The sequence below is a fragment of the Homo sapiens genome, chromosome 18, assembly GCF_000001405.40.
Source record: "Homo sapiens chromosome 18, GRCh38.p14 Primary Assembly".
NCBI classification, from domain to species: Eukaryota; Metazoa; Chordata; class Mammalia; order Primates; family Hominidae; genus Homo; species Homo sapiens.
Genome location: NC_000018.10, coordinates 65,093,903 through 65,165,991, shown reverse-complemented (window position 1 = coordinate 65,165,991; position 72,089 = coordinate 65,093,903). Strand labels below are relative to the sequence as shown.

At 34.2% G+C, this 72,089-nt stretch overlaps 1 long non-coding RNA gene across 1 annotated transcript; it reads right to left on the bottom strand.

Moving 5' to 3' along the window:
* Window positions 1-21,784: 21,784 nt before the first annotated feature.
* Window positions 21,785-34,072, bottom strand: LOC105372168 (uncharacterized). Its single transcript, XR_935582.2, has 3 exons — window positions 33,900-34,072; window positions 23,012-23,121; window positions 21,785-21,952 (listed from the first exon to the last, which is right to left on the bottom strand). It is a non-coding gene; the product is annotated as an uncharacterized LOC105372168 (long non-coding RNA).
* Between the last annotated feature and the right edge of the window lie 38,017 nt (window positions 34,073-72,089).

Genomic DNA, 72,089 nt, shown 5'->3' with positions numbered 1-72,089 from the left:
TTTAGGGTTTTCTAGGTAAACAATCATATCATCAGTTAAGTTTGACAAGAGGGATACTAGATCTTCCTGAAGGTGAATATATTTGGTGTTAAAAGTAGGATTTTGTAAAAAAAATAAAAACAACAACAACCATATTTTATTATCAATAAGACTGTAATTCATCTATGTAAAAGACAATTTCATTAAGTAAAAAAAAAATTAATTGTATGAGATCCCATGTTTTGTGATGGACACAATTTCTACCAAGAATTCACTTGACTCCTTGTATCCAAGTAAGATACATTAGTTGGCTTAAATAAATTGCTTTTCTCTCTACAGAATGCCAGACCAGTGTGACTAATGGAGCAAGAAGCTGGGGTAAGTGATAATATTAATGTAAATGCAGTAATCAAATTCATTGATCCCTTCAACTTCCTACAAGTGTAAAATCACAAAATTTTACTCATTCATTACTGTGTCAGTTTCCTTCATTATGAAATTTATCATCAAGTTTATATTATGGAAAAGCTACAGTTCATCTTCAGCAATACATTAAACTACCCATCTCTGTTTGGTTAAAAGCTGTGTTTCCCTCCCATGTAACATAAAATAATCAAACACTGTCTCTGTTAAAGGCGTTATTTTTCTCTTCTTTATCACCTATAGAATTGAGAAATTTTTATATTAACATATTATGAAGAGAATCTTTATCATTTGGAATAAAAAGCACAAATCTCCAAAGAAGCTATGCTATTTAAACAGGATTCTACTATAACTTGTTAGACTTCCAATATTTGCACTGTCCCCACATTCTTGATGCAATGTACCACAGGAAGTGTATGCCTAGGAAATATTTACATGAGAAAATGTTTATCAAATTTGTTGCAGAGAAGACGGAATCTCATCTCTGTTTTCATCAGCAAAGAGCTGTATTGGGAATTAATAGCCTTTAACAGCATAAAATCTTGACAAATTTGTCCTTCAATTTAAAGTATATTTATATATTATGATATTATTTTTAAAACTCATATAAATTATTGGTGCAGTTAAATAGATTTTTCAAAATATTAAGATACTTAGGATTAAAAATATAAGTTGAAAGTTGTTTTAGGTCACCTTCTGCCACCAAGAAGGCTATGAATAACTAATTATTAGATGGAGGGCAAACTATAAACTACAGTTGAACCTTGAACAATGGGGTTGGAGGCACCTCCCTGCCACACAGTAGAAAATCCATATACAGCTTTTGACTCCCCCAAAACTTAAGTGCTAATTGCTTATTTGCATGGTGAAAAATTCATTTAACAAATATCAAATTATTGCACATTTTATTGCTTTTGTTGTTTTGCTCTTATACATAATATTTGATGAATATCTTTATAGATAGCTCTTTCAATATATCCATGCCCATTTCTAAGCTGTATTTCTTTTGATATCCACAGTTTGCCCTCCAGAAATCTTATCCTAATTTATTCTCAACAGCCTTTTTATCAAAGTACCCATTTTTCCAAATACCCTTGACAATATTCGATATTGAAATTTGTCTGTACATTTTTCCTCCTCTATCTTTTGCAATTTGGAATATCAGGTTAATACTAGAATATATAAATAAATTTGAAACATCTTTTTCTGTGCTTCAGATCAGACTAAAAAGGGAAAGAATTATCTGTTTCTTTACGATTTAAAAAGCATTCTGTCATTAAATTAGGAGAGATTGATACAGAAAATAGCATAATATACAAAACTATTGTTATATTCTGATTTTTATTTGTTAGGTGATCTTTGTTCATTTATATATTCCCAGAAATTTGTTCATTTTTCCAAATTTGAAATTTATTAGTAGAAACTTTGACATCAAAAAGACTTACAACTTTTAAATTTTTCAATATGAGTATATTACTGTTTTAATTTTTCATAGCATGAAATTCATTTATCTCTTTTTTTTGAATTACAATTAGCAGAGTTTGGTTTATTTTTATATCAATCTTAAAAAATAGTGCTTGTGTTTCTCTATTAGTCCTTCTGGATTTGCTATTGTTTTTGCAATTAAAATTATAAATTTCCACCGAGTATTACTTTGGTGGGTTTTCCATGTTTTAACACATAGTATTCTCATTAATTTTATCTTTCAAACATTACATAACTCTTTAGTTTCACAAATATATGAAGGGTGGGCACAGTGGCTCACACCTGTAATTCCAGCACTTTGGGAGGCCAAGATGGGCAGACCACTGGAGGTCAAGAGTTGGAAACAAGCCTGGCCAACATGGTGAAAACCCATCTCTACTTAAAAATACAAAAATTAGCTGGGTGTGGTAGCACACACCTGTAGTCCCAGCTACATGGGAGGCTGAAACATGAGAATCGCTTGAACCCAGGAGGTGGAGGTGGAGCTGGCAATGAGCTGAGATGTCATCACTGCCCTCCAGCCTGGGCAACAGAGTGAGACTCTGTCTCAAAAAGAAAAAAACATATATAAAAAAAATGCTGAAAAAGCAAATCACCAAGATTCCACAACTCACCAGTACCCTTTAGTAAATACTGTTGAATGAAAATTGAAAGTTTCATCTCAGTTTTGTTCAGAAGCATTTTTCTTAGGCACCGTGTTATTTTTTGGTTTGTTTTCACTTAGTCTCAAGCATAGTAAGACCTATACACATGCAGCGTTTGTTTAACAGTGTACCGTAGTAGTTCAGCTACTACAAATAGCTTTCAGTACATTTGAGGGGGCATTGACAAGCTGCAGTTGTCTTGGCAAAGCGGCCTCCTCTTTTTCCAACATCTTATTCTGATAAAATGCATCTTATTGATTCCTTGATAAATGTGAATTCTCGTGATGCTCTTACACTGGGGTCCTTTCTATCTCAGTTCCATATTATACCTTATACATGGTTTCTATTTTTCCGGAATGCCAATCTACTTACTCTTCTCTTGCATCTGTTTCCTAAGGTTTTCATTCTCTGCATAAATTTAGAAATATTGTTTGTCATGAGATGAGAGATAAAAAGAAGGAGTACACTACTGATGCCTTCACAAAGCAGCCCCTGTGTGGTACTGATACTTAGGTCCTAAACCAAAACATCCTAACTAGTTGTGTGACAGAAGAATTCTAAAGATCTAAGTCATCCATATAAGCAGTTACTCTCCTATGTATTCTATACTGTTACTAGCTCTATGCTCTTGTTGGTATAATTGAGAAAATAGTCACTCCTATAATTTATTGTATTCAGTGCTTCAAATGAGGAGCCTTATTTGAGAAAGGCTGGTTGTCAAGAGCATGGAGATATTCGTAACCCTGTGCTACCAAGGTGGGGAAACCATGGTTGTAGAGGGACAGCGACACAGAACACAGCTTTCTTGTTACAGAAATCTATCTAGGTATCTGGGTCATAAATCAGACTTTGAGAGAAATGGGAAGTGTCAGCTTATCTTTTTCACATAAATGTTTATGAAGTAAATTGGCTTATGTTACACAGTTGTGCCTATATAGGTTTTCCTCCATTAACTACTTTAAAAACATTTTTAGTGACTATACTATCTGGATTCTGGTTTTTAAATTGTTTTTTTAATTTATTTATTTTTTTGAGATGGAGTCTCGCTCTGTCACCCAGGCTTTATATATTCTAGTATTAGAATTTATATATTCTAGTATTAACCTGGCAGCAACGAGTGCAGTGGCGCGATCTTGGCTCACTGCAACCTCCACCTCCTGGGTTCACGCCATTCTCTTGCCTCAGCCTCCCGAGTAGCTGGAACCATAGGCGCCCGCCACCACGCCCGGCTAATCTTTTGTATTTTAAGTAGAGACGTGTTTTTGTCATTTTGTATTTTAAGTAGACCGTGTTAGCCAGGATGGTCTCCATCTCCTGACCTTGTGATCTGCCCACCTTGGTCTCCCAAAGTGCTAGGTTTACAGGCGTGAGCCTCCGCACCCGACCCTAATTGTGTGTTATTTTTTGCCAAGCTGTAATTTCCTTCTTTCTTTTTAACCTCTTCTTATATATTTTACAAGGAAGTTGGGAAAAACTTTATTCAAAATTACTCTCAATGTATCATTCATTATTGGAACATTTTGCAATTTCCTAAAAGGATGAGAATGCAATACTCTTTTAATTTCTACCATTAATCCATGTTACCCCAAATGAGAAGAGAGTTTATTACTTGAGATATTTGATTGATTATTTTTAATGTTCCCACGTAATTGACAAATAAGAGGAAATTATTGTCACCAGTCTGTTGGTAACTTAAGCCTTATCATATTCAGTAGCATATTCTCTTTGGAGAATTGTTAATAAATTATATAGTTTATTAACAGTTTTTAACAGAAGCAGCTTTGACCTTTTCATTTTTCCAGATATATTTCTACAAGCAATAGCTTTTCATATTATAAGTGAGTTTGTTTCCCCTCCATATCAAGTTTCATTCCATTTGTTTTTGACCATTTCATCTATATGAAGTCATTTTCAATCTATGTGCAGACAATGTGAGGACAGTCTTCTTACATTCTGATGTCAAGATACTAAATTTGGATTAAAGGTCCAGGTCATAACAAGTCAGAAAACATTATGCACTGTAATTTTCTGGTCTCCGAATCAAATATATTTGCCATAACCTCTCCATTGTTGCTACATATATGTTAAAATACTTTCCACTTTTCTTAATTTAACCTAATCAAGTCACTATTTTGGCACATGTTGTACTCCACCAAAATGTCATGGAATAGCCACTCAGGAATTTCTGAAGTTAAAAACAAAAGTGTGATACATGTTCAAAGATAATCCTTTCGCTATAACTATCTACTTACTAGAAATAGAGAATCTATAGTCCTCAAATCATACTGAATCTTCAAGAGCATTTTATTCAGCTGATGGGACAATTATTAAATAGCAATGTTATGATTTCTACTTTTGATTGGGAAGTTAATTTTCACTTTTAATATTTATCTAAGCAGTCATCTCAATGGCTACAAAATAAGTTTGTGGTCCCTGAAGTATCTTGTCCATACATTAGTTGTATTTCAGTGTGTTTTGTAATCTCTTTCAATCAAAAAGAACTTTACTAATTTAACACCTGCTATGTGATAATCATCTGGCCTGGTACTGGGTGCTGGGAACATAAGATAGAAAAACTGCTATATTTTTAGTCTCCGATGAGGTCAAGGAGTAATGTCTTAGGTATAATATATGAATGAGTACAACGGCTGTGGAATCAGCTTTAGTTGGTTCCTCACCCAAAGTGAGCATGAGGTTTCATGGGAACTTTAACCCTGCTCACTGATATTAGGAAAGTCTATATAGAATGGCGATATATATATATATATACACACACACATATATATGTATGGATATATATATGTGTACATATATATGTACATATATATACATGTATATATACACACATATATATGTATGTATATATGTACATACATATGTATATATATATATATACACGTACACACATACACACACATTCCATATATATAGAATGTCTTAACCATTACTAATGAAGTGGACTGGCATTGAGATTTTAAACAGGAAGTGTGGTGTTAATTAGCATAGCCCATTAAAGAATCACTGTCAAAAAATGAGATGAAGAGAAAAAGCCAAAAGACACTCAGAGTGGAGCCAGAAAGCAGAGAATAAAGGGCAGCAATCATCACAAGAAGTGTGAAGGAAGTGAAGCCATTCCACCTGGAGGCTGAGGTTGCACACAGGGCAGGTAGATGTAAGAATATTATAAACATAGATGGAAGAAGAGATTGCGAAGGACAAGACGTCAGTCCTGACACTGAATATGTCAAATCTGCACGAGTTTCCTATTGCTGCTCTAAGAAATAACCAGAAACATAGTGCCTTAACATGAATCTATTATCTTATAGTTCTGGAGGTCAGAAATCTGCAATGGGTATACAGGGATGCATTTCTTTGGGAGGCACTAGGGGATAATTTATTTGCTTGCCTTTTCCAGCTCCTTAAGGTTGCCAACTAGCTGCCACTGCCATCACCTTCAAAGGCAGCAACGTTGGGCTGACCCACCTCATACTGCCAAACCTCTGTTCAAACAAAATGCTGTCAAATCAAAATGGAATGCAGCCAAGATGTTTTTGATGGCAATAAAATGCAGTAACAGCTATATAAGGTGTATTTACAAGATATGGTGCAGTAAACAACCATTATTTGTTTTATTTTTAAATATTTTCATTTGTTCATTTATTCATTTGACTTCTTATATACCATACACCATTGCAGATGGCAAAATTAGTTTGCCTTTTATTTTATTTATTTTTTCTTTTTTTTTTTTTGAGACAGGACCTTGCTCTGGTTATCCAAGTTGGAGTGCAGTTGTGCAATCATGGACCACTGAAGCCTTGACTCCTGGACTCAAGCAGTCCTCCCACTTCACCCTCCCATGTAGCTGGGACTACAGGTGCATGCCATCCATTCCCAGGTGATTTCTACACTTTATTTGTAGAGACAGGGTTTCACTATGTTGACCAGACTGGTCTCGAATTCCTGACCTCTAGTGATTCCTCCCACCTAGGCCTCCTAAAATGCTGGGATTATAGGTATGAGCTGACGTGTCTTGCCTTTTATTATTTATTTACTTATGTATGTATGTATGTATTTTTCTTTCTTAAGTCTATGTTTTGTTTTTATTTTTTCAGTAAATGATTACTCTAAACCAGGCCATCTGATCGAGATTAGGATAGAGTAATAAATCCGTGTGTGCTGGGGTTTTTCTATCTTCAGAGTTTTCAACCCATAAAAGAGCAAGACACTGAGATGAACTCTCATAAAAGTGTGAAGAGATGATAAGAGTAGTTAAAATTCATGAAGCCCATAACAAAATGATAATCCAGATTAAGGTTAAGGAATAAGAAACGTCTTTTGGGAAAAGTAACATGTAAACTGAAACAATAAAAATGAGAAGGAGTTATCCAAGCAAATAAACGGAGGAAATAGTGTGATAGCACAGGAACCAGAATTCCCATCCAGCCAAGTGTCTCTTTCTCAAGTTAGTATATCATCTGTGCTCATGAAGTGAGGGGATCTGACTCTGTCTGATTTCTCATGAGTCATTATAATAAGCATCCGATAATATAACTTTAAATCAACAATATTTTAACAAGATGATGTTTTTATCCTTTAAAATAAAAAAAGAAAGAAAATTATGTATATGCTAATCAGCAAACATCATCTTTGCCAAAATGTTCAAAAGAACCATGAATGCTGTTATTTAACACACACACACACACACACACACACACTCACTATCAGTCTCCATAATGTGAGCATTACTGTTTCTGTAGTGACTATTAGTTTATTTCCATATGCTTCCCTCATGTGAATATCCAACTAATTAAATGGGAAAATTTCTGGTTTTTATATATCCTACTTTGAATAGTTTATTTTTTTAAGTATGCAACAAAATGTATTTCCACCAGTATATTTTCAAGTAGGATATTATAGACATACATCAGAGATATGGCAAGTTCTGTTGCAGGCCACCTCAAAAAAGAAATATTGCAATAAAGCAAGTAACATTTTTTTTTGTTTCTTAGTGCATATAAATGTTATATTTACACTATACTGTAGCTTATTATATATGCAAGAGCATATATAAGGTATACACAACATATATACCTTACATTACATTACCTATACACATAAGTTATATACAATGTATATACCTTATTTCCTGTTTGCCCCTACAAGAATACTAACCCATGGTGCTTGCGACTGCAGCATTTACCCAGAAATAAGTTTGCCATTAAATACCTTGCTTTTATTATTATTTTCGCAAAGCTCTAGTATATTGACTTTGGAAACAAAAACATTCTGTTTTTAATAGTGGCATTTCCATTTACAAAATGTAGTAATTCTTTATCATTAAAAATGCCAAATCCTAGAAAACTAAACATTTCTACATGTGATGTTAACAGCATTCTTGAACAATTGTTGACCGAAGATTAATTTGATGAATCCAATTTTTCTGAAGTAGACGATTCTGATTCAGATAATTCTGACGTTAGTTCCATGTAGAATTACCTCCAAGAACAGTTTTTATATTTTATTTTCACATTGAAAAAATCAGCCAGATTTGCTTCAGCCTCAAAGAACGTATTTATGTAAAATTAAATGAGCACTGGCAGTGAGCTGTGCTTTTTTCTTTTCTGAATGGAATAAGGGTTAATCAAAAATACTTTATTACTATAATCATGTGAGTCTTCAGCACGTTGTAATTTTTCAGCTAGTGGAGGGCCTTTCCTGATGATGACAGCTGCTGACTAATCAGAGTGGTGGTTGCTAAAGTTTGGAGTGGTTCTGGCAATATTTTAAAACAAGACAACAATGAAATTTGCTGCATTGATTGTCCCTTTCACGAAAGATTTCTGTGTAGCATGCGATGGTGTTTGATAGCATTTTACCCACAGTGGAACTTTCAAAATTGGAGACAATCCTCTCAAACCCTACTGATGCTTTATCAACTAAGTTTATGCTATTAATATATACTAAATCCTTTGTTGTCATTTCACTTCTTTCTACGTATGAAAGTTCTAGATGGCCTCCTCTTCCAACAGAAGACTGTTTTGTCCGCATTGAAAAACTATTGTTTAGTGTACCCATCTTCATCAATTATCTTAACTAGATCTTCTGGACAACTTGCCTCTTCACCTTGCACTTTTATATTATGAAGATGGCTTCTGTCCTCCAACTCATGAACAAACTTCCGCTAGCTTTAAACTTTGCTTCTGCTGCGTCCTAGCCTCTCTGAGTCTTCATAGAATTGAGAGGGCTATGCGCTGGATTAGGCTTTTGCTTAAGGGAATGTTGTGGCTGGTTTGATCTTCTATCCAGACTATTCAAACTTTCTCTGTATCAGAAATAAGTCTTTATCTCATTCTTACCTTTGGTGCTTCCACTGAAGTAGCAATTTTAATTTCCTTGAGACCTTTTCTTTGCCTTAACAACGTGGCTAACCAGTGCAAGAGCTCTGGCTTTCAGACTACCTCTGATTTAGACATGTCATTCATTTCTAGCTTTTGATTTAATGTGAAAAGCTTTGAACTCTTCCTTTAATTGGAACTCTCAGAGGCCACTGAAGGTCATTAATTGTCCCAATTTCAACATTATTGTGTCTCAGGGGATAGGAAGGCTCAAGGGGAGGGAGAAAGATAAGGGAACAGTCAAATATTGAAGTAATCAGAACACACAACATTAATCAATTAGGTTCACTGTTTTATATGGTCACAGTTTATGGGGTCCCAAAACAATGAAAATACTAACATGAAAAATCACTTATCACAAGTTAACATAATTAACATAATAGATGTAATAATAATTAAAAAGTTTGAAACACTATTAGAATTACCAAAATGTGACACAGATTCATGAAGTGAACACATACATGAAGTGGACACATACTGTTGGGAAATGGTACAGATAGACGCTCAATGCAGGGTTGCCGCAAATCTTCAATTTGTAAAAAACACTGTCTGTGAGAGGTGCAATAAAGCAAAACACAGTAAAACCAGGTCTGTCTGTACTGTAAAGGTTATTTCAAGTAAAAATATCCCTGTCCCTTTATTTATTTTGAAAACATTCAACATAGGAGCACATATATGACTTTCAGGTGACATGTTACACAGTATCATTTGGCTACAGAAATTAAAAATTTTACCAGGCAAAATTAGATGTACACTCTAAATTTGAAATCATATTTTTTACTAACGTGGGTATTTTAATGTGTAATTAAAACATTTTAAAAATTGAAGACATTTTAAATAGTGATTCTAAACAAATATTATGCTTTATAAATTATAGTTTTCAGAGTAAATTATAAATAATTAGTTTTACGAATAACGTGTAACATAATCATTTAAAATTAAAAATAAATTTTTGAAGAAATAATACTTTTATGTGAAGAGAAAGCAGCAGATGTTTGGTGTTATAAGAAAAATGATACCAATAAGCATTTTGATCTTTTAGTCTTATTCACTGCATGTGAATCAGGAAGAAATAAATTAAGTCTATAATACATAGTGCAATTATGGATCTGACATAAGGCAGATACATGGTCAGAGTAGCCATTACACCTTTCCAACATTCAGTTTCCCAAAAAGAAGTGAATCCAGTAAACTAAAATTTCCAGAATAGTTACCAAATCAGAGGGATCATGAATGAAAGTTTCTAATAATTTTGAGTTTGCCTTTTCTTCTAAAATACAGAATAATTGAAGAATTATAATATCTCTAAGACTGAAGGGCTATTGTTAGTTGTTTTGGAAATCAAAATCAAGATATTTGTTTGGAGGTTTCTAGTTTTTCAGCAGACACACTCTAGATTTTACAGATATATAATATAGTGTGTACAAGTGTTTGTAATTATGTAGAGAGAGGAGAGAGAGACAGACAGAAATAGATTGTTAGAAAAAAACAATAAAAAACAAAAGGTCAACTGATAGTAATCCAAACACTATAATTATTTTCAGCAATTGTGACTAATCTTAAATTATTTTGATTGCATTTGATTGCCCTGATATTTTCTCTAACAAAAATACCTAGCCATCAATTTTTGTAATATTTGTACATTCAAAGTCTTCTATGAGATTTAAGCCTGTGATTTAGTAGTGCCCTGTTTGATTTTTTTCTGAAATTGCATGAGGGTTTTAGTTCTTATCATAATTGATGAATGGAATTCAGGACAGTTGTATATAACACAATATTTTTCAGTGTCCTGTAGGAACTCCTAATGACCTCTCAACCATTCCTGTATATGATTAAAAAAATGCTTTATTTAGATGAAATAAACTAGATCTTAATTTTGTTCAACAAATAAATACCAAATACTTTTACAGACTTTATTACACACTGGATATTTCCAGAAATTCATTGTGGAGCTGTTCAGTGTTTGGGGAATCCAGGAGGTCAGTAGCAGTTCTGCTGTCTGTATTTGCATTCCTGTTAAAACACACTTGTGTCCACTCAATTGCAATTGTGTATACACCATGGTTCTACATTTAGAGCAAGCACTTGGAATTTTTTGTTTTTTCTTGTCTAGGAAAGTGTGAGAATTTAATTTTCCTATGGATTTTATTTCTGAATGGGACCACTGAAAAACTGTGTTATAAAAAACACATTTGATCTCTTAGGTCAAGGACCATGGCTATAATTACATAAATGAAGGGAGAGGAGGTATTACTTTGTAATTAAAAAAAAGTTTCTTAATATTTACTTTACAATGACTGAAATTATTCTACAAAATTAAAGAGAGTGCTGCTTACATTTTTTGAAAGTAAGTGTGTGATCATACAGCTGTTTAATGGCATTTTGTAAATAATTAGTCCTCTGTAATAAAAATAATCTTAACTTACTTTAAAAAAATAAGTGAACATATCCCTTTGAAATATGATTTAAAAAATACTTGCCCTTCATAATTCAATATTTTTGTGTTAAAAATTGAAACAAAATATTAAATAATTTTTTTATAGTTTTGTGGCAAAAAACTATGTATTTAAATTTCTTACTTAAGTGATTACTTGATATTCCTAAGCTATCGAAAATGGTTAACAAGAAAATAACTTTAAATGATGACTAGCTTTGTCTAATACCTCAGTTTTCAAGAGTAAATTAGATGAACTATTAGAAACAAAAAAATGGGTATATGTAAGTGAGATAAATGTTGTAGATAAACTTTTTGTGTAACTTCAGATCTTAAAATTATTTTTGATGCTCATTGAAGATCTGGGTCACTGCCAATAAATAAAGGATTATGATATGGGGAAATAGGATTTTAAAATTTGTGAAATGTTCTCATCTATAAAATGCAAATATCTGATAGTTTGGAATTTCTTGCTTCCTAGGTTTCCAATGAAATTTAAGATTACTAAGAATAAGAATTCTGGTTAATGTATAATTCTGTATATAAAATATGTCAAAAAAGATGTATTCTTACCAGGAAAATAAATAGTTTTGTCTAATTCAGAAGTTATTTAAAGATTAATTCTAATTATGGACCTGAAAACATTATTTATGAAACAAGACTGAAAGGAATCAGTAAGTATATAAGAGAGATCTGAAGAAAGTGATGGATATGAAGATGTATGGGTAAGGAAGATTTTAAAGAAAAAAGAACAATTTTGCATGAGAAAGGACTTGTATAGTGAATTTTTGTCTTAAAGTAAAATGATTGGTTATTTGAAGAAGAAGAAGGAGGAGGAGGAGGATGGGGGGAGAAGGAGGAAGAAGAAGAAGAAGAAAATAATTTAGGGCAAAACAAAGTCCAAGTATATCATAGGAGGTCTGTGTACATCCCATGCAGATCTGTTTCTCTGTCTATCTTCATGTACATACAGAGAAAATAAAAAGCAGAAAAAATTTAGATAGTAAAATATTCTTTAAAACCTGATAGAAAATTGGAGAAATTTGGCTAATTAACATTACTAAGAATAAGAATTCTAGTTAATATGTAATTTTGTATATAAAATATGCCAAAGAAGATATATTCTTATTAAGAAACAGTTTTGTTTAATTAAGGAGTTATTTAATGATTAATTCAAATTTTGGACTTGAAAATGTTATTTATGAAACAAGAGAGAAAGGAATCAGTTAGTAGGGGAGAGAGAGCTGGAGAAAGTCATGGATATGAGACTGTAATCTGGTAAGGAGAGTTATAAAGAAAAGGTAATATTTTTGTATGAGAGAAGATTTGTATGGTAAATTTTTGTCCTAAAGTAAAATGACTAGTTATTAAAAAAACAAAGAAAATTAAGGACAAAACAAAGTCCAGGCATGTCATAGGTGGTCCGTGTACATCACATGTAGTTTTCGTTTTTCTGTGTGCCTATCCTCATGCACATACAGAGAAAAAAAAAGTGGAAAAAACTTACATGTAAAATATTATTTAAAACTTGAGAGAAAATTGAAAAAATTTGGCTAATTAGCATTGCTCATAGTTAAAGCTCTTAGCCTTGGTGAAGTTAAATTAAGAAATATTGTAAAGAAATTTGTTAGCAGTTTGGCAATTCTTTTTTAATATAGTTCAGCATAAAGCCAGATTTAGCATGAAGGCAAATATCACATAAATATTTGCATTGCTTCACACAATATTTGCCATTCTGCATAGTTAGTACTAGCACTAACCTCCTTACTGCTCATGTACCTGAAGTTAATTGTTTAATTGCACAAAATGTATACTAGTATTGGTATTGGTAGATTTAAAAACATTAATTTGTATATCAGGAACAAAATATTTATCTTGTGTGTTTTTATTTATTTAATTTATTTAAGGCTCTGCGTAACACTGTAGCCTCCAAAGTTAACTGAGTAGGAGGAAATTTGGAGTTTGGCTTTTTGTTTATTTAATTTTGCTCTTAATTTTCATTCATTTACTCTTTGTTCTCCTTTGGGTTTGGCATATATATACACACATATGTGCATATATATATATGCACATATGTGTGTATATATATACGTACATATATGTGTGTGTTTATATATATATATATAAACACACACACACATATAAAACCATTGATGCTTTTACGTTACTAATGGAAAGCTTTTGTTTGTTTCTAGGAATAGTTATATTGTTTTCTATGCATTTCCAGCAATTTATGATTTCCTCTCTTTATCTAAAGTTCATAAGCTATCTTTGTGAAGCACCCAATAATTGATAGAGCACACCAGCCATTTATAATTGGATTGGTTTTGCTTATGTCTGATAATCCAGAGAGCTTTAAGAGATTTAAGATTCCTAGAAAAAATAAATAAAATACTTATTTTAATCAGTTATGAATATAAATAATATGTTTTTATCTTGTTATTTGGAAAAGTAGATGAGAATAGAAATGTTTAAATCATGCTTGTTTCAAAGGATATTCAATTCTATGAATACTTTGAAGTGGTTTTAGATCTTTTCCTTTAGGTAATGAAGAAAAACTGGTATGAACACAACATTTTAATGTTCAGAAAAGATTGGCTTTGTCCTTAAGAAATTATATTTGTTGGTAATTCTCTAAAATTACTTTAGTTGTATCCACTATTATTAAAATTAATTGACATTCACTTGGATTACATAGCAAGTTTTTTAAAAACTGAGACTGTCTGGTGATTTTTGATCCCAAGCCATTTATTACTGATGGGCCTTCATGCAAGTACTGGAAAACAAAATATGTAAAACTTTGAATAGTTTTGAGGATTTTAGTGCTGAAATTTACCTAATCCGTTGTTAATACTGTGTCTAGCAACCAATCTTGGAAATGTGTGATGATGCTCTTTTAAATAGCTGAAAAAAAATGTGTTTGTTCTTACTTTGCTCTTTGTTTATAGTATAAAATGATACTTTTTATTCTCATATTAGATTTCCAAAACTGATATTTACGTTTATCATTTTTGTAAATGATGGAGAGAAAAGTTAATTGTCTTACTTTGATAAGTTTGGCATGAGAGCTATTACATCTGTGATAATTTGGTCATATTTCTATCACTAGAATGCTAGCAACTAGAAATATGCAGTGAGTAACCTAATTCCTTCAATACAGTCGTGTGAAGTGCTGCAGGCAGTAACTTCTGGACACCAAATCACAATGTTTTAACTTGTGACATGTTAGAGAGAAATGATAGGACTTTCTGCAGTACAAATTTCCTATCAGCTAATCCTTATGCTATTAAGTTAGAGGGCTTTGACTCCTGGGGCTAAAAAAGGCACTAGCTTCTGCTAAATCTTGAGCATTGACACTTGTCAATGCCTCATCTTCAGACCAGGGAGAAGATGACAATCAAAATGAATTGTTTTTGAAAAACACAGGGCCGGAATTTAAATTATTCAATCCCTATAGGCCCAGGGACCTCCACAGAAGAGGCAGACATGTGAGATTTTAAGAGCCAATTTTAAGGGATAAAATTAGTAAAATAATAAAAAATTATTAAAGGATATAAAAGGTTTATGGAAATCTTAAAAAATTAGATTTGTTCATAAGGTTTTATTAAAATTAGCTTTAACTTTGAGATTCTTGAAATTGTGATATGTCTTAGTATATGTTATCAGTAATGATTATGATGTTAAATTATTTTATGTCACATAAACAACCACATTTTCTTGTCAACTATGTCTTTCCCTATGGCTGTCCTAAGATTTTTGTGATCCACAATTGTTTTGCTTTCATTCTTCTCAAAAAGTAGCCTATAATCAGCTACAGTCCAGGGCTTGCTTCTTCAGGGGAGTTCATGAAATGTACTCTCAAACGCAGATTTCTGAAAACCTTGAAGATTATGCCATAGGACTACACAGAAAACTTCCAGGACTCTAATGGAAAGGCTGACATGTTCATAAAGATTGCTAACCCAATATGAAGTAGAGCAGGAGTTGATTGCATGAACTATGCTAATGGAGGACAGAAATATATTCATGGCTTTTTTTTTGTTTGACACATTGCTGTTTTCTTATTTTTTTTTCAGAGTCTGGATAACTTTTTTTATTTTTTTTTGAGTTATATCTGGCCTTACCAATTGAGTAGTGAATATTCTTGTAGAAAGAATTTAAGAAATATTCTTCTCCCTCTGCCTAAATTTTCCAGAATTTGTAAATTATTTATGAATATTCTTAATTCATGGCAATGTGGTTGTTTGCATAAGTTCAAAAAGAATCTGTCTTCATTTATTAGGGGACACAGTTGGACAAAGTGGTCATTTTCCCAGGGCTGTGGCCTAAATGGCCTTGTGAGAGGTTCCAGCCAAGCTAATTTAGGACAGCCTAATGTGGACAACGATTCTTGCTGTACTTTGTGTGGGTAATCAGGTCAAGTATGGTGGGACTGAAGCTTATTTTACAGATAGGTTGGCCCTGTTGTGATTTATCTTTGGTGGAAGTGATGGACTAGAGTAAGACTGTGTTTCAGTACAAAACTATAGTATTAAATTAACTTTTGTTTCCTGGGTGGCCACATCATCACCCATGGTATGCAGCTACCCACAATGCCCCTCCTCAGCATGAAACAGCAAGAGAGATTCACGACCAAATTTCCCAAGATTAAAGAATTGATTAATAGAAAATGGGGGACAGAAACTGACCCAGTTGTCCCATAGATCTGATATTTATAGTTTCTTTTGAATAAACATTGAAATTGACCCACCCAGTCTTAACATTTAAGAAAGTTATATTTGTCTTATCTAAGTTCCTTTCTCAGGAAGCCTACTATCAGTCCTCCCAGATAAGATCAAAGAGCTGAAACTCACCAGATCCTCTCATCAGGACAATTAGATGCCAGATCTCTCACCCATGATAACGGCCTAAGCAACCACCTGCTTCCTGGTGACCAACTCCTCTTCTTTACCCTTCCCTAATTCCTGCTTTTCTGCATGTAGGGCCATTTCTTCCTTGCTATAAAAACCTCTAATTTTAGTTGGTCGGAGTGAGGGATATGAGATTGATCTCCCATTTCCTTGTCTGCAGCACCCAGTTAAAGCATTCCCTGGCAGTACTTGTCTCAGTGATTGGCTTTCTCTGCGGTGAGCAGCAGGACCTAGTCTGAACCCCCTGTGTTTGGGTAACAAAATCATCAATGATTTCTAAAATGTTTATAGGAAACACAAATAAAGCAGCAAGTTATCAATTGATAATTCATTTTAAGAAGGGATGAGGAAATGTTGAATATGAAGCCTGCAGCCACAGACCATCCACAATTTCTGAGGAAAAAATAATTTTGTTGGTGTTCTAGTTGAAGAAGATCAATAACAGCAGAAACAATACTCAACGCCATAGACATCTCAACTGTTTCAGATTACACAATTCTGACTAGAAGATTAAAAGCGAGTGAACTTTGCACTCATGGGTGCCAAAAAGTTTGCATGCACATTAGCTGCAAACAAGAGCAGAGCTTTCAATGGAAAATTAAAATAAATGGGATCAAGATTCTGAAGCATTTCTCTGAAGAATTGTAACTGGAGATGAAGCAGGGCTTTACCAGTTTGATCTTGAACACAAAGCGCAATCAAAGCAATGGCTACCAAGAGGCATTTTGCTGGTTAACCTTCTGGAGGACAAAAGAACAATATTGAGAGCATGTTGAGAAAGTTAGCCAAAGCTTTAGTGGAAAAATGCCTGAGAAAACTCTCAGAGCCTTTCTCCACCACACCAATGCTCCTGCTCATTCCTTTCATCAAACAAGGGTAATTGTGTGAGAGTTCAGATGGGATGTCATTAGTTATCCACCTTAAAGTCCTGATTTGGCACATTCTGACTTCTGTTTGTTTCCTAATCTTAAAAATAATGTAATAGGAACCAATTTTTCTTCTGGGAATAATATATAAAAGTCTGCATTGACGTGGTCACATTAGAAGGTGGACTAAGTAGTTTGTATCATTGCTTACAAAATTGTTTGGAGCATAATGGAGCTTAGTTTGATAAATAAATTTTATATACCTTTATTTTTATCTTTTAATCTCATTTTCTCCCACAAACGCTTGGAAGTCCATTTGAATTTGCATAGCACTTTGCAGAATGTCAAAAAATGTTGTGTTATGAAATATATAGAGTAGGGAAAGAGGCAAAGAAAGCATGAAGAAGAAGGGATGAAGTGTAGTGTGTAATAAAAATAAAATATGTATACAGAGATTTGAAGGAAATGAAGGTGTGAAGCAAGCAGATATGTGGGAGAAGGGTGTCCTAGGTTGATAAAAGTGTAAGTTAAAAGCCTTGAGTCTGGCATATGTCTGGTGTCTGGGCAACCAAGATGTGGCCAGTGCAGCTGGACGGAGGAAGTTGGAGAATAATGCATGGGGTTAAGGGAAATTAGATCCGATGATCCAGGATCTTATATGCCATAGTGGAGACTTAAGTTTTACTCTATGATAATTGCTTTAATACCCCATAACACAAATAATAAAATAATACCCCATAACACAAATAATAAAATTGAGTGTAGGCCCTGAGATATTTTTACCAATACTTGATTTTTATAAACTTTCTTTTTTTGAAAAAGCAGCAACTAATACATTCTAATGAAATTATTTTACCGTGCATTTTTCATAATTAAGTGGGTATCTCATAAAACATAAAACATTAAGTTCAGGTTTAGTTGCATAAACTATGTTTTCTAGTACGATCTTGATTCTGCCTAAAGAAAAGACGACCTCCTAAGAGACTGAGAAAACAAAAAAGCCTAAAGAATCCGTCATACTTGGAGGTTGGTTTGTCTTTAGTCTACAAATCCGTTTTTATATTTTTTTAGTACATAAACAAAAGTGTATATATAGATGAGTGTGTACATATATATGTAGAGAGAGACAATAAATATAAATATATTTATCTATCTATCTACCTAATTTCCACAACACTTTATAAAATATTTCTGTATTCTAGGTAGAGTAGGTGAAAATGAGCAAATAAGAGCACTTGGCCAGGAGAAAAATATAGTATTCTGTAACGTTCTGAAATAACATTTTTAAATGTATTCTTCTAATTTTTATATATATGGGATTTTGAAGTGGTTAGGAAACATTAAAAAAACTAACAGTAAAAGTATTCAAAACAAGTTAGAGCAATCATTTACTCACCAGAATGTGCTAATTAGAGATTTATTATCATGTACCCAGATTTCAAAAATTAAAAGATTATCACAGAAAAAAAAACCAGTATGATAACTGTTAAATTTCAGAATTGTAATTACTTTTAAATATTCCTTGGCAGAAAGACAACTTAATAATACTGTTGTAACTAAAATATACTATAGAAAATACAGATACTTTCTGATTCAATCCTGTTTTCTTGTTAGTTTATAAATAACATTCATTTATTGCATTTATTTAAATGTGTCCTTAAAAAATAATCTAGCTGTTATTCCTTCTTTACAGAATAAAAAAAAAATAAAATCCATGTTATATCTAAATTTCAGAAATAATATATCAAATTGATAATGATTAAAAATTGTTATGTTGAAAAATCACCAGGTGTTCTTTTGTAATCTGAACAATGATACAGTGGAGAGCAAATTTGATACTATCTTATTTCTGTACAAAGGCCTTTCTTTGTGTCTTTAAAACTGCTACCTCTCTGCTGATGACAGATCTACACAAATCACAGAAGTTGGTACTACATAGTTGGGATAAAACCTTGACAGGGCCCCAGTGAGAAAGCACATCATCAGGCTCCTAATGATGCTAATGTAAACTGCCAAAAGCTGTCACTCTTAACAGTTATGGCAGGCCCAAAGCAGAGAGCAGGGAATAACGATACATTCTGAAAGCTGACAAAGGAAAACAAATGCATTATGTATATGGATATAAGAAAGCAAACAGTTGAATCTTCAAAGGGAGATGCCTTTATACCTTGCTATCAAGTAGGCTTGTCTGTGACACTTTGAAGCTAATATGGACAAGATCTATGTTATCTGCAGATCCAGCCTACCTTAGCATGACCATTCAATAAAACCTGAAATGATCGCTGCATGCATTTAGCAAAACACACTCCATCAAACTCAAATGTGAAGTGACAGATCCTGAGAGAATGGAACTTGGATTCCCCTCAGCATAAGATTTTTTAATGCTTCTCAACAGTTTCCTGGATCAATGCAGTTCTATATGGAATTTGAAGGAAATGACAAAAGTAATAGTTGCTTTTCATGAAACAAGGGCTCTCATTTTTCTCCCTTGCTAATGCTGTAGTGTGCATGAGCATATGTTGTACTTGAGGTATTTCATTTGCAGCACTTTCTTTTACATAGCTGGGAGAATAATCAGTTAAATAAAATGTTACTTAAATGAGTCTTTCAAAAATGTGTGTCTGTGTGTGTGTATTCTTGCAGGTGTATAACTATTGACAAAGATATTATGGGTTAAGTCAGAATTTTGCTTCAACTTCTGCTCCACATGAGTGAAACTAGAGCAGAAAGATTAATTGATTTATTCAGGGTCATAAAGGAGCACACCTAAACCTCGAGTTTAACCTCAGGAGACTAAGTCTCTGATCTGTTGTCCAGTCAGTTGAGCCATTCAGAGACCCAAAATAATATATTGTCTGTTGGTATTAGGACAAAAATTATACAATGTAGTAATTCAGGCATCACATGATTATATTTACATTTGTGACCACTGTATAAGAATCAATGATGCAGTCCTTGTCTAGCAAGGATTTGCATTTGCTAAGTGCATTTTGTTTTCAGGAAATGTGCAGGAATAGCATTATCAGAAATCAATCCCCCATGTTTCCTTATAGATAAAAGCACAGGTTATGGAAGTGAAATTTTTTGTACATTTAATTGTTAGTGTGACTATACCCTGACCAATAGAAATTATTTGTGGGTATAAAAGGATTATTTATTCTTGACACAGTCTTTACATTCTCCCTTGAAACTTGTGGCATTGGTGAAAAAGACAACTATGCTTTCAGAGCTCAACCAAAGCATTCCTTCATTCCACAGAACCCAATACATGTTAGTAGAAAGTAAAGATTTCCATCATCCTAGTGTGAGCTAGATTTATGCAAGTGACTTTGAAATTAATGAAAATCTCCTAGGCTATCTAGTCCCCTGGGAGGATATGAGAGGAGAGCAGTAGATGGCAATTGGACATTTATCAAGCTTATCTTCCTATTTGCTACTCAATTTCTGTGAGACCTTGGGAACACAAATTACAGGATTCATTTTAGTGATGTTTTTCACTCATTGGGACAGAAGGGTGACAACATAATGTTATAACATGATAAATAATAAAAATTCTTTGATGTTAATGCCATAAAGGATATTGGAAGCAGATTCTTAACATACAAAATAAAAAAATGCACATTATAGAGCATCATATTAATGCTGCAAGAACATCACAACTTTATTCAAAGAGGCAAACAGTATTCATAATCTATTATTATTTTATATAAGTTGCTGTGGCAAATTTAGTTAGTGTGATAAGATCAACAGCTTTAAAAATATAAGATGCACTTGCAGTCATCCAGACTTAATTATTCCCTTTCAAGTGACGTTTTCCTGGAGTTCATTTACAAATAATATTAGGTGTTAGACAGCAGAAGCACACTATATTATTATAATAATACATCTTGACATCTTATTTAGTATATTAAAAAGGGATAAACTATTACAAAATTATTAAAGAGCAGCAGTGAGGAAATGTTATCTGGAAATATAGTAATAATTGAAAGTCAGTGACTTAAATTTCACTTATTTAAAGAATAAAACCTACGTGTAACACTATAATATGCTTATTATAAATAGGCACAAAATTAAAAGAATTATCGGAAGAGAAAATGATCACATATTCTAACTCTCCAGTGATTTCCAAAGTTATTTTTTGGTGTAATTCTACTCAGACATTATTTTTTACATGTACCTGTTGAGTTTTTTTCAGTTTCAATCATAAGATGTATAACTTTGTCTTTCTATTTTGCCTTCATTAAAATCATACTTTTCAGAAGTAACAGATGACATCTCATATGTTATTTTGAGTATGAGGCATGAACTATATAGAAACAATTTAGGACATGTCATTAATAAATTATTCACCTTAAAAATGAGAACCTACATTTACTTCAAAAACAAAGCATTAAAGCACTTGCAAAATTTTGGCTTAGGCACTTACCTCAACCTCTCCTCTCCCAAACTCTACTGATACTACAAGTAGAATGTATGGATTATCTCTCTCTTTCCTTCAGAGGAATCACTGGCAGCTGGCGTATACAATTCCAGCAGACATGCCAGTTTTCTCCTGAAAGAGTAAAGTTTCCTGAACGTGGATCTTTGTCCTGAAACACCCACATCCTGAGTTGGTTGGGAGTTTGAAGTATTTTGGACGTCATTTGGATATTTTCACTTCTGCTTCTTCCTTCTCTATGAAGTTTTAACACTAGAGATTTATCAAAAGCAATTAAATGTACCATGTTTTTTCTTAGAGGTGTCTTGTCTTCCATGTTGCACAGAGATGGATTATGATCTTTGGTCAGCCCAGAGATGTGTCTTTTCCAGGAGTGGTCTAAAAAGAGAGAGAACTCTGTGGTGGTATACTTTCTTGGGGGATGCTATTTATTGGGTGGAGGAGGGGGTGAATTACAAATCTGAGAAATATGATATTCACCATGGCTTTATGCTACTATCAAACTGCCCCCATTACCTTCATCAGCACCCATCCCCCAACACCACTATCACTCTGGGTACATTCCTCCTTTATTTTTTCCCATTCCTGCCTTCCTTCCACTACTACCTGTCCCACTGAGCCAACCCTAAACATTTTGTCCTCATAGTTGTTCCTCATCTTTCCCATACAGGGTTCTGTAGGCCAGAAGGGCTGTTCTGCTTTTTTGTCAACTGTCTTTTGTAAGCATTTGGATAACAACAGGTATCAAAGAGAGATTAGATGAAAGAAGGAAGGAAGAAGCCAAGATACTTTTCTTTCTCCCTTGTCTTGGGTGGTGTGTCCAACAATGGACACGTACTTTTCTTGCCTCAAACACCCACTAATAGGCTTCCTGCTTTCAGCTTCTTCCTGGTGACCCCTTGACCAGGCTCTTAGGTTCCAATGCCATTGCCTCTTTGCTTTGTGTTATTATTTTTTTCCAAGCTATGTATAGTGGTGACAACCTGCTGTTACTAATCTATGTATTTCTCACTAATCTCCAATCATCTTCTTAGCCTCTTTTATCATCTGTTACCTGTTTCCTGTATTAATTTACTTTGATCTCAAGTATTCAGAGAGGTGTATGTATGCTGGTATGATGCTTACTCTTTTTTTTTTTTTTTTTTTGAGACGGAGTCTCGCTCTGTCGCCCAGGCTGGAGTGCAGTGGCGGCGATCTCCGCTCACTGCAAGCTCCGCCTCCCGGGCTCACGCCATTCTCCTGCCTCAGCCTCCCAAGTAGCTGAGACTACAGGCACCTGCCACCATGCCCGGCTAATTTTTTGTATTTTTAGTAGAGACGAGGTTTCACCGTATTAGCCAGGATGGTCTCGATTTCCTGATCTTGTGATCCACCCGTCCCAGCCTCCCAAAGTGCTGGGATTACAGGCGTGAGCCACCGCGCCCAGCCGACACTTACTCTTATGTGTAGAACTTTATCTCAGCAGTGGTTGAAGAAAAATACCTCTCATGATGTGGTTCCAGGAGTGAGCTCATCGCCTATTTGCATAAGAACACAATCATGAAGACCTTGAAGTTGGAAAATGGGAGAATTGTAATCTGTGTCATGCAATGACATCAATTTAACCTAAATAATTATCTATAGATACTTGAAATGAAGGGCTGGTCAAAGTCAAGGGTTTGGAAAATCAAGCTGTTGTTATATTCAACTCTTGTGGAAATAAGGATAATTACAAGAAAAAAGGGGCATGCTGCCCACTTCTGAAGGTAAAGAAGGGCTGACAAAAAAGAGGTTCACTTACGTCTATAAACTTTCAGTTAAAAGCAGGTTTAGGGTATATAACTTTAAAAGAGTTTATTATGTTCCATAGCTTCAGGGCAGATGTGGCTAAGGATCAGAACAAAAATTTAAATCTTCAGAAGCATAAAGTACAAGTTGACTGTACAGCAGTATCAGTTAAGCATTACATTAATGCCTTTGTTTAGGGTACGAGCAAAGAAGTACCACAACTCTGAGATTTGACATTTGTGTGCACTTGAGCAGACAACCAGAGTTGTCTGACCACCAGAGTTCACCCATTTTTCATAATATTGGCACAAACTCCAACTTCATTGTTAGAAAGGTAGACTTCCCTCAGACAGATATTATTTAATTATGCCACCTGATTCAGTTTGTGCATTCCTAGTCTTTTCAAACCTTCTCCACAATCTCCAACTGCCTTCAAGGTGATAACAATACTTATTTCCCAATATGCCCCCAATAGAGAATTAATTCTAGGAGGATATAGTATATATGCCAAAATATAATTTATTTTTATCTGTACATATCTGGAAAACAATAATTGTACTAGATTCACAGAGTCATCCAAAAAGAACAAAATTTAATTTTGGATGAAGTCGAATTTACTATAATGTTTAACTAAACTTCATTCTGAATTTAAGTGCTAGAGAAGTTGAAATTTGATCTGTTTGCTAATTTGGCTGTTGAAGTCTAGATTCAAAGCTTGTATTCATGAGGTAAAAAATGCCAGCCCTTTCTCTGTATAATGTAGGGGAAGACATTTGGATTCCAGAGGGAAAGTAATACTGCAGTAGATCTGGTAAGTGCAATTCTCTCATTTTCCCTCATCAGTGTATCTCCGGAGTGCCCAGAAGACAGTACCTTTACAAAGGAATTGAAAAATGTATGGTGAGAATACCAGTATTTTAAAAGCTCTGTGGTGGCTGTCATCTCCGTGCTCAGGATAATAATGGAACTGAGTTATCATAAAATTGAGGTCCTTTTTAATAATGGAATTCTGAAGAGTGGGAAACTGGGGTTTAAGTGTGTGAGACAGTCTAACTTCAATTACCATAATAGGCAATCGTATTGGAGTGGTCATCAGAATGCTTTGGCACCCAAGGTTTTGTGGTGGTCGTTAAAAGAACTCAAAGTCATAGATGTGCAGCCTACTGATGTATTCATAAATCAGCCTACTCATGTATTAACCAATATAATATGAAAAGGTTTGTTTGGTGTTTGGTGAACAGAAACCCCACTTTTGTCACCACAAGAGGAGTAACAATTTTTCTCCCAGTTCCCAAACACCAAAGTCAATTCATAGACTGGGTTTCTAACTGTCTTAAGTCTTGGCTTTAGCACTGATAATCCCATATCTTGTGAAACCTTCCAGTCCTAGGCAGATTAGACCATTGGTCACTCCAATGAAGTCCCTTGATTAAAATTCAGCCTGAGTTCCTTGAGGAAGGACATTGCAATTAGAATATATTGAAATCCTTCTTCAGTTTTCCTCCCAAACTTGTCTTCCGACAAGCAGGCAATGGGAGAAAAGTAGCACTCAAAAATTTAAAAATGTTATGCTGACTTTGATTTTATGTGATTTCTAGCAACCTGCAATTCTGCTTTTACTCAAGCATCCAAGTAAAGAATTAAAGAGCTCAAGTAATAAATGCAGATTTGCTGCAAAGTCATTCAAAATAAAACCAGTTGGAGTATTCCTAGTCAGCAACCAGCAGACTCTCTGCACAGAATAGCTCTCTCACCTATGGTGTGAAGTCCAGAAAAATAGGAAAGACCAAGTGAAACCCCATGGAAATAAATGTCTTTATCATTTTATTTAAAAAATGTCACACTTCTTAGAGAATCATGATTGTTAAATCTGTCATCAAGATTTGAAAATAGATTTCATTCCTATTACACACACTTTTAATTCACCTGTTTGGTTGTCATAAAAAATCATGTACATGTTGAAAATGATATGGATCATTGAAAATATAATTAGTGACTCCAACTGCAGCTGCTGCAACAGATATGGTGTGTTTGTTAGAGGAAATAAACACATGTCTTGCCTTGAAATACCCCTACTGGCCTGGAAACATATTTTTCCCCATGCCAGTCACCAAGGATGATCTAAGCAGTTTGCCTTCACGTGGGAGAGTTAGTAAATACAATTTCACTATCTTCTCTCAGGGTTAGGGCAACTCTTCTCTTAGTATTAAAATTAGGTCTCTAGGACTTTTGTCCTGTAGGCATCCCACCAATCATAATTTGCTCAACCTAACAGTATTCAGATTTTCCCTGGTGAGCAGGTCAGGGAAAGCACCACAGATGTGCTGGTTAGATGTATATTTGACAAAGGAAGAATAATATTGCAAAATTCAGGGACCTTCCATTTTAGTAAATATTTTGGGGAGAAGATGGTCTGGGGGAATAACAGTATATCACCACAAAAAAGGGAAAAGTTGTCTTATTTTGTACCAATGCTGACAAAACATAGAACACTTATGTGCTTCTTAATTGTAGAGGCAACCTATACCATAAAACTTGTGCATCGTCACCATATTATTTTACCAAATAAACTTTGAGGCTTCTCCTAGTTTTGAGTGGAATCTAAAGAGAAGAAAAGGTTCTGCATCAAGTCTAGGATGTTATCAAAAGCCATATTGTATGTTAAGCCTTAGACACACCAGATTTGATGAAGCTCAAAATGTTCATGAGTTAATGTGGATCTTGTATCAAACTTCTGAAAAGACACAATGGAAGTTACACAATTATGTTTTACTTTTCAATCAGTTCAAGATTTATTTTCTGATTTCCATATATATTTGTGTCTTAATTCATGGATTATTTGGAAGTATATTAATTAATTTACAAACATATGAGAGTTTTCCAGTTATATTTTTCTTATTGATTTGTAGCCTAATGCCAGTGGGGGTCAGGGAATATTTTAAGCATAATTTTAATCCTTTTCATTTTCTTGATATGTTTTTATGATCCAGCATATTATCTAAACTTGTAAATATTAAATGTGTATTTGAGGAAAACGTGTAGTTTGCAATTTTTGAGTGCGATTTTTCTCTACAGGTCTTTTAGGGTAAGTCTGTAAATCTTGTTGCAAATCTTTCAAATCTTACTTTTTATCATTGTAATCTGTCTTTATTTCTAGTAATAATTTTTTCTTTGAAATCTACTTACTCCAAAACTAAGTAAATTTTGCATAGTTTTGCCTAATTAACTACTTATTATAAAACTTTTAAAAATATTATTGTTTCCATAGTATGTCTTTTTACATTATTTTACTGACAACTTTTCTGTATCTTTATATTTAAGGATTTGTATCTACTTTTAGATAGTCTTTTTATTTTTCAATCTGACAACCTTTGCTTTTTAACAGTAAGATTTAGTCTAATTATGGTTAATATAATTACTGAACTATTTGGGTTTAAATATATTATCTTACTCTGTTTTCTTTTTGTTCACTTCTGCCTCATTCCTTCTTGTAACCATTTTTAACTTTCTTTGGAATTTTTTTAGATTATTCTATTTCTTTTTTTTTTAAATGGAGAACTGACAGTAACTTTAATATATGTAAATATCTCAATTGGATAATTCAGGCACAAAAATATATTGGAGCTTGGTGCTTATTAAGTTTATGTTTTATGCATTTCCATTGCAGGAGTTAATATGTTTCTTGGTTTCTTTTTTTCTTTTATTATACTTTAAGTTTTAGGGTACATGTGCACAACGTGCAGGTTAGTTACATATGTATACATGTGCCATGCTGGTGTGCTGCACCCATTAACTCGTCATTTAACATTAGGTATATCTCCTAATGCTATCCCTTCCCCCTACCCCCACCCCACAACAGGCCCCGGTGTGTGATGTTCCCCTTTCTGTGTCCATGTGTTCTCATTGTTCAATTCCCGCTTATGAGTGAGAACATGCAGTGTTTGGTTTTTTTGTCCTTGCGATAGTTTACTGAGAATGATGGTTTCCAGCTTCATCCATGTCCTTATAAAGGACATGAACTCATCATTTTTTATGGCTGCAAAGTATTCCATGGTGTATATGTGTCACATTTTCTTAATCCAGTCTATCATTGTTGGACATTTGGGTTGGTTCCAAGTCTTTGCTATTGTGAATAGTGCTGCAATAAACATACGTGTGCATGTGTCTTTATAGCAGCATGATTTATAATCCTTTGGGTATATACCCAGTAATGGGATTGCTGGGTCAAATGGTATTTCTAGTTCTAGATCCCTGAGGAATCGCCACACTGACTTCCACAATGGTTGAACTAGTTTACAGTCCCACCAACAGCGTAAAAGTGTTCCTATTTCTCCACATCCTCTCCAGCACCTGTTGTTTCCTGACTTTTTAATGATCGCCATTCCAACTGGTATGAGATGGTATCTCACTGTGGTTTTGATTTGCATTTCTCTGATGGCCAGTGATGATGAGCATTTTTTCATGTGTTTTTTGGCTGCATAAATGTTTTCTTTTGAGAAGTGTCTGTTCATGTCCTTCGCCCACTTTTTGATGGGGTTGTTTGTTTTTTTCTTGTAAATTTGTTGGAATTCATTGTAGATTCTGGATATTAGCCCTTTGTCAGATGAGTAGGTTGCGAAAATTTTCTCCCATTCTGTAGGTTGCCTGTTCACTCTGATGGTAGTTTCTTTTGCTGTGCAGAAGGTCTTTAGTTTAATTAGATCCCATGTGTCAATTTTGGCTTTTGTTGCCGTTGCTTTTGGTGTTTTAGTCATGAAGTCCTTGCCCATGCCTATGTCCTTAGAGACCTACAAAGAGACTTAGACTCCCACACAATAATAATGGGAGACTTTAACATCCCAGATTATTCTATTTCTTATCCTCTAATAGCTTGTCAGTAAACAGTTTTATTTTTTTTCAGTGTTACATTAGGGTTTTCAACATAAACTTTTTACTTACTAAAAATCTAATAAGTCATACTTTTATTCCTCTTTAGATAATATAAAATCTTAAAATATTTTTAATCCACCTATTCCTCCTACTTGTTTTGTGATTGTAATCATACGTATTAATTCTATAATACTAAATACATATTTTAAGCTTTGGAAGATGTTATTTTAAACAACAGTATTAATTTAGATTTTGCTAGATATTTACCTGTTATTTGCCTTTTTATCTCTTACTGCACCTCTGTGTTTCAATCTGGGACTCCAATTGCACGTGTATTCAAACTGTTAACTCAGCCCCACAGATCTTTCAGGCTGTTTGTCCACATTTTTATCTATGTATCAAATGTGCTACTTTTTCTGATCTTCAAGCTCAATAATCTTTTCTTGTGTGGTATCTAAAATATTTTCTAACTTACCTACTTTCACCTAAACTTCATTATATCTTTCTTCAATTCTGAAATTCTCATTTAATTCTTATTATAGTTTTCATTATACATTTCTTCAGATTTTAGTCTAATCTTTTAAATATATCTATATATTTAATTTAAAAACTCTTACTCTGTGATGTTTAGTTTACTGAGCTAAGGTGTTCTCAGATTGGTTGCAAAACATTGTTTCTGGGTGTAACCATGAGAATGTTTCCAGAATAGATTAACATTTGAGCCAATACACCAGGTAGGAATGATGACCCTCAACAATGTTGGTGGGCATTCTCCAATCTGTGGCCCATATAGAACAAAAAGATACAGGAAGAGAGAATTTGCTTTCTTTGCTTGAGTCTGGACATCAGTCTTCTCCTGCCCTCAGACACTGGGTTCCCTGGTTCTTTTGACTGGGACTGGGACTGTATACCACTGGCTTCCTCAGTTCTCAGCCTTTCCATTACAACTAGAGCTATAGGAGCAGATTTCTTGGGCCTCTAGCTTGCAGATGGAAGACTGTGGGACACTTCAGTCTTTATAGCTGAGTGAGCCAATACCTTGTAGTAAATATCCATCTATCTTTGATGTATCTATGTATCTATCTTTGTATCTATATGTCTATGTATCTATGTATGTATGTATCTATCTATCATCTATCTATCTATCATCTATCTATCTATCTATCTATCTATCTATCTATCTATCTATCTATATCCTTTTGGTATTATTTGTCTGGAGAATCCTGATTAACATAGTCTGCTAACTTTTATCTGTATCTTCTATGTGTATGCTTCTTCTTCTTCCTGTCTCTCTCTCTTCTTTGTCCTCATTTAATCTCCTTTCCTGGCATATTGGTAATTTTGATTGGATTCTGGACATTGTAGATTAAATATTTTAGAAATACTTTGAAGCTATGGATTTTATTATTTTTCTCCAGAGACTTTTCAAAATGCTGATTTTGGAAGGCAATTAAATTGGCGCCAGTTTACCTAATTCAAACAGAGATTGCACTATTTTGGTGTAGTGCTTCAGTCTTTACAAGGACTGAATTATTTTCTTTTGTTTTTCCTGCTATTCCAAGGGTATTACTCATTGGAAGAACCAATTGGTAAATTGAGAAATTTCCCATGGTATTTAATGGTTGGTGGAGATTTGGCCCCTCTAGCCTCATAAGACTGCTGGAAGCTCTTCTCACTTACTCAGCCTCTCCACTGTTTTGAGAATTACAAAATTCAGTGACAATTATCATGTTCAGTTCTTTGTACTTCTCTTTTATCTGGGATCTAGGAGCCTGTAGTCTGTACTGCCCTAGTAATTCTCCAATGTCTTCAAGCAAATACTTTTAATATTTTGTGTAGTTTTTATGGTTGATTTTGTAAGATGTTTAGAACTCAAAATGTATTTTGCTATTTACCATAAGTAAAATTTATGATTATTCAGACTGAGTCTCTCCTCCTTGTAAAAGAGATGTAAGTGATTTGACTTTTAAAAACAGGAAGTTGTCTCAGGTTAGGTGGGACCATAAACGTTTGCATGGTAAATTAAAATTGGTAGATGAGTGAGAATGTTGCTGACTAGCAAAATAGGTAGATAGTGCCTATTTGGTGACCCTGTTTGCTGTCTCTCTTTTCTTCTCGTTTACTCTGTTTCTTCTAAAAGGAAAGATAAACTTTTCAGCCTGTATTTACTAGACTTCCATGTCTCTTTCATTTGTTTTGGGCAACAAGAGAAATTGAAAAAAGACAAGGAGCTGCAGGAAAGGAGAGTGAGAATGACAGCATTTCTCGCCTTCCCTCCTGTTGGTGAGGGGCAACTTCATCAGGGCCAAATCTCTTCCCTGTCATTTTCTGCTGTGCTCTGGGTCAGGTGACTCCGCTGTCACTCCTGATAGCCCAGGATGCCAGTGCTTCCTGTGCTTCCTTATTTCTGGCTGGCCTTTCTATGCACTGGCTAATATTTCACTTTTTCCATATACCTGACCAGTTCATTGTATTAAAATCCCTTTGTCTTAACTAGAAAAAATAATAAAGTCAAAAATGGAAGCATTTGAGGTAATTCTGCTGTGCAAAAGAAGGAGTATCCAATTCTTTTGAATTTTGACATGGTTTTTCTACAAAAGACTTGCTGCAAGAAGGGAAACACATTTGTTGAAAAATGACTTTGTGTCTTCACGAACTTTCAAAAACATGCTTGCTCTTCCTAAGAAAACAAAGCAACATGCCGTGAAGAAGGACAACCTTATTTTGTGAAGATTTAAAAGGATTCAACAAGAGACGAAAAATAAGATCTTTGAATTAAAATCTATGATGGATGTAGCAACTATTAGATTAAATTTTGAAGGAATTTAGATTGATGAGCTCGTATATAAATGAAAGTTTCATTTAGGAAAATAACTTCTTAAAATGGCTCACAGATTGGATTAAAAAATAAACATTAAGTGACTTCAGGTTGATGAGATATTTTTAAAAAATTGACCCATCAAGCCTAAATGTAAAATGAAGGCTAAAATTACATTAGACAAGCATAAATGAAAGAAAACAGTGATTGCAATGTTGATACTGAAGCACAATCAAATAAAATACTAAATAGGGAATTCATTTCATATAGATAATATAAACAGTAGGCAAATGTCATAGCATCAAAATTCATAAAACATGATATTATTAGGAAAATAAGATAGATCATAAAGAGTGAGAACAAGATATTAAGACAGCAAGAAAATGAGAAAGAGAATGAAGAGAGCAAGTGGCCAAAAAGTGGTCATATGGTATTTGGTTTGCTACAAAACTTTGAACTAGCTTTCTACATTTTGAAAATTCATTACATTGTGAAATCTGCTTTTTAAAGTTGCATATGAAAAAATTTATCCCAGGGTCAACTGCAGTTGGTTAAAAACATATACATGAGACTGATTCAGAAGTAAGCTATGTAAGCTACATAAACAAATTGACTCTTTTTTTTTTTTTTTTTTTTTTTTGAGGCGGAATCTCACTCTGTCACCCAGACTTGAGTGCAGTGGCATGATCTAAGCTCACTGCAACCTCTTCCTCTCAGGTTCATGCAATTCTCCTGCCTCAGCCTCCTGAGTAGCTGAGATTACAGGTGAGCACCGTCACACCCCGCTAATTTTTGTATTTTCAGTAGAGATGGGGTTTTGCCATGTTGGCCAGGATGGTCTCCAACTCCTGACCTCAAGGGATCCACCCGCCTCAGCCTCCCAAAGTGCAGGGATTACAGGCATGAGCCACCACGCCCGGCCAAAAAATGGATTCTTTATGGGACATTCACTTTGTTGATTTAAGTTGTGGTAGAAATAGCATGGTTTCAAGGTCAAGGTCTACTTTATCATGACAGTTCTGTGTGTGGTTCAGGATGCTAATTCTGAAAGCTCAGCCTAGAGTCTTTCCCCCTGGACATTCAGTGATTTTATGGGTCATGTAATATCCACTCTTACTAGGTGACTTCTGTAATCTTACCAAATAATGCTGACAAATGCAGTATTTTTGATGAGGATTTTCAGACAATTAAAAAAAAAAAGGAAACATAAGAATTTGGCTTTCAAGTATTTTTTTAATGTGATAATAATCTGTGCATATTACAGAATCGAGAAGTGATCTTTTTTGCAGATATTGATAACTCTATTAATGCAGTTATTGAATCATCACTGGTGGTCACCTGGAATAAAATTTATATTTAGAACAAGACTTTTACACTTCAATGAATGCCAGTATTTCCCATAATAAAAGGCAGAAATAATATGTTTTTCAGGTGGAAATGTTTTTTTTCTAACTCTGCCTGAGAATTTAAAAATAAAAAAGGCAAGTAGAAATACAACTCGAGGCATTGTCAAAGAACCAGAGAGCAACTATGACTACTAAAATATAATATTCTGTGTATTGAAGCCAAAACATTCATGTAGCAGAGGTATTGTAAAAAGATAAATCCTTCAGATATTTGAATTATTACATACAAATTCACAATGTTCCTAGCTCTCATATATAAAATTAGGACAAGAAATGGGTGACTATAATGTTCAAAATTGGAATAGGGTATTGAGGAGGGTTAGTTTTTTTCAAGAAGCATAAACCTGTTTATTCTACTGAATGTCCCGTACAGTAAAATCCAATGAGCCGGGTTCAAGACTCTGTAATGATTTCATCTAAGGTAGGTTACTTTTGCTCTTTGTTTTTGTTTTTGGAAGAAAATACCAAACTTGATTGTGTCTAGCTCCTATTACTTTACTTTGACCCTAGGCTTCTTACTAAACTCCAATTCAGCATAACCAGGTAGTTAAACCCTGGAGGAGAAGACGTAAACATAAAATGTGTTTATAAATTAATATTGGTGCAAGTGTGGGGAATATGTGTGGCATAGATTGAAAGATGTTATACACTGAAATACATGTGATACAGATTTTGAAGTTTTTATACAAGGAAAATATATTTAGATTGGTATGGTTTTATCACTATGAAAAATTTATCTAAAGTTTTGAATTCTATAGGACACATAGAATGACTAAAATAAATTCTGTTTCTCTACCCGGTTGAGTTACTTGATTTTAGGTCCATGTTAAGCTATAATAGATAAAGTTGAAAAACCAGGCTGGTCGTAGTGGCTCATGCCTGTAATCCCAGCACTTTGGGAGGCCGAGGCAAGTGGATCACCTGGGGTCAGGAGTTCAAGACTAGCCTGGCCAACATGGTGAAACCCTATCTCTACAAAAATACAAAAATTAGCCGGGCATGATGGTGGGTGCCTGTAATCCCAGCTTCTTGGGAGGCTGAGGCGGGATAATTGCTTTAACCTGGGAGGCAGAGGTTGCAGTGAGCCAAGATTGCACCATTTCACTTCAGCCTGGGTGACAGAGTGAGAGTCCATCTAAAAAAAAAAGAAAAAGAAAACAACAGCAAGAAAAACAACAGTCTATTGGTATAATCTAGGACAGGAGTCAGAACCTTTTTCTGAAAAGGTAAATAGTAAATATTTTAGGTTTTATAGGCCATATTACATATTTGATGCACATTCTTCATATTTTTCCTTTTAAAAAAACAACTTTTAAAATATAAAATCCATTTTTACTTGGAGTTCAAACAAAAATAGGCTGCAGGCTCTGTCATAGTTTTCTAACCTCTTATATACAACAAATAGTAAAACAGTGGAATGAGAATGCTGAAGTGTTTTATTAATCATATGAGTTTACTTACTCACCAAAAGAGTATGTCTCTTGAGCAAGAACAGAAGATAATTAATTCATCAATGCATTGATTAAAAATGTTAGCTAGTGATCATGAGCATCCTTAAAATTTTTAAGTCCCTGTAGTCTCTGTAGGAGGTATGGTAGCCAGCCTCAAAAATAATTCTTAACTCCTGCAATTCACTACACGCTACAAGCTTCTCACAAACTAAATAAAGCTGATCTTTCTAACCAATCAGATATTTCAGAAATGATGATGTGTGACTTCTGATGATGAGTTATAAAAGACATTGTGACTTTTCCATTGTGATTCTGGAACATTAGTTCTGGTAGAGGCCAGCTGCCATGCCATAAAGACATTCAGGCAGCTGATGGAGATACTGACCTGATGTTGAGCTATGGCTTCCTACCATTAACAAGCATTAACCTGACAAGGATGTGAGTGAGACACCTTGGAAGTCCATCCTCCAGTCCCAGTCAAGTCTTTAGATGACTACAGCCTCAGCTGAGAATCTGAGCATAATATCATGAGAGTCTTGAAGCTAGAAATACTCAGCCAAGCTGCTTCTGAATTCCTAACTCACAAAAACTGTAAGAGATAATACATGTTTCTTGTTTTAAGCCACTATATTTTAAGCTAAGTTTAATCAACAAAATACTAAGTTGTTATACGGAAATAGATAACTAACATAGCAGAAGAAAAATTTAGTAATGTATTTATGATTTTATTGAAGATAATGTGATTCTAGAGTGACAGAGAATAGTAGAGACCCTTAGTTTGCAGAGGCAAGTAATAGTGACATTGGGGACAAGAAGGATTAAGAGTTAATCAAAATAGATTGTCCCACAAAGATGCTAACATTGTTGGTTGACCATGAGGAGACTAGAAGTGAAGTACATAGGCAGTGGGCAAAATCACTACAATTTTATACAACTATAACACTGATTCAAGACGTTACTGTTGGCTATAGTAAAATAATTTGAATCTAAATATTCTTCTGGAACCCTTGGGCTAAAGAAGTAGACCTCTGCTTCTTGTTAAATGTTAGTGCTATCCCCCAGCCCACATCTGACTTCTAAGACATGATTGCCTTTGTAAAATCCCCTACCTTCCTCTAGTGTCCATACAAATAACTAACTTAAGTCACATAATTAAAAACAAGGGAAGATGGATATGTTAATTTATTTGATTGTAGTAATAATTACACAGTATATATGTATATCACGCTATTACATTGTATGTCTTGAATATTTTCACTTTGTCAATTAAATATTTTAAAATAAAAATAACAAAGACATCAAACCAATTACCTAATGTTTCAATTTATGACGGTGAAAAAGAACAAACAAAACTGAAAACAAGTGGAAGGAAGCAAATGATAAAAATTAGAGTGAAATTTAATAAAATGTGTGGAAAAACAGTACAGAAAATAAACAAAATCTTGTGTTTTTTTTCAAAGATCTACAAAATTGACAGAGCTTTAACTAGACTAAGAAATAAAACGTAAAAAGATTGAGATAACTAAAAGAAGTTAGGAAAGTTCTATCACTACTAAACTTACAGTGATAAGAATATTAGATAAAAATACCATGAACAAGTATATATAAACAAACTAACCCGAATGAAAGGTACAAATCCCTAGAAAGACATAAATTGCCAGAACTGACTCAAGAAGAAATAGAAAATTTGCATATAACTATAACAAGTAGATTGATTTAATTCATAATGAAAGCAAAAAAAAAAAAAGGTCAGGTCTAAGGAGGTTTCATTGGTGATTTTACTAAACATTGAAAGAAGAATTAACACAAACTCTCACAAATTCTTTCAAAATTAGAAGAGAAGGAAACCCTTTCCAACTCATTTAATGCAGCCAGTGTTACCTTGTTACTTAAACTAGACAATGATATGACAAGAAAATCAAACTGAAGACTAATATTCTATATGAATATAGATACGGAAAATCAACAAAATACTACCAAATAAAATCCAGTAACATAAAAAATGTCTGTACCTAGATAAAGTAAGTTTTATCCTTAGAATGCAAGTTTAGTTTAACATATAAAAATAAACTTAATATACCATATTAACAAAATAAAAGAGAAAAACCACAATCATCTAAATACAAATGAAGAAAGCATTTAACAAATCTACTACCTTTTCATCATCAAAGAAAGTACTCAATCAAGTAGGAATAGAAGAGAACTTCCTCAATCTGATAAAGAGCATCTACTAAAACTTGACAGCTAAGAGCATGCTTATTGGTGGAAGAATGGGTACTTTCTCCTTAAGATTAAGAACAAGTCAAGGATGTCTAAGATCAACATTTCTGTTCAACATTGTATTAGACATTCTAGCCACAGCACTAAGGGATAAAAATAAATAAAAGGCATCACAAATGGAAAGAAATAATTAAAATCTTCTCTATTTGAAGATGACATGCTTTTGTATGCAGGTATATAGATAATTCTGAGAAATTCACATATATAAGAATGCTATTAAAACTAATAAATATATTCAACAAGATCAATATAGACAGATCTTCAAGATTAAAAACTGTATTTTTATACACTCATAATCAATAATCTCAAAATGAAATTCATCAAGCAATGCCATTTACAACAACATCCAAAAGAATAAAATATTTAGTCATAAATTTAATAAGAGAAGTTCAAGACTTGTCCACTGAAAGCCACAAAATATTGTCAAAAGAAATTAAAGAGCTAAGTAAATCAAAAGATATAATAGTTCATGGATTAAAAGGCTTAACATTATTAAGATAACAGTACTCCCCCAAAAGATCTATAGAGTCAACAAAATCCCCATAAAAATCCCAAAATATCACTTCTACATAAATTTTTGAGGTTTATCTAGAGCTCACATTAAAATGCAAGGGACCTAGAATTGCTAAAAACAATTTTGAAAGTGTAGATCAAAGTTGGAGGACTCACACTTTCCAAATTAAGACTTACTGAAAAGTACCAGGTAATCAAGACAGCATGTTTATACATACACATCAATAGAATACATTTTAGAGTCCACAAATTTTAACAGTTGTGTTTTTGGTTAATTTGTTTTTGATAAACAGGCTAAATAAATTCAATTGGAAAAATTGATATTTTTAATAAACATTGTCAAATCAACTGAATACCTACATGCAAAAGAATGATGTTGAACCTGCAACCCATGCTATATGCAACAGTTAACCAGAAATGGATCAAAAATTTAAATATAAGGAAAAAAGGAATAAAGCTCTTAGAGGAAAATATAGAAATAACTCTTTGTGACGTTGGTTTAGGCAATTGTTTCCTAGATATCACACCATAACACAAGTGACAAAAGAGAAAACTGATTAATTGGACTTCATGAAAATTTTAACCAGTTTTGTGCTTTAAAATTTACCAACAAAAGTATGAACAGACAATCCACAGATGGAAAAAAAATTCAATTTATATTACTTATAAGGGACTTATATCCAGCATATATAATTTATTCTTACAATTTAATAATAAAAAGACAAATAATCTAATTTTAAAATGGACAAAATATATGAAGACACATTTTTAAAACGATATACAGAGAGACAAGAACGTGAAAAAATGCTCTGCGTGATTCATCATTAATGAAATTAAAATCCAACCCCAATGAGAGCCAACTTCACACAAACAAGAATGGCTAAAATAAAGACAGGGACAATAGTACATGTTGGTGAGGATGTGGAGAAATTGGAACATTCATACACTGCTGGTAAAGTGCTAAAATGGCATAGTCATTTTGAAAAACAGGCTATTCCTAAATATGTTAAATATAGAGTTATCAAGCAATCCAGCAATTCCACTCATGTATACACTTGAAAAAATTGAAAATATGTTTACACAAAAACTTGCTATATACTATATATATTTAGAGACACGTTATTTATTGCTAGTAACAAAGTAGACAGCTCAAATGCCTATCAACTAATTAATGAATGAGCAAAATATGCTATATCCATAGAGTGGAATATTATGTAACCATAAAAATAACATGCACTAAAGTATGGGTGAACTTTGAAGAAACTATAGTAAATGGAAGAAGCTAGAAAGAAAAGGCCACATGTTTCATGATTCTATGTATGTTTCATCTCCAGGATAGGCACATTGATAGAGACAGAAAGCAAAGTAGTAGCTGCCAGGGTCTGGGGAGAGGAGAAACAGGGAATGGCTGCTAATGGGCACAGGTTTTATTATGGGGGTTATAAAAATGCTCTAAAATTAAACAGTAGTTGCACAATGCTGTAAAAGTACCAAAAAATCACTGAATTGCACATTTTAAAAGAGTGTATTTTATGGTATGTAATTTATATATCAATAAAGCTGTTTTTAAATGACTATAAAAATAGTGTCACAATCTCTTGCCAAGTTTCCATATCTGAATCAGCTTTATGTTGGAATCTCTATATAGATGGAGAGGTCAGATCTTCAGGAAGAAACACTCTTACAATATTTTGCCAAGTGTTTATAAAAAAATAGTTCTCATTTCTTCCAAAGGAATAATTGCTATTTATTTGAGAACTACACAGTCAAGAAAGTGTAAGGCCCAATTATTTTGAGAATTGTTGGACGTATTGTTCAAGTTTACATTAATCTCCAGTGTTCCAAACTTCATCGTGACTCCATATTTGAGTGGGGACATATATAGAAATATAGGAAACAAATGAAATCCTGGCTGCAATGTAGCTCACAGTGAGTCCACTGGACCCATGGAACCACTGCTATTTATTCTTCCAGTTCCTGAAATTATAGTTGAAATGGGATACTTGGTCATTGATAGAATCCCCAAATTAATTAGTTTCTTTACCTGTGGGGTAAAAGCTATTGTAATAGAGAAAGGTAAGTGGAAGTCCATAAATTAGGATCTAATACTTAGATGAGTTTGAAGTAATACACAGTCATCTTTCAGGATCCATTTGGCTTTTGTAAGGTCACAGTGGTAAATTAAAATGATACATAATGAGAACCACTGGCCCTTTATCTTTTTGTTGTAGGACTAGCACTAATCTGCAATATATTTTATTTGTTTTTCTGCTGATAAGAGGGTGAGCATACCTGTTTTAAAGACACTATAGCTAGAATCATGAACACAGCCTTGGTTCATTATATGAAGTGACTGATACGGCAAATGCATTCTTTCCCATCTCTGTCGGAATGGAGAATCCAAAAACTTTACCTTCAATAGAAATAGACATAGAACACATTTTTGGTATCTTTTCAAAAGTTTTTTCATTCTTCTGCCCCTTGTTATAGTCACAGGGACCTAGACAATGTACTTTGTGGAATATCACTTTGATCCACCATATTGATGACACCACGTTAATCAGATTTGTTGAGCAAGTTGGCAGGTGTATGAGGAAATTTTGTGAGACAAAGCGTCTCCACACAATGAAAGATAAACCCTGTGAAAATTCAGGACATTGTCACAAAATACATTTTCAGAAAAATACTGAGATACTTCAATTGCAAGACTTTTGCAAATTGCAAATACAATGGCAATCACTTACACCTTCCCCCAGTAAGATGGAAGTATAATGTCTGGTAGGTCTTTTTGGATTATGCCTACAGCATCCTCCCTTAGGAGTCCTAAAACCTGGGCTGTTTCCATATTTTGTGACGCAGAAGTAGTAGTAATTTCATCTTTATTGTATAATTTTACCGAAATTGACTCATTTTGGAGTACAAATATGCTTTTGTTAGTTGCAAAATATGCCTCAGGAAGCATTATTATCTGAGGATTGGTAAACATATTTGATCAAGCAACACATTACCTTACATAATATTGCACCTGATTAAGGTTTTTTTGTTTTGTTTTGTTTTTATAGCCAAAGAGATGTAACATTAGGCAGGTGACAAGGAGATCCACTGGGGTTGTCACATGCTCACCATCCAGTAGCTGCTAGCCTAGTAATGAAACATGTTCTAATACAAAATTGAAGTCCTCACTTGGAGTTCAGTCTGCAATAGTTGTTAAAACGTTCATTCTAAACCAATGACCATTATAGAATTTTGTGCCCATAGTAAGTAATAAATACATGTGTCTTGGGACACAATTAAGAAATTTTGCTTTTTATTGTTACAACTTTGGGCAGATTTAAAGATTCTGGCTGCAGAGGGAAAATACTTTCACTAGGGGACATAGAACAATTCTCAATAACTACACCTACCACCTACTCACTTCAATATCCTTGTGCTAAGAGATGATTGGACAAATAAGACAACATATCGCAATGCTACTTGATCTTGATAATTAGAAGGGGGAAGGTCTGTTGTTATGCAATGAACAGGGAAGAATATTTTGTACGTTGGTGATATAATTTAATATTTCTTTGTAATATCTCATTTGCTTTATTTTAAATGGACAAGACCACTAGCTCCAGCTTGATAAGGGCATGGTGACTTGACTGGTGTATCAGATGCCTTAAAGATGAGGGTCTAAGTTTAAGTAAACTTTATTCCCAGGAACACTAGCCAAGGGTAAGTAGAATCTAGAATGAGCATCAGAAGATGGTGATAATGAATATTAGTTTCATCTGGAGAGAAAGATACACCATCCCATTAACCTTTCCCTTTAAAGATTCACCAGGAAAAATGCTCACCAGAATCACAGAGGAGACTGTTCCTGAATTGAGAAGAATAGTTTAGACTATGGTGGATGCTATGTTGTGCCAGTCAGAACCTTTTCCACCTTCAGGACTGACACATTCATTCCTCTATTTTCTGTTAATGATGTTGGCTGAGAGCTTTTGGCTAAATTTCTCTTTAAGAATTTGTTCCTCTGAAAAGTGCTGTCATTCTGAATATCACACCTCTTTCCTTATACAACCCACAGCCAATGACCGGTGATGCAGAGTAATGCTGGCCCAGTTCCTTTGCTTTGATTTATGACAATATGAAGAATTATTTCAATTCCAGAGCTCTTCACAATGTTTGCTGAGGTCCTTTGGCAATTTCTCTTTTTACTCAATGCTGCTTCCTTTAGTGCCAGGTGATCATCCTGTGAGAATTCTCATTAACATTCTCTCATCTCAGAGGCTTGGTTTGAGAGAAACCAATCTTGACAGAGAAAGAAGAGGCTCTTCATCTTAGTCTGACTGTTGTACAAGCAACTTTGATGCTTGGCTTCTGTGAGCCAACAAATAAAGTTCATTCATATCAACCGTGGCAGACCAAGACGTACAGAACCAGCGGCAGACATCCAGAGGAGAATCTCAGTCACAGCCCTTGGGATTTTAAGGGAAAGTGAAAGTAAAAGTAAAAGTAAAATTGTCCTTTTAACTAATAGCTCTTTTCATGCTATGGGGCCATGGTAGGGACTAAATGCATGTTGACCACTTATTTGTTTACCATGTGACCTGAACTGCTCATCATAAACTAAATATGGTTTGATCTGTCTGCCTACAAAATCAAGTGCAAATATTTTTAAACTTGATGAGGGAAAAAAAGGTTTGGAGAAGTTATCTATAGATGGACCCCTTGGGGTGTGTTCAGAGTGTCAGAATTTTTTTTTTTCTATTGGAAGAGACTCATTTTAAGGATTAATTGGAAAAGGTGACCTTTCCATTCAATGTTCTTTCCCAGTCAGCTTAGCGCTTTTTCAGTGGGCTTATATAAAAACAGCCATGAAGGCAGTGATGGATTGTATATATGAGTTTAGCAATTTAGATATGACTTCACTAAAGCTGACTAGTTTAATATCCAGCTTGATACCCACTGCTACCTATCTTGAGCACCAACCCACGTGAAAGAGTCAATGTTGTTACCAGGCATTAGATAGCAGACTGGTTTCCCCACAACATGAGTTCACATTAAGTGGGTTTAGTGATGAATTAACAGAAAACATAGCCAATCTTTCACTGCCTTTGAGACATAAATATTAAACACCAAAAGAGAAACTTCAATAAATTCCAAATTTAAAAAAATTAAACAATAATGCAAAATTAGAATACAAAAACATTCAATGCAACACGTATAAAATAAGAAAACTTTACACAATAAAACAAACAATTTAGCAATTAAAATTCTTTTCATAATTAAAAAGGATATGCAATATGGAACATATAATATTTATAAAATCACAACAATGAGTAATTTATATATGTAAATTTGTGGAAGAAAATAAGACTGGGCTTTGTTAGTCCCCCTCCTTCACTATTTATAGCCATGACTGCTTGCAATTTTCTTTTCTCACTGGACTCTTTGGAATTTATGAAAATTTTCACCTGCTGAATAACAAGTAGTTGATAATAAATGGTTTATAAGTTAAGCTTATGTGATGTCTCAAAATGAAATGTAAATTTTTAGTGTTAATTGAATGAATTATTTTAAAACAAAACATAAAGCCTTCAGCATTCAATTTGAGAAATAAGAAAAAGGATGAAAAACGAAATATAACAAAATTAGGATAAATAAAATTATGAATAAATATTTTAAAATCAGTTTATAAAATGTGGAAAATATTTAAATTGATCATTAAATCTAAAAATATAACATAAATATTAAACTAGATGAACTTCTTGCAAGCGAATATAGTTTAGCTTGATGCATTGTATTACTCCATTCTCACACTGCTATGAAGATATATTTAAGAATGAGTAATTTATAAAGAAAAGAGGTTTAATTGACTCATAGTTCCACATGGCTGGGAAGGCCTCAGGAAACTTACAATCATAGCAGAAGGCACCCCTTCACAGGGCAGCAGGAGAGACAATGAGTGCCAGCAGTGGAAATGCCAGAAGCCTATAAAACAATCAGATCTCATGAGATATCACTCACTATCCTGAGAACAGCATGGGGTAAACCACTCTTTCAGTCCAGTCATTTCCCACCAAGTCCCTCCTGGGACCTGGGGATTATTGGAACTACAATTCAGGATTATACTTGGTGGGGACACAGTCAACCCTATCATTCTGCCCCTGGCCACTCCTAAATCTCATGTACTCACTTTTTGAAACACATTCATGCCTTTCCAACAGTCCCTCAAAGTCTTAGCTTATTCCAGCACTAACACAGAAGTCCAAGTCCAAAGTCTCATTTGAGATGTGGAATGTCCCTTCTGCCTATGAGCCTGTAAAATCAAAAGCAAGTTAGTTACTTCCTAGATACAATGGGGATACAGGCATTGGGTAAATACACCCATCCCAAATGGGACAAATTGGCCAAAATGAAGGGGCTACAGTCCCCATGCAAGTCTGAAATCCAGTGAGGCAGTCAAATCATAAAGCTCCAAAATAATCTCCTTTGACTCCATGACTCTCATTCAGGTTAAGCTGATACAAGAAGTGGGCCTTGGGCATCTCCACCCCTGTGGCTTTGCAGGGTACAGCCCCTCTCCTGGCTGCTTTCCTGGGTTGGTGTTGAGTGTCTATGGCTTTTCCAGGCAGACAGTGCAAGCTGTCTGTGGATTTAAAATTATGTGGTCTGGAGGACAGTGGCCCTCTTCTCACAGCACCGTGTGCCCCAGTGGGGACTCTGTGTGGGGGCTCCCACCCCAAACTTCCCTTCTGCACTGCCCTAGCAGAAGTTCTCCATGAGGGCTCCACCCCTGCAGCGAACTTCTGCCTGGACATCAAGGTGTTTCCATACATCTTCTGAAAATCTAGGCAGAGGTTCCCAAACCTCGATTCTTGACTTTTGTGAACCCACATGCTCAACATGACATGGAAGTCACCAAGGATTGGGGCTTCCACCCTCTGAAACAATGGCCTGAGCCATGCCTTGGCTGTTTAACCATGGCTGGAATTGAAGAAGTTGGAACACAGGACACCATGTCCTGAGGCTGCGCAGAGAAGCAGGGTCCCCCTGGACCCAGACCACAAAACCATTTCTTCCTCCTAAGCCTCCAGGCCTGTAATGGAAGGCGCTGCCATGAAGGTTTCTGACATGCCTTTGAGACATTTTCCCCATTGTCTTGGTGATTAACAATCTTCTCCCCATTACTTATGCAAATTTCTGCAGCAAGCTTGATTTTCTCCCAGAATTTTTTTTCTGTCACATCATCAGGCATTTCTGCCACATCATCAGACATTTTCCAAACTATTATGCTCTACTTCCTCCTGAACCCTTTGCCACTTAGAAATTTCTTCTGCCAGTTACTGTAAATCATTTCTCTCAAGTTCAAAGTTCTACAGATCTCTAGGGCCGGGGTAAAATGCCACCAGTCTCTTTACTAAAGCATAGCAAGAGTGACCTTTGGTCCAGTTCCCAACAAGTTCCTCATCTCCATCTGAGACCATCTCAGCCTGGACTTTATTGTCCATATCGCTTTCAGCATTTTGCTCAATGCCATTCAACTAGTCTCTAGGAAGTTTCAAACTTTCTGACATTTTTCTGTCTTCTTCTGAGCTCTCCAAATTTTTCAATGTCTGCCTGTTACCCAGTTCCAAAGTCGCTTTCACATTTTTAGATATCCTTACAGCAGTGCCCCAATCCCGATATCAATGTACTGTATTAGTCTGTTCTCATGCTGCTATGAAGAAACAACCAAGACTGGGTAATTCATAAAGAAAATAGGTTTAATTGATTAACAGTTCTGCATGGCTGGGACGGCCTTAGGAAACTCACAATCATGATGGAATGCACCTCTTCACAGAGGAGCAGGAAAATGAATGCCAGCAGGGAAAATGTCAAATGTTTATAAAACCATCAGATCTCATGATAATTCACTATTGCAAGAAAAGCATGATCCAATCACTTCCCACTGGGTGCCTCCTATGACACTTGGGGATTATGGAAACAAAAATTCAAGATGAGATTTGTGTGGGGACACAGTCAAACCATATCAGGCAGGCATCATTAGGTAGAAGAGTTCCACCAATGTCTTTAAGACTAATTTTCTAGAACTTCATCTTGTGCCTGCTTACCTCTATGCTGACTCAGGCATGTGAAATCTCACCAAGTATATACAGGAAATAGATTATTCATACTCAGATTATATTTCCTTCTGGGAATGTAATGTTGAGGGTTCACTTCACTGAAACTGCATGGACCAAGACTAGCACAAACGTTTACCATAATGAAAATAAAATAGTAGATGTTTCAATTTTCATCACTTGGTAACATCTGTCATTCACTTCACCATTTCAACTTTTCCACAAATTCAGTTTCACAAATGTCATTTCATTACTTACTGCAACAATGTTAACATTTGCTAAAAATACATTCAACTCCATTTTGCAAAAAGAAAGGTACTTAAACACAGCTATAGATCTACTTTGGACTGGAAAAAAATATGAATTAAATCTTCCTTATTTCTGAATAGAGTTTAGAACTCAGAAAACATTAAAAATGCAATAGGTTAAAAGCATATGAGTAAAGACACTTTCAAAATGAGCAATGCAAATAGTTTGCCAACATTTCAAAAATGCTCTCCTCTATAAGCAAAAAAAGAAAAAAAGCTCATTCCATCATAATAAACAATCAATGTTCTACACTTAAATAGGCAAGGATGAAAAAAGAAACTAAGCAAAATAAGGATTTTTCTTAAAGCACCTGAGAGTATCATCCTAAAGACACTCTAAAATAAAAGGAAACAAGTGTGATATAGGCATACTGTTTGGAGATATACCATTTTAATGTGTCTGAAGAATAATGAAAATTGTAAGATGCCTTCAACCAGTAATTCTATGGCTAAGACCTATTTTAGATAAAATACTGTATAATCATTTTCATATAAATTCTCATCTGGAGAAACTTACCTAAATGAATTTACACATAAAATGATCATAAATATTATATGTAAAATAAAAACATTCAGTCTGTACTCAATAAATTATACTTTATCATGTAGAATAATAAAACTTTAAATGATATTTTAAATAATCTTTAATAATATATGAAAATGAACATGAATATAATATGAAAATATGTATATATTTTGTATCATTGATTTATTGTGCCTATAAGTCAAAGAAAAAGATCAACATAAACAATAGCAAAAAGAAGAGTTAAAAAAAAACCTTTGACACAAAGATTTGCAGCAATTTTGGAATGATAGGTTTATGTAATTTTACTCTACATATATTTCTACATTTCCATGTTATCTTCATTAGGCTAGTATTATTTTATAATATATTTATACATATTTATGTTTGTTTATGTCTATATATTCATGTTTGTATGTACATATGTTTTATGTCTTAGTTTATTTTTTATAGGCTGCTAACTCATCATTGTTTATAAGAATAAAGGAATAAAAAATCCAAAATTTATTTTTCGTTTAAAAATACATGCAGTCACAGGAATGCATTTGTATTTGGAAATGTGAAATTTTTGTTCAGTGCCAATTCCCGTAGGCTCAGCCTACTTTGTCCATGTTTGGATGTACCTAGTGATGTTTGCTTTAGAATATAGTCTTCATCACATTAAAAAAAAAAAAGTCAACAGGGGCTAGGTCTGGATGTCTGTGTATGTAATGTTTTTCTTTTCAGCTAGGATCATGCATGGGCTTGTTTTGTTCTGTTTTGTTTTATGTATAGCAGAGAAATAATGCAAACAGTGGAAATAACTGGGAAGATAAATAGCAAGTCAAGTGCAATAACCATTAAGAATTGGTGATTATCATTTATTATAAGGGTTCCTCTCTTAAAAACGTGCCCTAGAGCATCTGAAAATCACAAATGACTAAAAACTTGAGATTGATGTCAGATGTAGAGAGAAGTATTGTATTCTTTTTTCTAATACCGTGCTCAGATCTTATTCCAGCACTAATCCTTAGTGGATAATGTCATATACTAACCCTAGAAATCAAGTTATGGTCATGTGGAAGTATTGCTTGGAGGTCTCTAAATTAGTAACAGGTCCTGTATGGCAATTTTTTTTTTCAGTGAAAGTGATTTTGACTACAAGCTGCCATGGCTACAGGCAACTTTTAATTATCCACCAAGAGGGAAAAAAGAGAAAACATTACAGCAAAATGTTAATCCTTCCCTACCTTCATAAAAAAAGATACAGGAAATAAATTGCATGAGGGCCAAAAAAAGGAAATGGCGAAAAACTATTGGTTAACTTTGAGTGAAGGGTTTAAGTTTACAACAGAAAGAAAAAATACTCAGGGTGAAATAGGCTTTTGAGAGGAAACTTTTTGGGGATCTCATATATTACAGTGTTGTTTGTTTCTTTGTTTGCTTTTGCCTAGAATATGTGATGGAGATTTAGGATGTGGAGGGAAGTTGAAGCAACTATACAGGTAGCTAAGATCAAAGGCTTATTCACTTATGAAGATGTTGCCTTTTGAATAAAATCTCTGAAAATTCATAAAATTTTCAGGGAGTAGAACTCCGTAATATGACTTGTGTTTTAGACAAAACATTTGTATTAAGTTGTGAAGAATGAATTGAAGCATTCCAGGACAGAGACAAGGTGACAATTAGGAATTTTTCCAATAGTCTCAGTGAAAAATTTGAGAATCAGAACAAAGGAAGTAGCAGGGAGAATATGTAAGGAACAGAGATAAAATGAAGTAAAATCAAGATTAAGTGACATTTTGTAAAGTGTATAATGATAATGAAAACCTTTCTGCCTTAAGCAGTAACAGGATTGATGGTAGTACACCCTTGCCTGTTAATAAAGGTGTTGGGTCTGATCACCCCAACATTCTGGGAAAGCAACCAATTTGCTGGGGAGGTAGTCACTCTAATTTTGGAAATGTTGAATTTGATGCGATTGTAGGACATAGAGATGGAAGTGACCATGGGTACATTAAATATAAAGCTTAGAGTTTAGGGAAGACTTAGTGTTTAGGGAAGTGTTAGAGAAATGTAAATACTAGCTTGTAGCCGATATCTTCATTTATTCTAGCTTTTTCTAACTATGTTAGAAAATATGACCTAGCGAAATATATTAGAAAACAAATAATATAATAGAACACATGGTAGTATTTTAAGTAAAGCAATTTTTAGCCATGGGATAGCTATAGAATTTTGGATTTAAGTAAAGGAATTTGCATATCTAAAAGAGGAGCACACTTGTCAAATTCTCACTGTTTACTGTTTATCTACTGTAAAAGAGCTGAGTGTTCAGTAACTTTCAATTTTCATTCCAACCTGAGACCATAGGATGCAATCTGTGCCCAACTTTAGGAGTTGTTAGTTATATCAAAACATTGACTTGACAGTTGCTGAGTCCTAGATGTTTGACGTTAGACAGTGCCTTCTTCACTCAAAATTTTCTCTCAGAAATGACTGGACTATGTGATCATTCAGATTCTTTTTAGATCTGACATTTAATCTGTTTATTTTTTTCTGAAAACTTATATAACATGGAAGATAAGACTATCATTTCTACTAATTAAAACATTTAGAATGGTGATATTAAAGTCATTTGATATTTGGAAAACAAAATGAGAAATAAAATATGCTTATCTATATTACCAGTTAATTATAACTATAAACAATCAAACTGAGCACTGTTGGCCTACTGGTATAAATTAACCAAATTGCAGTGTATAAGCAAGGTGGAAATAAGCAGTCTCAGGCATATGTCCTCTGATAGCTATACATGTGCTTAACGAATTTTCTAGATCATTCCATTCGAATAACCTCTGTAGAAGAAACTGGGTTCCACACTTTCAAGTGACAGAACAGCCAGTGAATATGAGTAAATGCTGGGAAGGTGAAAACAATATGTTTTCTCTATATAGTAAATAAAATGTAAGTAATACATGATATCTAGATGCTTTACTTGAGACACCAAAGAGCCTAGTTAGGCTCTTTTGAAACACCAAAGGGATCAAGGCCAGTCTACGTACATACATATGACTATTATATATTCCAAAAATTTAAGAACTCTGTGGCCACCAAAATGTGCCTTTCTTTTCAGAGCATCTAGGGAGTGTATAGGTAACAAACACAAACTTACAGGATATAGAAGTTAAAAAAGGGCAAAGAAGTCATTTCACCACACTAGCAATAAACATGACACCTGCAAGAGAGTAGATTCTAGAATAATGTTAACAGCTAGATGGCTTCTGAATGACTTAGAAAAGAAATTCATGTTCACTACAAGTTCAAGTGGAGTTATTAGCAGACCTTATGATCAGCAGATAATCATATTACCATATATGGAATGTTCAAGCTTAGGCAAAGTATTTGTTACCATTCCTAATAATGTAGATTTAGGCAACACAAAAAACATCAAGCACAAATTGTAATAAGTAAGTGGATTAGTGATTCAGTATATTTCTTAATGCTCTTAAAAATATTTGAAGCAAACTAATAAATTTATGTGAACTAGGAATTGTCTTTTTTAGAAATATGTGGCAAATGCATTTCTATGTCATTTTTAGAAATGTTTCTATATTTTAATAATATTTGCCCCAATGTATGTTAATAAATTGATTTACCAACTAAATGAATGATTGGAATGAAAAATAGAAAAGATGCATGTAATTTTTGTGACTATTATTATTTGATACTAACAGCAAGTATTTTATGTGACAAGATTAATATGTATGTATAGAATGTGTGTAATCATACCGCATTATTTATGTGTATGTGCTGGAACATTGATTCAAAACACAATATGAATTAAATGGTGATTAATGTTAGTTCATAATATTAGGTTTTAATATCTAACTATAAAACAAGAAAGAAATGCATTTTGGGTAGGAGAAATGTGTGAGGTTTAAGGGTACATGAAGACATACTGTCAACTGAGCACGTGTGAGAAAATGTTTGTCCAAAACTTGCCTAAAATGAAAGTAACATTATTATGAGTTAAATTTGAAATGGCCATCAAAGACTTTATATAAACTTAGGCTGTAATTACAATTAGAATGTCTACAACAATAAGAAGAGAAAATATTACTCTTTTTTTGTTAGCTAGACCATGCTTAGGATATGCATGTATTTCTTGATATTTCACAAGTGATATTAGCCCTATTACTTCACTGTTTCACTGTGTAAGTAAAGAATAAATGTAATACTGGGGAATTACAAACTTATTTAGATTAAAAATAGACTTTTTTTCTATAAAACAAAAGTTTTAGGGCAAATATGACAGGGGCTTTCAAAATTTGGAAGGAAAGTTATTTAAAAAGGATATATATGTTTTCTCTATAATGCTCGTTGATGGAACTGGCATTAGGAATGCTACCAGAAGATAGATTAATTAGTTAGATAACTAATGAAAGATTTGGGGGTTAAAAAAGATTAAAATGTACCATTGCTTTTCACTAGCTGGTCTTAATAAATGTATAAAATATATAGGCAAAAACAATTATAATACAATCTAACTAGGGGGTCTTTAAAAAGTCAGTCCAAAAGCTCCAAAAAATGACGACAAAAATGGGGATCCATCTGTGTCTGTGACATTCAGAGGAAGCTTTATGGTGGAATGCTTGGATAAATGTTCATTTACTTCAAATACATTAAAAAATAGCCAAGTGGAAGACTTTTAAATAATTGTATTCCTCAATTACATGCAACAGTCCTCAATTTTAGAATAAACTTAAAAGCTCTCAAAATATTTTTAATATGGATTCCTACTGTTTCCATACAAACATATTAGCTTTATTCAAGTAAATTATATTCAAAATATATATAATATTTTAAAAGTTTCAAAGTTTATCTATTATTTGACCAATTATGTGGACCTCTTCAGCCTTTCAAATGACATCTAGTCAAGGCCTGAGGTTTATTTTTAACCTATTATTATTTTTCCTCATTTTTCTTAGATAATTTTTCTGGCCAGATGCATTATATTAAGATTTTCAGTTTCTATACAGACTAACTGCTGAAATCATGGCAATATTTTCCCACTTGAAATTATTCAAGTGGGAAGAGAACGCTCAGGTGACAAAATATTTTTGGTCAGCTACATAATGAAATTTGATAGCAAAGAACATTCAAAAGAGAAAATATTTGATGCTGCAAAGTCACATATTTATTTGCTTATGGAGAATAAAATAGGAAATTACAAAATTAAGGAAAAGTATGATTTATAAACAGAACATTGCAGTGACTGTCAAAAGCATTTTATCTAGTGATATGTTCTATTAACTAGATCCAACTGTAAGAATGCAAGTCTATTTTTTTTTGTGTTATGTTTACCTAAGGAAACAAACAGCTCCTTATTGTAAAACTGTGGCTTATAACATTTTTGAAAGATGATTTCCATTTTTGGAACTGCTTTTTTATCATTTGGTTTTTAAAAGCTAAAGGATTGATACTACCACTGTTCTAAAATTACACAATCGTATTTCTAATAACTGCTCACATGATTGGGCACTGAAATAAAACAGGCAACTGGCCATTATAGTTATTTTAATTTCTGTGGATACTGTTTACCTTTCCTTGATCTTGAGGCACTATATTGTCTACTTATATACCCTTGTATACCTATTATTTCTAGTTGTCATTAAATTGTGGGATTCTTAAAGAAAAATATATACGATACTCTGTGATAGATATTGGAAATATACAGCCAAATAAGATAAAATGGCAGCTCTCTAAGAGCTCAGAGTTATACAGGGGAGATAGAATTTAAATAGATAAATTACTAAAACCTATAATAATGTGCTTGAAGTATGGAGAAGGCAATGTATTCGTGCAAATGGGTGAGATATTAAGCCTATCTGAGTCCATAGATAAGGAGAACTTTCTCAAGTAGGTAATATTTAAAATGGGCTTAACATGACATCTGCCCAAATTTCAGAATTAATATAGTGATTATTTTTACAAATGGTAAACAAAAATTTGATGATCAAAAATAATCTAGTTGTTCATTTTCAAGATTCTAGTTCATGATTTGACACTTGCAAATGTCATAAGCCCTCCTATTAAGCTGTCTTTAAGTTCTTCCATTTTCCCTGTGTCGTCGACAAAATCAAGAAATTGTTAAGCTATACATATTTGAGAAATGAATACATGAATGAAATGATGACTAGAAAACACAATGATCACATGTCTAAGTTTTAGATTGACATTGTTCAAATAATCTTCTTATCGTAATAGAAAAATGATGTTTTGAGAAAAATGTACAAGAAACATGTAAAAGGACACACTTTGTTTCCAAGATAAAATAAAAATCCTATATTAGTTTTCCCTACTATCAAAGACATTGGTTGATCATATCAAATGAACTCAGAGGATCTTTCCTATAGTATGTTCCATGGAACAGAGGATGGGTGGAGCAAATGATAATGTAGATGCTACACTCAGATGCTCCATGTGCTGAATTCTGCTTATTGGAGACAGCTATGGCATTTGTCTCATCACAGGAACATACTCCATCCTCCTCCAGACGTGTTGATCTGTTAATCCTCCCGAAAGGAGAGAAGAGATATTAGTATGCAAATAAAGTCCCCTAGTTTTCTTTCCCTTGCATGAAATAACTGAAATAACTTTGGACATGTTCAGCACTCTCTGTCCAAGTCCACCAGTAAAATTGAGCTACCGTTGTCCGCAGTGGTAATTTGCTTGACAATGCAGCTTTCTGAAATATCTTTCTTTCCCTGTGTTACTTCCTTCCCTCCCCTACTAATGTAGGATCAACTCTTAAATAGAATGCATGCATTTGTATCCTTCAGAGTCTTCTTAGGGAACCTCAACTAAGATGGAGTATTAATAATCATTCATTCATATTTTTGAAGGAAAAAGAAAAAATATTTTGTTTTAAAGAGTTTGTACAAAGTTAGGGAAAGATTTTTTTTTAAGTTTCTTTACTGTATCACCTGATGAGGCTGGTGATAGATAAGTTATGTGATATGAGCCATTTTACATTATGTAATAATGTTTCACAAACTTATTTGACCATAGATTCATTTTCATTTTTGGTAAGTACATTTTTAGGGCCATTCCATGATACAATCTTTAGAACAAGTTGCTTTTGAAAAGAGTGATTTTTTGTCTTTCCTTAATGCTGTTAGTGTCTCCATCTTTCAAACTTCAAGACCATGGACGCCCAAATGTACCTTTACTGCCTTTCCCTGAGACTGTCTCTACTATTAAAGTCACTAGCCAATCCTAAATAAAATTAAGAAACATTTCTATCACTTACTCTCCACTTTATTATTATTGTTTTTGGTGTGTTTTTAGGTTGACCCCTTCATGTCGGACTTAGCTCTGATGTGTTCCTCAACGCACTGGCTCTTCATAATCATGGCATCATTTCAAAATTTTCTAGGATGTCTAAAAGTGCTTTTATTCATATTAGCCCAAATGAGAAAGGAAGTTGGAGAGATTTTATTCTGGTATAAAACAGGAGATTTGCCTCCCAAATTGATGCATCACCTCTATCCCCTCATGTATGCATTTCTCTTCTATCAGAGTTTTTCTTGAGGACGAGTAATGACCAATATATTTTTATTTTACTCAGGTTGGTACTACAAAAAGAATAATATGTGAAAGCATTGCAAGAGTAAAATGTCCTTTCCTCCTTCTCCTTCTCCTTTTTCTTCTTTGATAATAAAGAGTATTGCATTGGCAAATAAGTCAATGTTCCAGAACCTGTGAACAATATTGACATTTGACCTCTTTGTATGCTATAAAAACAGGCAGCTTGAACAAACACAAAAAATAGTTTGAATAACAGCAAAAAAATGATAACCTGATAGTTACGTTTCCATTAAGTATTTCCTTGCTATATTCAATATCAACTACCTCTGAGATATCCTAATAGTCATTTAAATGATGGGCTTTAAAATGGTTTTATGCCGGGCATGGTGGCTCCTTCCTTTAATCCCAGCACTTTGGGAGGCCGAGGCAGGCAGATCACGAGTTCAGGAGTTTGAGACCAGCCTCATCAATATGGTGAAACCCCATCTCTACTAAAAGTACAAAAATTAGCCAGGCATGGTGGCAGGCACCTGTAGTCCCAGCTACTTGGGAAGCTGAGGCAGAAGAATCGCTTGAACCCAGGACATGGAGGTTGCAGTGAGCCGAGATCGTGCCACTGCACTCCAGCCTGGGCAACAAAGTGAGACTTCATCTCAAAAAAAAAAAGAAAAAAAAAAAAACCAACAACAACAACAACAAAAACGGTTTTATAAGCTTGTTATTTGACAAGCAATTTGGGAATACATCATTTGAGAATTTAGTTTCAATTTCACAAATAAAAAGTAATACTGATATTTTATGTACAAATGAATAATTTGCAAAAGGTTGCACTATTTTAGTGCATGTATCTCCAACATTACATGCCCCAGAATTTTTTAATAAATTTGGGTTTCTTCTAAATTACTTATTATTTTCCTCCAAAATAAGTACATATATCCACCTTCTTTCTTTAGCTGAGCAGAACTACCAGATTTCTAAATATCACTTTATTCATAAATGATAAGTTATTCATTGAATAAGTATTATATTTCACATTTGTGTCTGGAATGTGTTAATGTTATAAGCAGTTGAATAGAATCTAGGTTAATTTCCCAAGAATAAAGGAAAAAATATGAAAGACATTAAATCTCATGGAAAAAATACAGAATATGTTAGAAAACCAATACTATAACTTAAAGGTACGTAGATTTGTAACTTGCATTATATAGATGACATAAAATGGTCTGGAATTGAGATTTTGAGAAAATTCACAAATGATTATTTTAGAGACTCTTGGACCCTCAAGATTGACAGATAGAGTGCCTCTCCTCATTCCCACATATACAAAAAAATGCTTCCAGGAGGTGAATTTAATATAACAAAAGGAGGAGACATTGTTGGAGAAAGCAGTATGGTGATCCCCATTCCATCTACTGGAGAAGCGGGGAGAGAAGGAGCTACCACCTCAGGTCAAGATAAAGCAAATGTAATAAAATCAGTGGAGAGGTTCACTTGAGTAACCTACTGATGTACAATTCACTGCTAGTTAGCCTGTATTCAAGGTATAAAAGGCTATGAGAAGTGGTCTATGACAAAAAACAAAAAAAAATTGGAAAATAGCTTTCTTTCCAGAATTTGTTGAGATAAGAAACACATTTGTGTTTCACAAGAGCCAAGTCAGTCCATGTGGAAGGAAAAGCCAGTCTGTATGTCTTAGGCTGTGTCCAAAAACACTGCACGGAGAGCTGAGGTAATTATCAGGGAGATGGATAATGGTAGAGGGCCGAAAGTTGCCTAAATCTAGTGGGATGTGTTATACTAAATGTTGGGTACAAGCCCCCCAAAATCTGGCCATAAACTGGCCCCAAAACTGGCCATAAACAAAATCTCTGCAGCACTGTGACGTGTTCATGATGGCCATAAATCCCATGCTGGAAGGTTGTGGGTTTACTGGAATGAAGGCAAGGAACACCTGGCCCGCCCAGGGTGGAAAACCGCTTAAAGGCATTCTTAAGCCGCAAACAATAGCATGAACGATCTGTGCCTTAAAGACACGCTCCTGCTGCAGTTAACTAACCCAATCTATCCCTTTAATTCAGCTCATCCCTTGGTTTCCCATAAGGGATACTTTTAGTTAATTTAATATCTATAGAAACAATGCTAATGACTGGCTTGCTGTTAATAAATACGTGGGTAAATCTCTGTTCGGGGCTCTTAGCTCTGAAGGCTGTGAGACCCCTGATTTCCCTCTTCACACCTCTATATTTCTGTGTGTGTGTCTTTAATTCCTCTAGAGCCGCTGGGTTAGGGTCTCCCCGACCGAGCTGGTCTCGGCAACCAACCCCAACCAGAAAAGAGTTGGCTTTGCCTCTTGGAAAGGACAGAGGAGAGATTCCCAGCAACGGAATGAACTGCAAACCACCCATTAACATGCCCCAAAGAGAAAGCTTCCACTTTAAATATCCACTAAGTTAATTGATGATAACTTTTCATGGCAGTTCTTGTAAAGAGAAGACCTTTCTCTTCTTCCTTGAACTTGTTCTAAGCCCTGGAAATTTTGGCTAGTGAGATACAGGTAGAAAAGTAGAGGCCCAGAGAAAGAAGAAGAGAACGTGCTGACTACACCTCATTTTTGTCAAAGCATTTTTAGAGGTAGGTACAATTTGAAGGATGGTTAACACCTCAAATTGAAAATGGCTTTAAAATATCTGTTATAATTGGCCATTAAAGTTGCTAAACTAAAACTGTCTTCTGTGACGTTAAATTGTTTTAGTATGTCTAATTACAAAAGATTGACCAATGGTCATATGGAACCTGCCTAAGTTTTTATTTAAGTACAGGTGAAGAAGAAAGTCCACTGAATATTTTTAAGAGACGAGAGAGACATGAATAGAGCCCCTTCCCATTCTCTCCTGCATGTCATACCCTTATTTTTCTGTGACTATTTTGCTAAGCACTGATGATCTGGAGATGTACTGTTGTACCTGATACTGCTTCTGTTCTATAGCAGCTCACAGACTTACTTAAATTAACATATTTAAAGATGTTTAGACTATTGTGTGTAATAAATGTAAGTAATACTTGCTGTAATTATAGTAATTAGAAAGTGTACACAAAATACATACTAAATGGTATCTAATTGGATGGAGGATAGTTGTTCAAGGAACTTCCCACTATTATGGTTACATTAGAACAAGATTTTACAGGATTAATAAAAGACCTTCGGATGCACATGAATGAGCAGGTATTCCAAATGTCATGTGCAAAGATATTAAACACAAAAAAGGAAGGCGCATTTTCAGACATGTTATAAGATTTTGCCTTGTTTGTATTCTGCTCTTTCTTAATAGATTAAATAATACCCCATAGTAGATGCCTTACTTAAAGTAATAATTTATAACCAGAATAATATTTTAATGGGAAGAACAAGATGCTTATCTATTAGCCCTGAGTTTTTCCACCAGCTAACTTTTGACTTTGAGCAATTTATGAAATATCGCAAGGCCTTCATTTTCTCATCTTCAAAGCAGAACAGTTGCCCAGAGTGTTTTTCAACTCCAATTATTCACAATTGTATCATTTTATCGTTTGGTGGTAAGATAGGTTTTTAGGAATAATTAAAATCATCGCTATGGTATTAGTGATATATAACTTATAAAAATAGAAAGGGCTATCTGATATTTAAGAGGAAAATATTTCATTTAAACCTTTAATATCATCACAATTTATCTAATAATCAGTTTCAAGAGTAATCAAGGTGATCCATGTAAATAAATGGATTATCTCCTTGGTTTCTGCCAATGAAGGTTAACAAAAACCACAATATTTCAGAACTTCAGAATGCAATAAAATGCCATAAAGAAATTGATCATGAATCTAAATTAGCTGAACTCCCCCTTGAACTCTGTTTTTCTTTTGATGAGAAGAACAAATCAAGGGACTTTGCTTGAACTACAGCAAGAATAAAAAGTAAATCAGGACACCTTTTTTTAAAAAAAAAATAACCCTGCCTGGTTCAAGACAATGAGATCATCTCAAATGCAGCAATATTCAGTTTTGTAGAAATTGACAAATATGTTGAAATTTGTGGTACCAGTGATACATGATTTATTAAAAGTGAACTTAATAAGAATTAATACAGTATCTATCACCAAAGTAAGAATAAATTCAAACCCGCTGTTTAGGACTAAGCAATTTTCTTCAAATGTTTGCCATTTATTTAAGCATTTATTCATTTGACAATACTTTTTTGAGCAACACTGTATGACCAGCCTTACGCTAGGTATTGGGAATGTAGTTATGATCAAGACTAAAAGTATCCTTACCCTTATATAAGGAGCTTGCATTATATCATGGAAAAACTAAACAAGTAATTATTTTAAGTTCCAGCATACATGTGAAGGATGTACAGGTTAGTTACATAGGTAAACATGTGCCATGGTGGTTTGCTCCACCTATCAACCCAACACCTAAATATTAAGCCCAGCATGCATTAGCTATTTTTCCTGATGCTCTTCTCTGTACCCACTGGACAGGCCCCAGTGTGTGTTGTTCCCCTCCCTTTGTCTATGTGTTCACATTGTTTAGTTCCCAGTTATTAGTGAGAACATGAAGTGTTTGGTTTTCTGTTCCTGTGTTAGTTTAGTTTGCTGAGGATAATGGCTTCCAGCTCCATCCATGTCCCTATAAAGGATATGATCTCATTCTTTTTTATGGCTGCATAGTATTCCACGGTGTATATGTACCACATTTTCTTTATCCAATCTATCACTGATGGGAATTTGGGTTGATTCCATGTCTTAAAACTAAACAAGTAATTATTTAAGTAAAAAGTTATGATCAATGCCATAAAAAGAACAAACAATTTAGTATACCTTAGGGCACCTGATTTGCAGAAGGACGTCTTAAAAAGGGCTTCAGGGACACCTCCTTGAGGAAATATTATCTGAACTGAGAAGGAAAAGTAAGGGTGAGCCAATCCTGAGAAGATGCGAGTTAACCCAAAGTAACAAAAAATAAACACAACCTAGAAATAGATCCAAATATGGATTAAGTCATAGGGTAGTCTATCATCAGCAGAGTCTGTCACTTAATATTCTCTGTCACCTTGAAATTGGCCACAGTAAATTATTAAAATTACAGATAAAAATACCATCTCTTTAGTATCCCATTCTATCCTGAACAAACCCAGCCAAAGCAATTCTGTCAAAATCTGGATGGTATAAGCTTTTGTTTATTGTTGTTCCACAATCATTGTTAAAACCAATGATCACGGAGATAAAGAATATCAACATATTAGACATCCACTGCAAACAAACCATGGTATATGGAAGAAAAATAGGAAAACCTTTGGGTGAGTTTTCTCTCTAACAGGTAAAGCTGCTGAACATATTTTCCTTTCTCAGCCCATCATTCGACTCTCCCATGATATTGAATTTGCCAGTTCTGTTGCAATTGTTCCTAAACAACCTTCAGTGGTGTCATCTATGTTGTGAATGACTTAATATAGCAGAGAAACATTTACACTGGATCCAGAGAAATCCTGATTTGAATAAAAGACTGCATTATTACCAGTTATAATGAATCCAGGGTGTAATTATATACAAGAGTGGCAAACATATTTTTGCAGTGTTCTGACAGTAATAACCTGAGGTACCGTACATATGCTTGTAATTCTTGTCCCAGTCAAGCTGGCATTCATAGTTGATCATTTGGTATTTAGATTAGAGACCAATTATGAAAATATAAGCTGGGTATGGGAAAAGTCACACACACAATACATAACACAGATGGTCAAAGAGATATCCAGCTCAGCTATCTACTAAGTTTTTCTTCTGTCATTTAAAAAATATATATATGAAACATCATCTTTTAAATGGTTTAAATGTATGAACAGGCACAAGATTTGGCCCAAATTAGGTAGTGGATAAAGGTGTGTGTTTTGTTGTTGTTTTTAAGACTATATCTGTGGAATGTATCTACACAGCACACAAAATTTACCACTTTACAGTTTTCTATTTTTCAGCTTACTTCAGGGATCAGATAACTTTTAAGATTTGTTTGAAATAAAATGCATGATTTCCATTATTTTGCTATTTATTTGATTTTTAGTCAAGAAAATATTTTCGAAAAAATATTGTATTTTAGGCCTCATAATTAACAATGATAAAATTTTGATAAAAGGATTATAAACATTAACAATCAAATTAAAGCAGCATTTTGTGATCTTCCTTATCCCTATAAAATAATCCTGTGATACTGATTTGGATAATATACATGTTAAGAAAATATTTTCAAATTCAGTATAACAATGATTTGATATTCAAAGATTATAAACAATAGCATAACACCAATATAAATAAAAAAGAGTAACTAGACTCTGTGAGTGTACTCTCTTGGGAAACATTTATTCCTATAGGTATTCCTTGGAAAGGAGTTTTTCAGAACTATTATATCATATATCTTTCTCAGAAGAAAAATAACAAAGGAAACGTCATTCCACATAGAAAAAGCCCTAGAGGATATGCAAATATACTGAAAATGCAGTCATGTTTCTTTCTATTCTCCCAAGGGTTTGTTACCCTCTGAGCACAACTGTCATTTCAAATTCTTGCCAGTGTAGACGTAACATATAACTCAATGTTATTATCAATATATTGCCCAATAAAATAGATTGAAATTCTTGATGGGAAGGAAAACAACATTTTATGAAACACTTACTTATAACTACTGTCATCATTATTGACCATTTATGGGAAGATTGACTTTTGAGTTATCATACTATACGTTATATTCTTACATAATCTTCTTTTTCCCCTAGAGTGCGACTAAATGCATGTATTGAAACCTGGATCTAATGCGATCGTGAAGATATCGTTTTACTAATCTTTTATTTATGTCCCACACTTGGTAGGGCACACTTCAGAGAAAGCAATAAACATTATCTGTTAATTATTGAGTTGCCAGAATTTTTCATTTTTAGGAATATAAGATTTGTAGACATCCTAAAGAAAAATAAATTAATAAAACTTTTCCAAATTAGCCAGATGACACATTAAAACTGAGAATAAAAAACAAAGCCAAAAGTTGATGTTTGTTTGGTTACATTCTGATCACAGACACTTGAAACCTTTGCTCTATGTAAAACATTGAAAATAAGTGAAAAGATAGCTACATGTTTTTATTAAGCTATCTGCACACCCCTCCCCACCTATGAGAATTTCCTAGTATTATACAAGTGTGAAGATTCACACTTAGCCCAGCATAGAAGAGAGAATGATTGTGATTATCTGTCATTGTTAAAGCTTTCAGTGTTCAATTACCATGAAGTATATGTACGGAATCCCACTGAGTAACTAACTCTAAGACACTGTTAGATCTGTAAAATGTTACCCATTCAAATGGGTTATTTTCACAATGTAGTAATGAGCACATGGAAGACATACTCACTTGTTGAAGTGATGTTGGGCTATGTGATCTACTGCAGTCATAGTACCTTTACATTTTGACTCAAATTGTTTTATCACTTGGAATTTTTTCTTTTTTAAAAATAAGTTTCCAATATGCTATGTAGGAAGATGATATCTTAAGCTATTATAAGCTCACAATTACAACTAAGATGTTTTGAAATACTTTATCAGAATTTGGAGGAAGGTCACAAAAGACAAGTAAAAGGTATGCCAAATGGAAAATATTCTGAAGCCAGAAAAATAGTGTTTGCTATCTGAAGACTGGAGAGGCATGCCAAAAATGTCTGTCTAGTTCACAATTTCTCTAAAGTTAGATCCTATTTTTGAGTATCTCATCCTTGAGTATGTGAGTCATTCAATAGGGTTTCTTCGGTTAACTAAAATTACACATAATTATATTCTAATTTAAACATTCATTCACAGTTAAAATTAAGTATTCTATGTATACATTATGAATAAGAAGAAATTAAAGGGTAAATTTAGAAATAACTTTATGACCTATATTTATTCACCCAATCAACAATTATTTCTTAAACTACCATTGTGTTCTGGGTCAGTGTTTGGCTTTGGGGACATAGAGAGGTTAGAGTATTGCACAGGCGAGACCTTGACATCCTGCTTATGACTGGATCTCAGATCCTCACGGATTCATCTATATCCTGTGATATTTCTATACAGTTTTTCAAAGACTCAGATAGACATACGTTATGGACTGAATGTTTGTGTCCTCCCAAAATACATATATCCAAATCTTAACCTCCAGTCTGATAGTATTGGGAGGTGTGGCCTTTGGGAGGGAATTAGTTCATGTGGTTGGAGCGCTCATGAAGTGGAATTAGTGCCCTTATAAGAGGAGACAGGAGAATTTTTTCCCTCTGCTGTCTCTCACTTGCTTTCTCTCTCTCTTTCTCTCTCTCTCTTTCTCTCTCTCTCCCCCACTCTCTCTCTCTCTCCCCCTCCTCTCTCTGCCATATGAGGACATAGTGAAAAGACAGCCATCTGCAAGCCAGAAAGAGAGTCCTCACCAGACACTGAATCTGCTGACACCTTGAGCTTGGATTTCCCAGCCTCCAGAGATGTGAGAAATAAATGTTTGTTGTTTAAGCCACCCAGTCTAGGGTAATTTGTTATAAACCTTAACTGCCTAAAACCAACATAGTAATCAGACTGAGAGAATATCCTTCTGGAGAAAGAACATGTAATAGAAGAGTTTGAGCTCTGACCTTAAGCAGAAAATATATTTTGAAGGTATCTGCTCCTAAAATAGGAAGAACCAGTTATGATGAATCAGCAATCTCTGTAGTTGTCTATTATATAATAAACTCACTACTCTATATTTGCTGACTCTAATTTCCACTTGTGAATTCTTACACCTTTTTTTCCCTGAAAGATCCAGTGAGTGTCTTCTGTGCATAAGAAGCCTTGTCCACTGATCATGAGCTATTTAATAGTGTCTACTTCTACCTCAAGCCACATCCTCCCACCCCCAAATGATGAATACTAATAATTCTCTTTTCAAAAGCTTCAATCAGTCCACTTTAACTGTCATTCCAGCTGATCCACGTCCCACTAAAAACTCCATTGTCACTGTTTAATACCACTATCTTGTTTGTATTTTACTGAGTTCAAAATCTTGTATTCTATCAGAAAGACTCAAAGAAGTTCTCTCATCTTTCCTTAGTATTTTAATAAACAGCTACTAAAGCATATATGTTTGGCTTGGAAAGCCTACGGAATTTTAGTCAAAGTCGATTCCATTTTTACTTATTTCAACCTGTCTCCACAGGACTCAGCCAGGTGTCTGTGAGAGGGCTGGCTCCAAGACAAATTTGAAAAGCAAAAACTGTTTCTGTATATACAGCATAATTTTTCTCCCAAAAATATTGTTTGGTCTGATATAGAGTGTGTTTTTTAAAATGTAAAATGCCTCATAAGCGATTGGGTAAATGGTGAATGATGTCCAAATAATGTGAGAGGCATCCTGTTGGTTCAAAACTGATTTTTTCCAGAATATTCTTCTGAAACAAATAAGAAAAAGTCTTTTCACATTAAATAACAAGCATTAGAAATAAATGAAGACCTTAACAAGAAACCTGAGTAACTCAAAAGTCCAAGTAATAACTAGTTTATTATCTTCAACAAATTCTGCATTACGTTAACTTATCTAGGGGAAACTATGACTGAAGATAAGCTGTAACAAACACATTTTTTCTTTCTTACACATCTTGACAAATTAAACAAGTAAGGCAGATTGGAGGTCTAGATATCAATCTATTTATTAACAAATGTTAAATAGAACTATGTAACCTAATGTAAACTCCTCTAGGATGTGAGATCTCAATTCCAGCCCTAGGCAGACTTATGTAACTAGTCATGGGCAAAACAGACTGAAAAACAGGCTGGATTTGCTTCCCCGTGTGTGTGTGTGTGTGTGTGTGTGTGTGTGTGTGTGTGTGTGTGTGAGAGAGAGAGAGTGTAGTGGGTTTCAGATATGAATGTGCAAAATACTAGTATGTTGAAAAGCAGAGCAGAACTCTCGTTAGGTTATTTTCTTGAGAGAAGGGACAGAACTTAGACAAGCGCACCCAAGTTATTCTTCCCACATTTACGAGAGATGCAGTGTGGGCCTTATCAATGGAGCCATATTCTGTAAAATTTGCAGAAACAATGATTTTACCTGCTATTACACACAACAAAGGTCTCTTTTCACACTGACTTCCCTCAATTACACTTACTCTGGTGCTGGGTAAGGTTGCTATAGGTATAGATTTGGTTTTGGATTCATCAATGGGATATTGAGTTAAGGATACATTTACTTTGAGTTTTTTGGAATTTAAGTATGTGATTCACTTTCATGTATAGTTAGGTTAGTGGTAGGCATTCAGAAAGAGGAATGTAACTGTGCTGAATTCCCTGGGCATCTTGACATATTGCAAAAATCAGAGGTCATGTTACATGCCATGACATCCAAAGCTGGACCAATGAGGATAGCTGGAGGAGAAAGAGTTTGAAATGTAGAGCCAGAAGTTAGCTTGGAGAAAGTTATGTTAAATCTTACACTATTGGGCCAGGTGCCATGGCTCACACCTGTAATCCCAACACTTTGGGAGGCTGAAGTGGGTGGATAACTTGAGGCCAAGAGTTCGAGACCAGCCTGGCCAAAATGAGTAGAACCCATCTCTACTAAAAATACAAAAATTAGCCGAGCCTGGTGGTGTGCACCTGTAATCCCAGCTACTCAGGAGGTTGAGGCAAGAGAATCGCTTGAACCTGGGAGGTGGAGGTTGCAGTGAGCTGAGATCATGCTACTGCATTCCATGTTGGGCAACAGAGCGAGACTCTGTCAAAAAAATAAAAAATAAAAATAAAAAAATAAAAAAATAAAAAATAAAAATAAAAAAATAAAAAAACCTTACACTGCTATTATGAAGGAAACATAAACAGAGACTTTCTCCTATTTAACAATGATTTTAAAAGTTTATATGGCATCATACTATAAGTTGTAAAGTTGAAACACATAATTCTTAGCTGTCAACATAAAGTAAATTTTATCTGTGTCATAATTAAATATCCTAGAAGAATGACAAAATTTTCTATTATGTCTATAAAAATGATATCACACACTGTTGTTTATAAAAGGGGATGATCAAAGAGTATGAAGCCAAGGAAATGGAGTGGCGTTATTATAGAGGTATGGGGCCATTATTTGACAAAAATATTATACCTTTTTTGATTTTTTTTTATATTTAAGGTAACTATCAGCCTTTTAAGATGTGAAGTTTGTTGTAATCTCTTTTCTCAAGGTGAATATATTCATTTCTGTACAACCTTTTGTATTTGCACACTTGAATTTGGTTAAGAGGACCTGTACAATTGAACAGGCTTCAGGTTTATCAAAACCTGAGCCAAGGCCTGCAAAGAAGTGACTGCACCTGCTCTTCCCCCTCTCTGTACCCCACAGAGCAGGGAAGAGTGCTCAAGAAGCACTCTGGCCAGCTGAGAGGCAGGAAAAACCTCTTCCTCTGAGGAAGCATCAGGATTGAAAAGAAACATTTTCTTTTTGGAATCTTTTGGCTCTTCTTCTCCTAACCCACTCATTTTATTCATTTATCCAGAAAAAAAAAAAAAAAAGAAGAAGAATGAGTTCCCCCAGGAATGGAAATCAGGGTAATTCTGTGCCTACCTCCTTGGCACTTCTGGTTCACTCACTCACTGATGGGCTCTGAAAGAATCTATAACAATGCATATATCAAGCCCCCTTTCAGTCAATATGAAGGCTGGAAAAGAAGGCTGTAGGACATTTTCCACCCAAATTGTATACAGCTGCATTCTGTGCTGTGGTACTGCTCCACACTGCAAATGTCAAAATACCAATGTTCCCTGGCCTTATTAAAATCTCCTAATTGTGGTTTAAGCTCTAATTTTTACTTCCTTTCTTATTTTCCAGTTTTCCTGGGCCATTCTCTAAATATCGGTGCTTGAAAATGACACACTTTTCTCCACTTGAGCTCTGACCAAATTAAAAAATAAAATGCAATCAGGATTATAAAAGCCAAATAAGTAATAATGATAATGACAATGATGATAACAGTATCTTATATTCATAAGGAAAAGTTTTCTGGGTAAAGCACTCCTCCAAGCCCATTATATGCATTAACTAATTTAATTTTCACAACACACTGATATTAGGGACTGTTATTCTTTAGGTCACATGGATGAGAATACTTATAGACGCATGTTTAAGTAGCTTACTGAAAGCCACCCAAGAAAAACGGTTAGAGCCAAGATTTAAAGCAGGCCATTGACCACCAGAATATGACCTTTTCAACAAATGGACTTTATTATAGACCGGACCTATGACCTGGGGGTGGGGGGCATTGTGGCTATTCTTTGGAGGAAAGGGGAGAAATAATGGTTTGGAGAGGCTTGAGTACTTGGGACAATATTTCAAAGTGGAGGCTTTGCTATTGTTTCATATAGGTAGCTGACTATTCTGAACCCCAAACACATATGGTACTATGTAATAAATACAATGAACAAACAAATAAAATAACACTTAAGTTTGGGAAGATTAGAAATGTTATGGCTGTTTAAAATTCAGAAATTGTTTCTGTAGAAACTTAAATGTTATTTTATGTTTCTACATTTCTCTGCTATGGTCACAAGTTTTCAGATGTCTGTGCTAATTTCTTCTTGAATAGAACATCTACACCCTCCAGCAGATATTGATGTTCAACTTTAGATGGTAAAAGCATCAATGCAATACTGTTCCCAACTGCTAGGCTTATTCGAGAAACATTTTCTCTGTCTTAGTACAGTTCGTAATATCTCCTTTTTGTAAAATTGCTTTTTCCATCATTTATTCCTTCATTTGAACTATGTAGAAAAAAATGATAAAACTCGAAATGTTTAACAGTATTTTATTTCAACGAGTGAACATAAACATATATATGTGTATATATACACGCACATATATAGTAGAGCTGATTATATATATATGGTATACATAAATATAGTGATAGTACATCTAACTATAGTTATAGTAAATATATATATATATATATGGTAAAGTTATATATATATGGTAAAGTTATTTTCCTAACTTGAGCAGACCTGAAAATTAACAAAAAAAAGCTCTAATATATATGTATGTACAGCTGCATTCTATGCCATGGTACTGCTTAGGTTAGGAAAATAACATAGAAAATCTAACTTAAATTTTGTATACTGATTACCCATATACATTGATAAAGCTTTCTTTAATGCATAATATGTGAGAAGCACTCTTCCAAACCCAATGAAAAGCAACCAAACACAAAAGATAATATGAAAAAGAACAGAAGAAAAAATATGTCATGTTACCCCTACATTATAAAATCATTCCTTCTCTCCCGTATTGCAAAGTTATTCTTTGGCCAATTGCTCTGTTTTATTATTTTAATAATTGTCAGTAGCTGAATATCACTAATCAAATTTATTTCATTTATGTGTTTACTTGGCTATTTATTTGTTTTCTGTTTCTCCATATCATGTAAAACAACATGATGTCACAGTCCTATTTATTTATGGCTATATCCTCAACAATTAGAACAGTGCTGAGATGACTAATAAATATTTGGGAGTGAAATGTACTTGGGAGACGAGTTTCAGTAAGGACAAAAGGAGTCAGGTGATAAAACCAGGTCATGAGAGGAGAAAAGAAGTCTCAAAAGGGCAGAAGAATTGGACATCAAGATTTCTGTATGCTGATATATAGAGGAAGACAGATACTGATACAGGTACTGTCTACATCTAAATGGACACTCCCAAAGTCTTATATAAGTTGTGCTTTATTTTTCATTTCTACTTTCAGAACCTGGCTCTCTATAAATGATGAGTTTCTCAAAAAATAATCTAGGCTCAGCAAACTTCAAACAAGTTGAAGTTTATTAGTTAGCTCTAACTACTATCCAATTTGTTTTATACCTGAAAGCGCTTACGTTAAATGCTATCAGATAAAATTCAAGTGTTCAGCTATGGGGTTAGGCACTTCAGCTTCGGAAATACTCCATTACGGTCTTCTAGAATTGTAATATTATGCTGTGGCTTTGAATCTAGGAGATATATTCACATATTTTCTGTTCTGAAACATCCTGGCCATTTCCTGACCATATGACCTCTATAAAAACCCAGGGAAATTAATGTTCTTGTGACCTGAGTTTGAACTCCTGGAATACTTCATATATCCCGAAGGGTATATTTAAATATCAGCAAAAGATGTACTGACTTAGAACCATCATGATGAGCTTTCAAGTTTCCAAGTTAACTACTGTGGTTAATATTGCACAACTTACTTGTGAAGTTTAAAGTGTTTGCACATCTTTTTAATGATCAGATTTACATCCATCTCAGTCTTAGCCCACCTCAGCAAGTTGACTTCAATGCCATGTATATCTACTACACTGGGACTTGTATCCTAGATGGGATGATGACCACTCAAGGTCACAAAAAGAGATCTACCGCTTAACAATTTTAGCCCTTGGAAAACAGAAAAGGAGAACAAGGAAAGTCCATTTTTAAGGTCTAAATGCTCAATTTCAAAAGATAGCCAACAAATTTATGAATTTTGAAATTATTTAACCTTTTAGAAAACTGATCAAGGGTAGATATAGCTAATTGTCACTTTTCATTTGTTTAATGTGAAAACTACATGCTTCTATGAAAGTCAAGTTGTATGTAATGCCATGTGTAAAAAGTCATAATGATTGCAGGATTTTCTTTGAAATATCTCATTCAGACAATACCTACAGAGTAAATCCTCCTATAGAAATGATTAAATGTTTTGAAGAGCAAAAGCAACAGGACAGAAATGCCTAATGTCCTAAAGATATGTATCACCCATTCACTGAGCAGTTTGCCTTCAAAGGTAAAGAAGACTTGTAATAACTAGTGCTATATCCACAAAAACTAGTCATTTCCACTCATCACTTGCATCTCTGGTGCTTCTTTCTTAACAACTGAAAAGTATATTGAGGATGACTGCACCACCCAGGAAAGCCCAAGATTACTCTTCAATGGAATGGAAAGGTGTCTAGGATCATGGGTGGTAAGAATCAGACTTCCACATGGCAATGCTGACTATCAGGTAAGGAGATCAATATGGATTTTGTCTGTACTTGATTATTCCTTTTTTAAAAAATGTTTCATTTTGCTGTCTACACAACTTATTTCTTCTGTAACCAAGAAGATACATTTTAGAACCCATCTAAATGCATCTGCTAACAGTACTATCCTGCTATTTATGCGTAATGGAACAAAGTCAAACATCTATGACATGCCAAGTCACCTTTGTTGAATGGTTTAGATGATTACAATAAAAATTTATTTCCATCAGCTCCAAAACTTTATTGTTCGTGTGTCATATAACATAGGACATGGCTTGTAATGTTAAAATATATCAGCACAAATTTGTCCAGGAATAGTTGCAAGAAATGGAAGCTGGTTCCCAAAATATAACAACACTTTCATCATGCCTTGCCTTGAGACTTATAAGAACAATTGAAATAAATGATAATTTTCAATCAAGTGCACATTTTGACATAGGATGTCTTATTGTTTATCTTAATATTTCACTGTGACTGATGTATATTATGCTCTCAATAAATGATTGTTGTTAAATTTTGGATGGATTTTAAAACAGTGTTTTTAAAGGGAATGATTTTTTTTTCTTTTCTTCTGACAGCTTTGTCCATTGATGAACCAATAGCCTTAAATTCATTCTCTTGACTGTGCCTAGAATGAGTTGAAAAAGTAAATGTGCATCTGATTATGTCGGTCCTCCGATTTACTTCCTAAAACAGGTCAGCATCGCCTTCAGGATAAATTTCAACTCCATGACAGGCTTACAAGTCCTCTCCACATTGGGTATCATCTCCCAGGTATAAGGTGATACTCAATTCCTGTATTATAGTCACATATACATGTTTATTCAGTTATTTATTTATTTATTTATTTATTTATTTATTTATTTATTTATTGAGATGGAGTCTCGCTCTGTCTCCCAGGCTGGAGAGCAGTGGGTCAATATTGTCTCATTGCAACATCTGCCTCCCGGGTTCAAGCAATTGTCCTGCCCCAGCCTCCCAAGTAGCTGGGATAACAGGCTTCCAACATGCCCAGCTAATTTTTGTGTTTTTAGTAGAGACAGTGTTTCGCCATGTTGGCCAGGCTGGTCTCGAACTCCTGACCCCAGGTGATCTGCCTGCCTCGGCCTCCCAAAGTGCTGGAACTACAGGCACGAGCAATTTAATATGCTCCCCAAACTATCATTATTTTAATTAGCATTTCTATAGCAATCACCTTTTATGCCTTTAACCTCTTTTGTTCATTTGTGGCCAGGTAAATTAACCCCCAACAAATTAAATTAACCCCTACCAAAAAGTTTTAGTTGTATATTTCTGTCTTATTAAATCAAATAAATACATTAAAGAATTTATTCAAGCAAAAAAGTTAAATGACTGCTTATTGCACTAATGTGTAATTAGTAGAATTTCTGATTGGTAAATGGTCACTGCACATACACACAGAATTTGTGGTGATATCAATTAAATGCCGTTTAATCAACCAGTTACTCAAAGGTAACCAAATTTATAAATAAATAGAAAATATTAAAGAGTTAGTTTGAATGCATGGCTTAGAATGCTTGCCACAGCAAGTAACAGAACACTCAAATCAGAAAAACGGGCTTTATTGTCTCTTGAAACTGAAATATTGAGAGGTGTATCAGGCTTCAGGTACAGTTTTATCAGGATGTATTAGTCTGTTCTCATGCTGCTAATAAAGACATATCCGAGACCGGATAATTTACAAAGGAAAGAGGTTTAATTGACTCACAGTTCCACATGACTGAGGAAGCCTCATAATCATGGCAGAAAACAAGGAGGAGCAAAGCCACTTCTTACATGGCAGCAGGCCAGAGGGCATATTGAGGAGAACACCCCTTTGTAAAACCATCAGACCTCATGAGACTTATTCACTATCACAAGAACAGCAAGGGAAAACCCTGCCCCCATGATTCAATTACCGCCCACCAGGTCCCTTGCACAACACGTGCGTATTATCGGAGTTACAATTCAAGAGGAGATTTGGGTGGGGACACAATCAAACCATATCACAGGGTTTTTGCTGTGTGTCTCTAATATCATTGCTGTTTATTTCTGCTTCTTTTTGGGCTAGCTTGCTTTATGTTCTCTAGATTATATAATAAAACCATTCATTTTCTATTATGTTATTACATTTTATTCTTTTAAGACTTGAGAAATTTCATGAAATTCATCTTTTGTACTTATCACATGAAGGTGAAGTTTCCAAGATACTCCTTATAGGAACAAATCTCTTATGGGAAGATGAATGGCATTACTGATCTTGGTCTTTCATTGGAACACAAATTAAAAGACTTTCAAGAAGTTTAATTAGGGGAAGTTTCAGTGTACACTATTTCCATACCAGTGTGTGCAATTCTTATTACTAAAGCCATTTCAAGTTATTAAGAAGGAGTTTGCATTAATGCAGACAGGAAAACAATAATTTAGGAAAAATATAATGAGAGAAACTCTAGATATTAGTCAGAGTCCAAGGGTATTTTATTCCAATATGATTTTTGTTAATATTATTATGAAGGTGGATCCAAAATCTCTATAGCTCCTAAGAGAATAAAATTAATGTAGTAGGAGATGAGAAAAAAGTATGTTGAACAATTTGGTTGAAAAGACATTTTGCTTAAAGTATCAATAAAATGTAAACAAATATTATTAAAGTACATGGCATTCAGTTAGATTATTTAGATTTTGTTTTCATTAGCAGAATTATGGGATGAACTAAAAATGTTTTGATTATATATTTTTCATGGTTTATGGAAAGCTCTGTTAACCTGTGCCAGTGTTAACTTGTAATTGCTTTATTTTGTCTCTCATTACTCCTGAAATATGCAGTATAGTCAGGTTTTCAAAGACTGGGGGCAATACCTGAGAGTCAGGGTTGATGGTACTGAATTATGATTTTGGGAGGTTCAAAATTTGGGCAAATTCCCTTGGAATTGGTTTTATCTTTTTTTCACTGTTAGTTCATGACATTTTTTGTTTTATAGTTAAGTTCTTAAGCTTGTTATATTACAGATTATGAAGAAGATCAGAGTATATCAAACACACTCTGTCTTTATCAGTAAAGATTCACAGTTCTATATATAATGTTATGGTTTCTGGCATAATCATAGCTACCAAAAGAAGAAAAGGTTTTAAGCATACAGGTTAGAATGGAAATCTTTGAGGCATCAATTGAAATTAGGGCCTATTAACCACAATTTTTCAGGCAACTTTGTCCCCTAGAGAGAGAGATTAAATACTAAGATTATATTAGTAATAAATTATCTTTCTCTAGAGCTCCTACTTGCTGAAATGGAGGCACATCTAGCCCCATTTAAATATCACCTGAATATTTTTAGAAATCCCTAAGGGATGTCTCCTGTGTTCATTCCTTCACTGGGATTCCCTGTTTCTTCTGTTTTTGTTGATTGTTTCTTTTTGTCTTAGTTTACCTATTCAGAGAACACTGATTCTAGGTAATCACTGTGGCCTCCCTGGTAAAGAGAGTCTACCCTCCCTTGAAAAATCTGAAAACAATATTTATAATCAGATACTTTCAAAACAAATTTCTGGTGTAAATCTTAGTTCTAGATAAGTGAATTTTATTGCTTGCAGAATAACCTTGTCATAGACACAAGACAACAAAATGAATATTATAGCATTAAAGCATTCATTCAGTCATTCATTCAAATTACTAATTGGTTCTACAAGAAATGCTTCTGAGAAATTTTATAGATGACGGTTTTATAGAAATGCTGATAAAGCAAGCTGCCAGGCTAATCAACGAAGATGCTTTTATTCTTGCAAAGAACGTTCTACATTCTGAACAATTA